The following is a 71911-nucleotide window of genomic DNA, read 5'->3' as shown; positions in this document are numbered from 1 at the left end:
CATTCAGCCCGTCTCCCACCCCCCCCCCCCCCCCATGGATTCTGCAGCATTTGGTGTTGTTTGTAATTTTATTTCTACACTTACATTTTCTTTTCATGTCTTTAAATAAACGTATATTTTATTTTAAACTCGTATTTCTCTACCTTTTCCAGCCTTGAGCCAGGTTGTAACGACAAAGGTAACAGCTGCTTTTAAAGAACTGGAGCCCATAATGACTGCGTAAATTAATAATAACACTTTTTCTATTCTTTGGAATGTGAGGAGATAAGGCTCGCAGAGTCAGTGACTTTTTTAAAGCACTTCTTAAAACCCACTTTTATAGACTTGCTTTCATGTGATACTGTGATTTTTATCGGTTTCTTATTTTACTTGTTCACTTATCGTTATTGTCATTTTACTGCTTTTTTGTTTTCAAGTTTTATTTGACTTTATTTGCTCTGTTGTCAAAGCACTTTGTAAAAAAATAAAGTTTATTATATATCATTGTTATTCTAAGAACACATTTGATCAACCGATGATCATTCCAGCTCATTACATCAAATGTGTTATCTGTCAATCATTTCTATCAATGACATTATCTCAGTAATCTCTCTAAGATGACCAGAAAGGTTATAAATAAATCAAACAATTTAGCCAGATAATCTATTCTTGTGCTTTTTTGTGATCTAAAGGTTCTACTGTGTCCTGAGGATTTAAATACTTCACAAAACCAGTTTCATTGCCGCTGTTGTGAAAACTATTAAAATGAGAATTTTCTGATTTACCACCTACACACACAAAACCTACTGTAGCTGGTTAGGGCAAGCTAATCAAAATCACAAGGAATATATGAGTCACTGCCACCTGAAGAGCATCCCTCAGGGGAAACAATGATTCACATTCAGTTGTGTTTAGGTGCATTGTTTGTGTGAAAGGAGGCCCAGATGCTGAAACAGAGCAAGTGGCCTGATCCCAGAGAGGATAGAATTTACTGGTGTTTTCACATGTGCAGATTGCTTTAAAGGACATGAAGAGGAACAGTGAAAGTTTTATTTTTCTCTTTAGCCTACAGCCTTTCCCTTTCATCTTACGTAACTTTTATGTTATTTGCGACCTACTCATACCCTTGGAAACTTTCCTCTTGCAACCGGTTTTAGCAGGAATCGGGACTGGATGGAAGTTTTCATTTCCTTTCTATTTTATTTTAGGTACTTAATTTAATTTTGAATCTGAAGACACAGCTGCTGGCAAGCAAATTAAAAACGATCAATGTCGTCCTCTAGTTACAGAATTAGTTAGTCCAATGCTACAAAACCAATTTCAACTTGCCAAAAAGACAAAATAAATGTCATTGCTTTTTTCCATTTTGCATAACAAGGATGTGTCAGACTACATAAGATTTATGGTCACATGGGTAGACATGTGCCAGCTATCTGCTATAGTAAAAATGTGTTATTCATTATGTCCAGAATATTCTGTTGTTTTAACTATTTAAACTTACTAAAAATAGTTTTACTTGTCAAAGTCAAATAAAAGTTGTGCATGAGTACGCCCGTCCACTTTTATGTGCTTGGTCTTTGTCCAGTAAATTTAGTTACACAACACGTGTTCTCAAAACTGAAACAGTTTTTGTCAGTGCAGTTGTTTTACATAGTATTAAGTATGTTTTAAATATCCCAACAATGGGAAATGTTCCGACATCTTACTCAACCCTTTTTAGAAATCACAGTATGTTTTGGAGGAAAAGTAATTGCAACCAGATTATGTTTTTTACTTTTTTAATGAAGATATGTTGTTAATTTATATATTTGGAAAGTCATTGACAATATGGATGTTATTAGTAAAGGGTTTACAGACAATGTATTTGTTATTTGCCAATGTCTCAAATCTTGCCACACAATATCCATCGTAATGACTCGAGCATTACTTCACTTTTTATAGCTCCATTTAGAATCTCACTGTACTGTAGAGAAAAGTACTTTCCTTGTGTGCAAATGGTTTACATCCTCAGTGAAGAACCCAGGTTCATCATGAGATCAGACTCTCGCCTGGGTGACCCAACCAGTGGTGATCAGGTCACAACTAGTGACCAGGTAGTGCGTAACAACATCATCCCTCTTTAATTAGAGGCAACAGAATCCTTTACAGTAAAATGTTTCTCTGGACTCTTCCTCCTTTCAGCCTACAGATCCCTGACCTGGTGCAGAGGTTGGTCTGCAAGGGAAGCTTCTGCAGCTCACTTCAGCTTCCTGACAATGGGCCTTCTGTAGGTACTAGTGTTATGCATTGCAATGTTCACTCCGTCTTCAAGCAGCTAATCTTGCAAAAAAATATTTTTGCTGCAAATAGGTCACGTCATCAGTGGAGCAAATCTCAAAGGAAAGTTCGTAACATCTTGTGGAATCCATCTCACTGACAAGTGAGGCTGGTTGGAGTGGAAAGAGGATGGGCTTTATTTCTTGTGAAATACCAGATATGAAACCTCAGAAACTCATGATATGAATGGGATAATTGAGGAGGACAGAACTCACACAAACAACGCACGCTCACACAGAAAGGTCATGGCAAAGGGTCACACGCAGACATAACTTCATTTTAAATGGACAAATGCCAGAATTATATCTTCTAAATTACACAACGCTGAGGGTCCCGTCAGCTCTATTAGTGTTTTGGTTTTTACAGCCACAGTTATACTGTTTTTTATCAGTCTGACAGCTCTCAAAAGTGTTGTTGCCAAACAAAAAAATCACTTCCTGGGCCAACAACTAACAGCTTACAGCTCAAGTTAATGACTTGTGGAGTATTAAAGCTATAGAGACAGATTCAATCAGGCGTCCAGATGACTTCATGTATAGATTCCAACCAATATAAGGTGAACTCGTATATATATCTCAAGCCACTCCTGTAATTGAGCCTCTGGCTGCTTAGTTTTAATTGTCCTGTTTTGAGTGAGACTGTTTAAACAGTCAGTGATAACAGTATAGATTTTGGCAAAAGTCTAAGTTCTCTAAGGCAACCAGGATGAATGGAGGAGGAAGACCAGGATCAGTTACCTTTAAGCAGACTCCTTAATGTCTCTACCACCTGTATGAATAATCTGCAGCTGTACAGTGCATTACACAAAAATATAAAAAACATTAAGACAAACATGAGAGTTCAGAGTGCACCGACTTACTACAGCTCAGGCCTGTCATATAACTCCAGGTCAGCTTGTTTCCTGGGGACTCTCTTGTCAAAAGGACGTTTAAATAACATTCATCTTTGCTGAGGTCAACCTTGATCTGTCTCTGATTCAGTAAAGACCATCTGCATCTTGCAAGCGCTTTTCTACTCCATTGTGTTGCCTGCAGGGCTCTGCAGACCACAGGCTGCATCTCCTCACTCCCGCCCACAGAGATCCACTCTATAGTGTCCGTTTAGAAGCAATAATGCACTGCACTGCTAGGATACAGAGTGCTGAGCAATAAAACCACTCTTTATGAATGTCCGCTCTGCTCTTTAATGTAAGTGATACTCCAGAACAGGTTGGGGGTGGCTTTACTGGAAAAGACTTCCTTTACACAGTGGATAAACGGTTCCATACTGGGTCAGCGGGGTTTAGATGCACACGATAGCACATATGGCAGGAGCTTATTGTTTAATAAAGTTGATGATGATGAATGATTTAATGCTTTATAGAGTTCCTATGGACTATAAGTTACACTAAAGATATGTTTATAGGATATATATATGTGTGATATATAAGCACCTGCTCAGAAAACACCAAAAGTCAGATTATGTTTCAATCCTTTATCAGTAACGGTGAAGCCATTTGGACAGAACTTTCCACTCCAAGTCACACATCAGTTCATTTAATCTCTCTTACAATCTGTAATGTGACGATAACAGCCTGATCGTCAGGTGTGTGTAATATCCTCCCCTGTGTGTCATTTAAATTTTTGGTTTACTCACCTCTCCTCACATCTTTCCCTTTCTTACGTTTCCCGCCAGTGTGACTGTGCGTCCTGTCCTGATCTGTTTCACCTGTTCCTCATTATCCTCCCATCCCTGGTGTACGTCGTCTGTAGCTGTGTCCCGATTCAGGGGCCGCCTCCTCCAGAGGACACGGTCTACAGGGCCCGCAAAGACCCCCTCCTTCACCCGTGATGGCTCAAATAAAAATAGACTGGTCCGGTCTACAGAGGACTATGATCAACATCAACCAGCTTGACCTGCCCTCCTGGCAACAGAGCTGTATTTAGACATGACAAAAAGTTTGCCTCTTGGTTTTTTAAAATGTCCTCTTTGAAAAACAGCTTTTGATCCTACACTACATCTGTCTATCACTTTGCTTTGCTGAAATATCGCAGCAACTATTGGTTTATTATAATTTGGTCCCATGACACTCATGGTCCCCACAGGATGAACCATGCCCACTTTGGTGATGCCTAACTCTCCACCTAAAAACCATCATTAGGTTGTTGCCTGTGAAGGTTCCAGTCATCCAGGTCCTCATATACCTCAGGATAAATCTAACCTCTCTGTGATCTTTGGTATCATAAAGATTTAAAATAATTAGATAGACAAGTCTCACAAGTTAACCTCTCACCATAGCTGAGACTGGATACACATGAACCCTTGCAAAGCTTTTGCTAAAGTTGACTCTTGCCTGCAGAACCATTCTTATGTGGAGAGGCTCTGGTGTCTGTGTCTGGTGACACTTTTGCAAATGAACACCCAGAGTCGTCAAAACAGAGCATCGCTTCAAAGCAGAATGTTCAGCATTAGCCCGCTGACTATATCCAGGCTTCTGGAACAGTTACTGACACGTAGTGATGTTATTCTGCAGTAAGCAGCCAGTGGAAGCTTTGCAGTGCTCTAACGGTGATGCTTTGTCTGTGTGAGCCCTGTCTATGTAGAGGCTGAAGTGAATAAGCAGGCAAGCAAGAAGAGACTGAGCTCATAACCTGATGATAAGAGACCATATAAGGCAGCAGTCAGAGGAAAGATGCTGCAGGGAAACCCTGCCAGTAAGCAAGGAAAAGCACGACCCTCCCAAACACTCACACACACTTTTTTCCTAGAAAGTTGATGACACTACGGAGATAAGCAGGTTTAAGTCCCGCCAACTAAACTGTACAGAGTGACAGCAGAACACTTGCCAAGTAAAGGATCCCTTAAGAGTCACATGAGTAATATATCAAGCTTACGTAACCACCTATTTGTAGTATGCAAGCCCCTAGGAGTACTATTAGACTTATCTTACTCTACAATGCTAGAACCTCACTGTAATGTTCCAAAGATATCTGACATTTAAGATTCTTAAATTGCCAAACATCTGCAGAACAGAGACACGATGCAGCTGTGGTGGTATACAGTGTGTAAACTGAGGCTGAAAGAGTCCGCAGGCCCGACACTTATTACATTAGAGTCTGTTTTCAAGTTTCTTGGGGAAGTTTGGTGTTGAACTATAGGCAACATGTTTATATATCATCCTATATGACAAAACAATCATCATTCATAATCCTCATTTGTCTACATTGTGTTTATGTGTAGAAAATGGTCATAGTGTAAAAATAAACAGCAGCAAATGTGACTGATAAATATGGGAATAGATGATATTTTGACATCACAAGATTTCACAAGAAGTTAAATTATATTTTTGTAATATTAATATTATTATTATTATTATTATTATTTGAAAGTCTTGTGACGAAGCAGTACCAGATCTCTGCAAACCTGTTGAAAGTTGTGAAAATAGAATGCAAGTTTTGATAAACCAGAATGAACTGTGTGAAGCTGCTCTAAATAATATTTCTAGTTATTAGCTTCACACACTCACACTGTACTAAAGTCAAGCTTCTGTGTTACTAACATTCATGGAGCATTTTAACCACCATACTAATACAGCACTAGGTGTGAACTCACTTTGCTCTGAAATGCATCACATCATCTCTTCACATCCGGTGACTGAGGAGGTCACTGAAGTTCACCGAACCCACTGTCATGTTCATGAAACCAGGATGGAGCATCATCCTGCTGGAGGTTTCCATGAGAAGATGATAAACTGTGGCTGTAAAGAGAAGAACACGGTCGGCAGCAATACTCTGTGACATTCAAACCATGATTGATTGATACTAAGGTCCCAGAGTGATTCACGAAGACATCCCTGACACCAGCAGCAGCCTGGACTGTTGACACAAGGCTGGTCGGCTCCATGGATTCATGTTGTTGACTCCAGATTGTGACTTCACCATCTGAAAACCTCATGAGAAATCCACTTTCATATCAGAGCAGACAGCGTTTTTCAGGCTTCGACTGTCCAGTGTTGTTGTTGAGTCTGTGTCACTGCAGCTTCACATTTCTGCTCACGGTGACAGGAGCCTGTTGTGGTCTCTGTTGTTGGAGATCATCCGCTTCAATGTCGGATGCCTTGTTTATTCTGAGAAGCTTTTCTAAACACTGCAGTTGCAAGAGTAGTTATCTGAGCTACTGCAGCTTTTCACTCAGCTCCAACCGGTCTGACCGTTTTCCTCTGACCTCTCTCATCAACACAAAACTGCTGCTCACTGTACGTGTCTTTGTTTTTGTCTTTATCTACAGTACAATCTCTAGTTTGATATGTCTCTATGTGTGATAATCCCAGGAGTTCAGCCGTTTCACAAATACTCCCCTGGCACCAACAATCACGTGACAGTAAAAAATGAATGTTTTCCTCCCTGGCTCCTGAGCTGTGTCTGCATGGTGTTATGTATTACACTGCTTAAAGGCACATTCAATAAAACAAAGTGACATACAATGGTCTCTATGAAAGCTTGAGGGTATACATTACACACTTCTGTCATCTAATCTCTCCTGTGACTTCACACTGCAGCGTCCTGCTGAGGTCTAAGTGCTCCTCTCTGCAAGTCTTATGTAAAAGCACTGAAACACATGGAACTATTTCTGCCTGATGGTACGGGTCAGTTTCAATTCAGTCGTCTCAGACTCATTCTTTTGAAATAGTGTCAGTGTCACATAAGTAAAAGCAGACATGCTTGCCACCGCATCATAAAGCAAGCTGCTGTTTTAACAGCTTTACCCTGTGTATGGGAAACAATCCTCCTTTCACAGAAATATGATTGGGGCAGGAAGTCGGCTTCCCAGGACTTATAGAAGTCAAGGCTGACATGACGTGTACAGTGACCACGACATGCGTTAAAGTTAAAGGTTTCATTATGTAACTGACTGGAAGGCTCGCTGATACTGTTGGAAAATGTAATCCTGGCCTAAGGAAAGACGGGAGGTCAGATAAACCGTGGCTGAAACAGATTTTAGATTTAAAAACTGGAACAACTTCATATAAATACATTTGACTGGTAATTGAAAGCTTTTAATATCACAAATGTGAGCCATTTGTTCTCCCAGCACACACAAACGCTCCGCAAGTCCATATTCTTCAGTGTGCGGTGAACAGGAGAAACTGGGTATGTGAGCAGTAGAAAGAGCTCACACTGAAAAAACGTTTTCACACATGAACTCTGCAACAATTGGGTGCAGACTATTTCATGTGTCTGCCTCTAACACACAAACGACACAGCAGGAGATTCTCCGTTCATGCGATTTCACAGCAACACAGAAATCGTAAACAATTTTTTTTAATGTCTTTTTTTCTCTCGCTGTGAATCCTGCAGACGACCCGTTCTCACACTCAGATCTCTGGGTTTTCACATCTCAGGAGAATGTCAGGAGATTTTCCAGAGTTCAGAGTATTTCTGACAGCAGCTGAAGAGTGCAGCCAACAGAGACACAAAGTGAAGGAGGAACTCACCCAAACAGGAACTCTGTAACTCTGTCACTGTACGAGAACACAGTGAAACCCCAGATTACATTCAGTGACTATGGTTTTCAACTCTTTGCTTTATTAAGATAAAGATTTGATGACGATTAAAGTCCACACAAGTTTGTTGCTGCAGCTGTGATCAGAGATACATGGTTTTAGCATGAATTCAAATGTTAAACTGTGCGTGTGTGTGTGTGTGTGTGCTTCATTTATCGTGAAGAAACTTTAAGGGAAATGTTATTGAAAATCATTCTGAGGGAAATTGAACATCTGCAGTGAACGTGACACACGAGTGTTCTGATGTCGGAGGTGCTGGAAGTTAAACTTGTCCCAGATATGTGGAGCATTAGATTTTATGCTCCACATATTTGGAACAAGCTCGATGAGAACCGCAGGTCTGGTGCATCTCTAGCTCTTTTACACCGATGCTGTTTGTCACAACCTTTTATCATATTAAATCTTGTATTTATCATTTTATGTCTTTTTTATATTTGTCTTGTGTCTCTTCCATTTTATCGTGATGCTTTTAATATCTCACGTAAAGCACTCTGAATTGTGCTGCTGCTGTTGGAATGTGCCGTACAAATACGGCCATCAAACAGTTCTCCAAACAGTTCAAATATGGGTCTCCAGTGGCAGCAGAACGCCTGAATGCCTGAAGGGGAATCTGTGTGGATATTAGTCAGTGACAGTAATAACTACAGGGTGGAGCCGCATGCAGGGTATAAACCATTGGTTAATGCGTACAAGCCCTCTGTACAGCCCTCTCACATGTTTACCTCCTCATCCTCCTGCAACACTGAGGAACGTCACGTGATTCTGAGGAATTTACACTGGAATGAAGGCTGGATGTTCCGTGTCTGGCCAAAAAGGAAGCTTTTCCAAAACCAGAGAACAGAATAAATTCTGAGCCGTAGTGGAAAGAATCAGACATCAAGTGAAGTGCTGAGAGGCTCATTAGAAATGGATGGAAACTGACATAATGTTGTAGGCGGACGAAGTGATTTTCGTGTTGCTGCTACGAGCAGGTGTCTGGTATCACGGACAGACACAAACCGAGCTGTGGAAAAGGGAGGAACGCTGGTCAATAATTTCAGATGGCTGTCATCACCATGCCTGAGTCTAGGAAAAATAAAGGAACAAATGTTTGCGCTTTTGGCGTGACTGGTGAGGTCAGCTGCATGAATGGCCTGTAACATTACCCAGGTCCTGGGGTCACTTCTGAAACACAGAGTTCTGAATGTCTCACTATTGTTTTCTGTGGATAGAAAAAAAACCTAATGAAGCTGGCAAGGATGTGATTTGTGGAATATTCCGTTGAATCCAACCTCTTCCATTGATTAGGAATGTATGACGTGTATTAGTCATGCAGTGTGTTTTATTTTTCCTGGCAGGAAGGCTCTCCACAGCATTATCACTCTCCTCACAAGCCGCTGTATCCGGTTTGACTAAAATCCCCCTCCGGCCACGCACGTCCAACAGATAAGTCCAAAATGTAAACAAGTCATAAATGCATCTGTGGTAAAAGACTCTCAGTCTTTTGGCTCTGCTATGAAAGTTTACAAGAAACAAAGTGAGAGCCCAGCGTTATGCAATGGGGCTGTAATCACTGCAATGCATGCTGGGTGAAGTGGGGGTGATGATGACGATCCAGCGGTTGTGCGTCGTAGTTTTCATCCACCTGCACCTTTATCTTATTCTTTTATAAGTAAATGAGCTGCAGCTGTTATTATAATATTCTGTATATTTCTTTATTATTAAAAAAACATGTTTTCTAAATTTAAAGCAATTGTCCTCATCTTGGAAAAGACGAGTTTGTAGCACGGCGATGAATTTTCTCAGATGGATCTACTATCAACCAGAGGCCAAAAGCAACAACATCCTGGCTCTGCCTGATGGAACAGATTAACTTCAGCTTGCCCATCATCATCCCCAAAACACAATGTCACCAATCTGTGTCTTTTTCATCAAACATTTCCAGGAATATTTATAACAGTAAGTTATGAAACAGATTTATGCAACACACATGTTCGTGATGTTCCCTCAATAAAGATTCCCCCCCTATGTTTCGCTGTGAGATGAACGTCACTTTGATACATTCGTAATATGTGGATTCAACGGTCAGTTCGATCGTGTTGAAGCAACATTCTGTAAATATTCACTTTTTTCCAACACACACGACTGAAAATAAAAAGCCCCGGTTTCCTAAACTAAACAATCCGACGGACGTTACCGCTGTGGTAACAGATCAGAGCCATAATATTCACAAAGACCTTCACTGTTTGTTATTTTGTGTAGAGTATTCACATTATTTACACAATTTTCATTGTTTACATCAGTGCAGTCGGTTCTAAACCTGCCTGTTTCTAATGTTCTGTTCTCTTGTCCCGTGTTTAAGCTCAGAAGCGACTTCAGACTTATTCCTTGTCATTAGTGAGAGAGTGAGAGCTTTTTATAAACAGTCTATGGCGTGGCATGAAGTTAAACAACAATGTACACTCCGCTTGGTTTATCTGCGTGTTTTTCATAAAATCTTTATTAATGTAAACTGTAAAATCGTTTTTCAAACATTGCACGTTGACTATTTCGGAGATCCGTTAAGCAAGTGACACAATCTTCAGAACCCAAGTTCACACTGTGGGTCAATTCAAGAAAAATACAATAGTTAGCTTTGGCAACCGCAGTCTTCAAATCAAGGAGAGAAGTTATATTTCATAATGTAATAAAACAAGAAAATCAAAGGAAGAAGAAACAGATGTATTCCTCAGAGCGGCACATGATTAGAAAACATATTACGTGTTGGCTCAGCCTTTGTTTTCCTGGAGAGACGGTGGAGCCACTGAACTGAGGAGCAGTTGGGTGCTGTGAACCACTGAGCTCTTTATGGTGCAAATGTCTGGAGTTTAAATTAAAGTTTTTTTATATCCTACAAGTTCACCCCAGTTCAAAACTGTCCATTGGTGGATAGTGACTGAATGAGGAAGCTGTGACACATGGAACAAACTGACATTAAACAAATACTGTGCATCACATTCCATTAGCTGTTAACGACTGGTCCTTCCTTCATAGAGAAACAGTTTCTGTAAATAAAACTGAAATCCTGTGAGGAGCTTCAAAAAGGACTTTCACATTTTTTTCACATCACGAGAAAATGAAACCGTGTTTATTTTTTTTTGTAAATGTTTTAAATATCAAAGATCTATCATTTAGAAAAGTATTGTGCAGCAGCTCCATTGGCAGCAGTTACAGTTTGAGTCTTCCTGGGTGAGTCTCTACAAACTCTCTACACCTGCAGTCGGACAGTTCATCTCGTTATTCCTGGCAGGTCCTCTCCACTTCTCTCAGATCGGATTACAAACGTGTGTGTGTGTGAGCTGCCATCTTCAGCTCTCTGCACAGATGTTCTACAGGGTTTCAACCTGGGCTTTGGCCGGGCCACTCGAGGACAGTCAGGGACTTGTACTGCAGCCAAATCAATACCGAATGAAGTCGAATGGCGCCCGCTGTGGGTTGTCAGTGATCAATTCTCAGTGATCGGCTGTAGGCACAGGCGGCAAAGGGCCTCAACAGACTGTATTGGTCTCTTTCGGTGCAGTTTTACCAGGGAGCAGTGCATATGTTTGAATATCACTGAATAATGGCCTAGTAGCCTAAAGATCATTTAATCATTCTACCTAATGCACCACAGTAACCTTAACTCACAGTACTTTTCACTGTTTTTGTTTACTTTTTTCTGAGTACAGGTAATTTTACTTCTACTAAATGTCTTTTAACCAGCATTCTTTCCAATCCAGCTTCTCATTAAACCCATAATGGAGCTGTCTATAAAGTACAGATACCAGATACCACATACTTATAAAACACTTGAAAGGAGGAGAAATGGTCCAGAAGACAGCTCTGGTACTAATTACTAGTGTATGGCCAGCTTCCACCTGATACCCAGTATTATATAAAAAGAAGAGGTGAATACTTCATCATGAAGGGTGAGAAACTCATTTAATACCTAATACCTTAAGAATTCACTTTGGCTAAAAGTTCTATTCTCCCCAGATAATGAACTTCACTACATCTTCCAGAAGAAAAGAGACGGCAGACAGATCCTGACCACAGCGCTCTCGTCTCCACAAGAGGCTCATGACATACGTGTGAAGTTCCACACTAACTCTCCTGGTGGGCACTGCGGAGCGGAAAAAACTCACAATGCCATAATAGCTGTTTTTTACTGGCCTGGCATAGAACAAGATATCACAAGGTTGTGTGCTTCATCAGTAACACCATCGTCTTTCACTGACGTTTGAGAGGAAGGCCTTTGAGACCATATCTGTAGGTTTTACAATATGAATCAAGCAAATGTATGAAGGTTTGTTGGCTCTAAATGTAAAATAATAATACTGATAACAGTAATGCCCTGAGCAGGTGGCTGAGACGTCTTACACCATGAATGCACCAGGATGCACCGGGACAATAACTTCTGTTGATCTCATTGTAAAATACCACAACAAATATTTGCTTCATGGTGGACATTGAAGAAAGTGTCTTGATGTTGTCCTGGATTTCTTCCATGAGTGTGGTGCCCTCAGAGGACTCGCAAAAGAGTAAATAAGGTTTGTACAACATTAGTCTCGGCCTATTAAGTGTAACACATTAATAGGAACAGTATGTCTGGAACCACAGTGTGTGTGTGTGTGTGTGTGTGTTTAATCTGCCTCACAGTTCGATTTTTGGATTATCAGAACATCTGGGGATGAAACAAAACCTCTGCTCGGTTTACTACCTTCAGACAAATGGTCTCGTGGAGGGGCTGAACTGCACCATCCAAAAGTGTGAATACATTCTCTAATATTCAAAATGCTCCTTATAAAAGTCAGATGCACCTAAATGCTGACAAACTCTAAACATTTAAACTGTTCGGAGAACCGACCATTCCTTTGTGTGTGTGTTGTATTAACTTTTATCAGGTTGGTGATTTTATTTAGAATTTTGTAAAATATGAGTCTGTGAAGGAGCAAATATCATTTATCATTTATTACCCTCAGGAGAGATTCAACCTGATGTGAATGTTACGTGATGCCATCGGGATTAGATGGAGGTGAAGCAGAACGTAGCGCAGGAGATTTGAGATTGACTGAGTCGGGGTAACGTCTTCCTGACTGATCTACGCTGAGCTTCGTTATTATGAGTCGTCTTCATGGTGCTTGATGGATCTTTGTCCCTAGTACTGTCCCTCTGAGAGGACAGATGAGACACGTCTTCACTGTCTACTTTGAGGGACTTTAAAACTGTCGCCTGCAGGACGTTAAAGAAATGAACGTTCATGAGCTTAATAATGATGTTTCGACCACTTTAAATCCTGACAGGAGCCTCAGAACCTGTGTGGGGCTGTTGGTTGATCCAGACTCCTGCAGAGAATGGATATTTTGGAGGATTCTCGACGGCCCTGGTGGCTTAGAGCTGTAAGACACTGACCATGTAACCACAAATGTTCCTACTTTAAATCTGGCTGGGGACCTTTTTTGCAAAGCATCATCTCTTGCTCCCCTCGCCTCACTGTCTGCTGTCTAATGAAGGGAAGAGCTGCCAGAGGAGAAAATAACACTCCGGGAATGGCCTTGAAAGCCTTTGTAAAAAAGTCTGTCTTGATAAAGTTGGATAGTTGTTGATGGCATCATTATTTTTCCTCTGCTTCATTGCTTCATAGAGTCGACTACACTGTGAGAGATGGGGCACAAACTCCTCGGTCTTAATTCCTGATCTTCAGGGGTGGGCTCATCCGATCAGATGCGGTTTGACTGCCGGTGTTTGGTTCCTCAAACAAACTAATAAAAAATCTAGTGTTTTAAAGTGTGCGCCTCATAAAACCATGTTTGACTTGTGATGATGCAGAATATATTAGTCATGTATTGACAAAGAAAGTTAGTTCACATTAAACTGAAATATATTGCAGCAACAAAAAACTTCAGACAAGTTTTAGACTTATTCTGACTTTTGGTTTTTTTTATTTATATTTTAATACTTTTACAAAAGTGACTCTTTTTTTTAATAACAACAGGACTGCAAAGCCAGAACACTAGTAAAGATTCAGAACAACCATAAACCCGAAAAATACAGAGTGGTCTTGTCAGTTTTTAAAAGCCAGCTGTGGAATATGATCCAGTTTAAACACTCAACAGCACAAACATCAGTTCTCCCTATTCAATGTGCAGGTTGCATTGCTATCTGGGATGTTTTTGTACAGTTTCTTCAAACTACAGTTTAAATACAGTATCAAAGACACAAAATACAACATCTGTCTCAAAGCAGGTTGTAATCAAGTAGCCTACAGTATAAAGAATACGCAACATAGTATGAGTGTATATACTGTAAATTTATATATATATATTTATATATATAAACATATACACACATTGCAGACAGTCACAAAGTGAAGACTACCAATGCCCCCCAAACTCCCAGACTAAGGTGTTCTATTCACATTTAACAAGATTATCCAAAGGTGCCATGAAACAGCACCCGTACAAAAGTCACCAAAAATATATATGCTGTTATGAAGAGCTACCATTTTTTTTTTCTTATATTTTCCAACTTTTAAATAAACCTTAAGGACTGGAAAACATATACAACATTGAGTGTATATTTAAAAGGCATGTCTTGTTTATAATCAAGATATTTTAACATTGCACATAAAGGGATAACGTACAGAAAAGAAGAGGGCATGCTGAACAACTGATCAAAGCTCTGCTGCATGAGGAGTCATCGACAAATAAGGCCTTGACGGAACGGATCACTAACTGAAGACATGCTCTCCACTTCACAGAACAATATGAACATGCAATTTTAGAAAACAAAACGAAAAGGAGCTGAACAGAACCAGTCTTTAAATATCAAAGCCTCGTTCCTCGTTTCACAGATCAAATGGGGTCCTCGCCTATTTGATTCACCTTCAGTCACATTAGAATGAAACAAAACGATACATTCTTTTTTTTTTATATATATATATAATTCATATAATTCATCATTCCAAAGACAAAATCAAAACTTTGAAAACACCACCTGTCCATTTATTGCACACCATTGGTTCACAAAAATATTTTGGGCACTTTGCGTTTCAACAAACAGCAGCATTTCATTATAAAAACTTTTTGAATACAGACACCGAACACAACAGATGAAAAGCATGACGTACAAATGGAGAATAGAAAACATTTTTAAAATTTCGATATTGTGCAACTTGAGTTAATAGGTCCATTTACTAAGGCTAGCCTCTTAAAAGCACAACATCATACAGTGTTTTCAGGGCCGAAACAGCAGGACCCCTTTGCTAAATAGCATGGACCACTTGAAATGATTATCTCTTTCTTTTAATATGTGCAGATACTGATTGCCACGGCAAATCCCCAATGAGACAGAGGACATTTGGTCCTGTAGGAAAAAGCTTGATATGTACCCAGATAAAAAGGGCAAATGGCACAACTTTGAAAAAAGTGACAGACAGGCTGGGGCGGGGTAACACAAGCTCTTATTTAGACGGCTCTCAATGGATTGCAATGAATGGGACACAATCGTTTATATTCACGCCCTTCTCACAGAAATATTTATCTTTACATTTACAATCAACCCTTCGTGTGAGGGCTTACATCCCACTGTGAGAATCCTACATGTGGGCCATTAGCAATACTTTCAGGGGGCAACAGAAAATAAAAGCTTTCACTCAACAAGAAAAAAAAAAACCCATTCACAGTCAGTAGCATTCAACTCATGGATCATGAGCATCATTATCTTCTCTAAATACAGGCACAACCAGAGCACAACACAGGAACAACACGGGTAACAGGAGTTGGAGGTTTGACCTAAAATCAGCATAAAAGCATAAATGAAATTAGAAACACCAACTGCCGAACAGTTGGAGGTGAAGGCTACGCTTAATTTATCATTTAGAATGATTCAACTCACAGTATTTGCATTCACACGACAGCACGCTGCTGCTGCTTTCAAAGCTGTATTTGAACAAAACGTGACCACGTGACTTTGTACTCTGACTTTCTGAATGAAAACTGACCATCACAGCATTCACAATCTATCTGCATCAAAATTTTAGTCAGGAATATTTTCACGGAGTAGCTTTTCTGTTTAAAAGTGAGAATGCTGGTGGTTCATCCACACTATTGGGGAATATTCTTGTGTTTGTCATCCAGAAAAGAAATTCACACAAGGAGGTTTTAAAAAAAGATAAAATAAAAGACAATCACGTTGTACCTTATTTAGACATCACTTCAACAGTCATGCAACGCCTTAGAACATCAGCAGTGTACCTTGGTTAATCAGGATAACCATAATGTGAATCAGATATTCATCTAAAAATCAATATCTGTAACAAAGTGTGTTCAAAATGAAAACAAAAACGGCTGTTTGAAAAGCAGACCCAACTTCAACCAGGATGAAATGCTACATTACCACATCTCAGAACCCATTTGAGAACAGCAACTCCAAATTTAAAATTCTTCTGACATAAGATTTGGTCATATTTTAACACTTGTTTGTTTGTTTCGAAACAAAAAATGCATCAGTGCTTATCTGAGTTTTTCTTTTTTTCTAAACTCTGTGAGTTCAGGTTTGATTTAACAACAGTGTTCATTAGAGATAAAAAAAAAATATATATATATATATATATACGTCAGAAAAGAAGTCCGAAAAATCATATACTACACAAACATCTAAAGGGAATACTCTGTCTGTATAATTTCAAGATTTAAACATTTAAATTGAAATGTTCTGTCTTGATATTGATTTTTAAAAAATGCACATACACACACCTGACATATATGTCACAACACCCAACATACACAGCATTCAAATAGTAAAACTACAGAACAAGCTATTGCAATATAGATAATATTGACATTTAACAGTTTGCCTATAGCGACGGCACTGAAGGAATAACAGAGTGTCTGCTCATACAAACTAGCATTATCACAACAAATGAAGTACAGGTATGTTTTTTTCTTTTGCTCAGTTTGCAGACTTGGTTTGTCACTGCTGGCAAAGTCAAGACCTCTTCCTCCTCTACTCGTTACTTTGTTAAAATGGGAACTCAGGCACTTTCCAAAAATAGGGCAAGGCTTGGATTGAACAGACCTCAAATTGGCTAAGACAGAAATGATTTTACCTAGCGCTGCATTCATGTCATATGGGAAAAAACATCCTTCTGAAAAATGACTCTTCAAAGAAAAGAAAAACAAAAAACTGTTGACCTGCTTATTCAGGAGATAATTCAGGTTTGGGGACAAACTGAGCCCAGAGTTTGATCTGCTGAAATCTCATACGACCAAATGATATCATATTCTGTCACAAAGAAAATGACCGTTTGCTTTGCTGGATTTGGTTTAGTGTGAAACATCAACTCATAAGTGCATCTGAGTTGCATGTGGAAAGCAAAACTAAGGCAACTGAAGTCTTCAGGTAACTTTAATCATGGTGGCTTTACATGATGACATTTCAAACATGTGCACGTGTCCAGTCGCTCCGACAGATATTCCCATATGACATGGCTGCAAAATAAGACAAGATGAGCAAGTGCAAGACTTCTTTAATCATTCTATGGTGATAGAAACCATCTCCTTGGCCTGGGCGTGCTGCTGCTGCACTTCTTCAAACACCTCTGGGGAACTGCCACCTACACTGTCGTCCATCTTGGTCTCCTCTGTCGTGGCTGCCGTCTCGTCAGCGTCCATCTTGAGGGAGGCTTGGGCTTCCATGGGATCCAGAGGCTCGGGTGAAAGGAAGCCAGAGGAACTCTCACAATTCTGGGTAGAGGAGGAGACCTGGGAGATGACGGGCATCTGGACTGAGGAGGAGGATGAGGTGGCAGTGGTGGTGGAGGTGCTGCCTGGGTAGACGGGGTGATGCTGGGACTCCTCCAGCTCATACTGCACTCCCAGCACCTCCTCCTCCTCCTGTACCTGGCTCAGGTAGTCGGGCACGAGGAAATCACTGCAAGAATCAAGAGAATGTGTTGAGTTCACTGTCCCATTATTTGGTTTCTGCAACACAACTCCATCCTAGCTGCACTGAAAATATCTAAATATCTACAGGGGCGGTACAGACGACATGATGAAGACATTTTCTGATGTTTAACTATGATTTCAAGATATATTTTGTGATCTTTACATAATTAGCTTGATTTGTTTACATCATTTCACGGCAAAAACAGTTTGTTATAATCTCTCACATCGGACACAGTCGGGTGAAGCTTAATGAGTAGAAAAACAAAATTAACTCAAAAATATACACAATGTTCGGGTTGTAAGTGTGTTGGAGTGGATATTTTCTTGTTATTATCGCCATAATAGGTTGAATTAATTCTATTTTAGAAATCAAAAGATTACTGATATTGTACAAGATATCGAAAAATACTTTTTTCTCTCAGGCCTGAGATGAAACAACAACATAACAAATATCCCCTGTATGGCCTTTTGAGTGAGCGAGACCTCTCCCACTCAGACTAGTACTTTACTCAAAGTGAAAATTCATCATCAGCCATATCAATTCAAAAAGATCGTTTTCAAAGTTCAAATGTTTCAGTGCAAACTTAGTAGTGATTACATTTTCTTATGATTTAATTCAAATTATTATGGCAATGATTGTTGCAAACAAGTTTAGCACAAGTAAACTAGAAGAGGAGATGACGACGACATGATTATAAATGCTTCTGATCGTGTATAATTAAAAAACAGAACTAACTCACTGTCCGCTGCATCATATGATCTACACATCAAAATAAACTGAACGGATGGGTTTTCATAACTACACTTGGATTCCAATGACAGAGTCTCTAAAATTTGAGACAAATACAGTGAAGTTAACAAATCTTTCAGTTTCCATATTATCCGATCTCAGGCTTAGACCTTTTACCGAAAAAACTTTTGAGGAGTCAATAGGAGTAAGTTGTGTTTTATGGGGACTGGATGAGCGAACTCAAGTTTTCATGGTGCAACTCTCGTTAACAAAGTGCAGGACTATAAAAAAAGTGTGATTCTAAATCATGCTGAAATATCTGACTTGGTTTCTTCACTCACTGAATTTTAAATTAAATTACCAACTTCATCGTCACATCTCATGGAATTTTGTCAAAAAAGTGAAAACGTGCTTGAGGTATTTGCCATCTCCTCTCAATGATGAATGTTACAGGAATAATTCAGGATTTTGGTAAATGCGCCAAATTGATTTCTTGCCAAGACTTAGAGAAGACTGACACCGCTCTCATAGTGAATTACTTATTGATTCAATATCAAAGCTACAGTCAGAAACAAAGGAAAGAGCTCGACAATCTACGGTATATTAAAAAGGTACAAAATCCATCGACAATCCTCTCTGAAGTTCAGGAGTTAACACGTTATATCTTGACTGAACTGTAAGAACTCCAGTTCACCGAGCCAAGACACAGAACCCCTGGCAATTTTTCACTTCAGCTTTTGTTCTGATTAAATAAATGAGATATGTGTTAATGAGTGAACTTAAAGAAGCTGGTAGGCAGATTGAGTCAGGACAATGTTTCTCTGTTGCCGTCATAATGTTGCTGTTGGCCCCAGCTACATATTTACCTTACAGATATGAGAGTGCTATCAACCTCCTCATCTGACTTTTTTGGAAGAAATAAATTAAGTATATTCCCAAAATGTCTAAATATTCCTTTAAGTAAGTAAAATAAAAACTCGCCGATGAACAAAAGCTCAAAACTTCAGGTACACTTGATCTGAACATTCAAATCAACTGTAATCAACTCAAAAACAATTCTACACAACCAAAGTCAAATGAACCTCAGGTATTAAAATCTAAATGTAGTTATTTTCTAATCCAGGTGAGATCTGAGTAAATAATGGGGGTCAGCGCCCCCTGACTCCTCACCTGCTCTGGAAGTAGTTTGCTAGCTCGGATGCCTCATGGTTCAGACTCCTCAGGTGTACAATTAAATTGCCAGAGTTGGTGAACATGGCGCCGCACGTTTTGCACTCGTAAATCCGCGGCTTGCGGATTATGTGTCGGGAGACCCTCATGTGGTGCTTATATTCACCGAAGGACGTGAATGTGGCGCTACAAATCTGGCACCGGAAACAGCGTTTACCTTCGTGCTTCAGCCGATGCATCTTTAGGGAGTAGGCCCGTGTGAACTTTTTCCCACAGCGGTCACACTGGAAAGGCTTAATGCCTGAGGGAGACGAAAAACGCAGTGCTTAGCTGATCTGTACTGTAGCATCACACAAGTGTTTGTATCCAAGTGTGTGTGTGCGTGTGTGTGTGTGTGTGTGTGTGTGTGTGTGTGTGTGTGTGTGTGTGTTTCCCCGTATTCCAAATCAGTGTTTCCCAGAACAAAAGGCCTCATGCATTCTTCACTAAGCTCTACACAATATGTTGGATAGCATAGTAAGCCAAAATCATTGAACCATTTATTTTGATCTCCATTAGCAAAATATACAACTGATACTGAGAACCTCAGTTAAACTTCAATCTTTTGTTAAAATCAGTTAATGTGAAAATAATGAAAACATGCATGTTTATTATATTTAACTTTGAATGTTCTACTTGAAAAGACAAGGAACAAAACAGTCTTTCCTTTTAGTAACAGGTTTGCTCTTCAGGAGTCATATAAAATGATTTTCTAAATTTGTAGACGTCTCAAACGTGCTAAAAGGGAAGTAAATTTCCTAACATATAGAATTGACCTGCTCTGTGTCGTTCTTTTACTGAGTCATGAAATGCTGCTTAGGATTTATGTAAATTTGAAATAGTTTCCATAGCAGGGTGATGACTGAAGGCTGAGAATATGATGCCTTTGGCTTTTGATAATGAAAACAAAACCTGATGTCATTTCAAAACTCAAATGTAGCTGCACCCTTATCAGGTTAAGAAAGTATAACTCTACAGTATATAAGTACAAATCTAAAATATTTTTATGAAGGAACTACCTGAGGTTCTGATCTCTCTCCCAGGCTGCATATGCTATTAATAGCACTTTTTTACAATCTTACTTAACATCTGACTTTTGTAACGTGAGAATAAATCCAACAGTGCTGTCATATGAGTAAAGAGCGCCAACACTGTAATCTGTTTATGATGCACACGGTTGCACTGCATTTTTGGAAGACTGACATTTGGTGTAATTTAGATTTTTCTTTTTACAGAAATAGAAAAAAACAATTCAATATTTACAAACTTCATAAATATCAATAGCAATTTTGTGTGATGACATTTTTAGTCATAAACAGCCCAGGTATTGGAGTTACACAGCAATGAGCTGATCAGATCTCTGTTACCTGTTCTTGATCTCTGTTAAGACTAATCTCATTTCACTTACCGGAGTGTATGAGCATGTGCTGCTTCAGATTTTGAATACGTGTGAATCGGACTCCGCAGGTTGGACACTGAAAGGGCCGATCAGGGCCATTGGTGCCTGGTCGGGCTGAAGGGCTGATGTAGAGGTGGTATGGATACTGAATACCATCCAACCTGAAACACAGTCAAAGGGAAAATCTAAATGATAATAAACCTTGTAAGTGCTCCTACATTGAAAAAAACGTGCTCCTATACAAATACTTAAAAAACATTGATTTTGAAAAGTTAATAAAAAGAACTATCTGATGTCGATGTCAAGGAACTGGTCATTTAAAGAAACCAGTAATGGGATGTTTTTGGACAATGCTGAGATGATAGCAACGACAGTGACATGCAACAGATTGTTTTACATTCATGCATTTCCAGTTGGAGGACTTCACATTGAAATCCTTCATATTATTGTGTGTCAGATTTATTACCTACACCGGCTCAGACATGTCTATATCGTCTTTGCTGCCTGTGACTTGTGTCTCACTTCAAGTTGTAACAAATCATGATACCTTTCATCATCTTCTGCATGTCCTCCAGCGTTAGACGTGCTCTGCATTGACGGCAATCCCTCAGACACTCCCTCATCCATCGACCCTGAGGAAACCAAAGAAAATTATTCACATGGTAGCTGTCTACTGAATGTCAGACTAAGGAAACAATCCCAGAGCAAGTCCTCTCGTGTGGGGTTGGGTTACTACTGTAGGTCTTTTAAGGCTGATCCCTTATTTTAGGATTGATGCTGCTGGAAATAAATGTGCCCTATGAAAAGCTTGAATTATCAGTGTTTCCATTTTATTTTCAAACAGTTTTTTTGGCCCCCGGACAAAACATTTTTCCACTTCCACCAACACAAAAGCCCACTGGGGAAGGTTTGATTACAAAGCGACGCTGTGGTAACTGGGTCAGGACACAGATTCTATTGTAATAGTGATGGATACAGCAAGACTGATATGTTGTTTTTCTGTCTATATTTACCCACGTAACTCTCGACTGATGGTGAAGCATTCACACTATAAGGCAACATTAAACATGCAGAAATAATTCTAAATGCTGTGGATGAGTGAATTAGGGAGAATATTCCACCTATAGAGGATGACTGTGGACTGATGAGGAGCTCCTCCTGGACCTGTTCACTCCCTGGCACCGTCTGCTGGTCACTCAGCGAACTCTGGGAGGCACTGACTGGTTGAGAGGACGCCTCTTGGACCTCCTCATCACTAAGACGCTCCACCTTCACCCTCACATCTTCCTCTTCTGCGGGCACTGGCGACGACACTGCCTTGGAGCTCTCACACGTCAGGTAGTCACTGAGCCGCCGGCCAACCACAACCTCTGAGGTCCCTGGAGCGCCCTGCTCTAAACAACGAGGGCTTTCTGGGAGCTTTGATTTGTCTGAGTGGAACCTTCGGTCGATGCCGAATGGGAAAGTCCATGGAAAGGCCAGGGAGGACTCCACAGGCTGGGCTGTGCTGTCTGAGAACGAGGGGGATGGGTTGGGGATCTGAGGGGAGGTGGTGACAATCTGTGTAGTGCATTTGAGTGGACTCTCAGGCGACGCCATCGTTACAAAGCTCTTGCGCTTCCGTCGCGATTCGCGGCATATTGGCACATTTCTCTCCATCACGCTACAGTCCGACGACACAGGTGAAACGCTGCCGTCCAATGGTGTCAGGGCACAGTTTGATGAGGCACTCTCTTGTGCTGATTCATGTGGTTTATCTGCTGCCATGTTGTTGTTGTTGTTGTTGTTGTTACCTGGGCTCCACAGAATACTTGACTTCATGAACTCTGAACATGTGCTCGCCACAGCAAACATCTGCATATAACTTGCAGCCGCCAGGACATCGATGATATTCTCGGTGCTGATGGAAAGGGTCGATGTGTACGCATATTCCAACAGAGGAGCGAAGCCACTAACAGTCACATGGTGAAGGTCCAACACAAACTTGTCCTCCTCCTCCGGCCGGCCCACCAGTTTGGAGCGGAAGAATTCACTGCAGCAGGCGAGGACCACTTTGTGGGCCAGGAAGAGCTTGTCTTGGACACGGATGGTGACATCACATAGGTGACCCTCGTTGCGTAAAGCGTTCAGCTTCTCCAGCATCTCCTGGCTGTGAGAGGTGGAGCTGTGAGTGAAGGTTTTGACCCCCATGTTGGAGTCACTTCCTGACTCTGCACAGGAAATGCGTCCTGCAGAGGAAAAGCAAAACAAAAATTCAGTTCAGTTTGCAAAATCAAAACCATATGAACAAGTAAGAAAATAATAAGAATATGATAAAAAAATATTTTTGTTAATCTTTGTTATTCTGATCTGTCACGTACTTAACTGTATTTAGCCAGGGCCAATAATTCAAATGGTTACTTTACTTAACGCAGTCCAGGCCTAGCATTAGAGAAACAAGTGTGAAGTCACAATGGACTCTCATAAACCACTCCATTAGAAATAAAGCAAAGTAATATTTCAAGGAGCAGTCTAAAAAAACACCAGCTCTATGGTAAAGATGGGATGATACCAGTCAAATCCACTGTGGAAAGCAGTGGGCACACAGAGAGCAATACTAAGGTGTTCTCTGAGGGGAAGGAAAGGTAAAAGGGGGTGCATGGAGGACAAAATGCCAAGTTATGTAACAACAATCAAAGCAGATGCGCAGCGATGCGAGCCAGACCCATGTGGAGGCCAGTGCACTACAGGATGCTCAGCAGCTGTCTGAGAGACATGTGGATTCTTTGAGGCATGAGATTTTCCATCAAACAAAAGCTCATGTGAAGGGGCTCTCGCAGGGAGAGCGCACTCCCCTTCACACACACACACCAAAAGAAAATACTCTTGGGCTACGCTGGCCCAGTGAAAGCAAAGTGAATTATAGACCTGGGCAGTTGTGGTGCAACAAGAGAGTCCCTGGTCTGAACCAGCAAACGGGTGATAGAAAAGAGCTTTAATTTTACTGTGGGGTTTTCATATGGCTGTAAAGTGTCCTGAGGGAGATTTATTTATATACAGGAGCTCTATTAAGTTCTTCATGTCAGAACTGGATGTCCTTTCAAGTTCATGAACCTGAGAAAGAAGTAGTATATTTTTAAGTAAAACTATCTTAAACATTGCATCAGAAAGGAGTCTACAATTCTTCTGTGAAGTTTTTTTTGTCCCACATTAGAGTCCTATTACTTGATGATAAATCCTTAGTCTTATACAAAGGTTGATGCCAATGTTACATCTGAGTCCATGACTCCAATATAGCTGGTGTTTCAACTGTGTGCAGCAACTCCACTGGGTTAGGGTTGAGCACAAACTACACTGTTTGTATTGAAGGAACATAAGCCAGACATCTGCAGGCAGCTGGCTCGTTTCTAAACAGGGACAGACTGCTACAGCTTCTTATCTTAAAACCACAAATTCAAGCTGAGGGCTCAGATAAATTAGATTCTTTTCAGTCTATTCGGCTATGTGATCTGTGTGAGTTGTTATTTGCCAACTTTAAAAGGTGCCTCATTGACTAAAGTATTTACATCACAGTGGGCTCAGGTTATAGACTATGCCTCCTCAGGAGCTTACACCACTGGGTTTAGTTCTTAAGGTTGTCTGGCTGTAATTGGCCTATCGTTGACAATTCTGGATAACCAGTATCATATGGGGATCTGTAGAGTTTCTGGTCCGCATTTTAATGAAGAGTGTTACTAAGCGGATCGTGTTGGAGCTGATAGATGTTGAAGAGCAATTATTTATTCTTAAACATCTGCAACAGAGAAAAGAAAAACGTTGTCCGTGTTCATTCCCTTTAACGTAATGCAAAAATGGTGGCAAGTCTTCCAGAAATGCGATGCTAGCAAGCGGACCAATCACATGTTCCATTTATAGTCTTGGGAAATGTTGAACGTAATTTTTTGTGATAAAGGCACAATTAGTTTGTTGATAGTGATGAGTTAAGAATGTAGAAGCACCTACACTGTCAGGACTCCTGTTGGGAGAGGAAGAATCTTTGCAGCAACAATCAGTGTTTTGTAATTTGTGGTAAACTATCCATTGTTTCTGTCTTTGATAGAATTTCGGTTTTAAAATAGGGAAACATCTGCACTGATGTGTGAAAACATCCATTGTTATTATTACTGGTCACTTTAACATAAACTCTTTGGGGGGAAATGATGGCTCAATATTTTCGGGCATCATAATTGATCAGCAGTCACAGCTATTGACAGTTTTTTAAAGGTTGCTCTTGTTAATGTTAACCCGGCCTAACCCTTGCAGCTAAGGGGACCATGGTGAACAACCCCAGGTGATCCCCTCCCTCCTCGGTACCTGGGATCAGGTTCGGGAGGTGGGGGGACAGACTTCGACACAAAACCAGGAATCCCTAAATATAGCCCCCCCCAGACCCCTGAGACTTTTCCTCTGTTTACATCACGTATTAGCAAGTGACCACAGGCGTCTGACAGAAACATGTGGCAGTGGTCTGCCGGTCAAAGTTCTCACAAACTAAAAGAGCCCGTGTCTCCGTGTGTGTGCACAGGTACGTGGACAAAGTGAACCACAAACTCTGATCGAACCTGTTACAAGCAACAATCACAGTTTAGCAAACACCAGCTAACAGCGACAAGTTAAAAGGTAAAATCAAAGGCACATCCGCTTTTCACCTCCAAAATAAAACACGACTATTTGGACCCTCTCAGCTTAGTATACCATTTAACAATGATTTTACGTCATCATAAATTAACACGTTGTTTTGGACAACACATTCGGGTGTTATAGTAACTAACCAGGTGTGTAGTAATGCAATAGTCGATAATAATGTGTAATGTTTTCACCCACTGTCCTCCACTTTAAAATATAACTGTACTCTTGTGCTGCATTATGTTCCGTATGTCTCCACTTTGTTATAATGGTGCACAAACACAGCATTTGAAAACACTAACAATGCACAAACACTGGATGACCAAGCGGCAAAGAAAGTAAGAAATTCAATTTACCCCATTTATTTTGAAGTCGGTTTAGCCACATCCCCGGTTTGACTGCGAATAACCCTGCTCTCATTCGCTACTGTTAGCCACCAGGCTAGCGCTAGCCAGAGCACCGCGGAGCCATTAGATGGTTCCGTTTTCCCGATCGATACCCGGACAACGACGCGGCCCGACACACGCGTGGACTGCGGGGGTTATCGTAATCCCGCTGACTGTGGGGGGGAAAGAGTTTACCTGGTGCGGGGGGAGGCCTGCGATAGCGGCCCGGGCCTCGGGATGCGAACGGCTCGGCTGACAAAAGCAGCGGCGGTTCGGTCGGTCGGTCGGTCGCGCGGAGCCCGCGGTGCGCGCTGCTGCTCCACGCCGCTCACCCTCGGTCCCTGCACCGCCTCTCGGGCAGCTGTCAGCCCGCCACCCGCCAAACCTCACGGTCCGAATGACGCCGACGTGAATTCACATCACAACCCCGCCGGTGCAGAAAGTTTCCGAGGTGCTGGTTTTAATCCTTTGTGCTCCCCGCTGCTCTCCGTGCGCCGTGTTTGTATCCCCACAATGCAACGCGCATCCCTCACTGTACCGTACTGTAAGAAACAGGAAGCGTCACAGTCAGCGACATGCACCGCAGCTCAGGGACTCCCACTGTTTACACTCACTCACATGGACCTTTCAGCAATGTGATGCATCCAGTCCTATGTGTTTTTAATTATCTATACTTTATACTTTTTCATCCAAATTCATATTCATGATGACAAAAGGAGCCTTCTCTGGATACTTAGCCCCCTCCCCACTGAACTCATGCACAACAATGAGACACTGATAAATGCAATTCAAACGCTTCACCTTTATTTGAAAGTGATGCGAGCAAGGGCAAAGAGTGAAGTCAGCAGGCAGGTACACACAAAGCAGAATGCAGCGGGCGCAAGGTTAAGTCCTCAGAACATGCACAAAGTCAAAACCAGGCAGGCGGATAAAAGTTCAACTCCAACCGGCACGATAGACAATCAAGCAGTTACAGTGAAAGTGGACCAGGATGTAATCAGGATTAATGAGGGAATGGAAGGAAGGAAAGGCTGATGGAGGTTAGTGCAGTGGAGGCAGTATTTTTTACCAAAGTAAAAGTCCTGCATGAAAAATGTTATTTATAGGTTCATTGGGTATTAGGAGAAAAACATGACAGTAAATGTTGGCTACTGGTTTGGTCGCTCTGACTGATCGGACAATTATGCGTGTAATCATTCGATTAATAAAACAGTGTGAAAGCAGCATGATACTGCTGTTGGAGGTGGAGCCGGTTTGAACGGCCGTTGTGTTTTATTAACAGGGACACCAGATAAATTGGAGGGGTCGTGAGATGATTGGTGAAAGAGGAAAAACTAAGATCTGATGCAAAAATCTGGTTTCAGTTTTGGTACTTTGTCTCTAATCTCATTTTTGGTGAGATATTAGATCATGTTGAGTTTTTATTGGAATGAAAACAAGTGAGAAGTTTAGAGGGAAAAATCATTATTTGTTGGCGCTGTTAACAACGTGCAGACATCTGAAATGTGACTCTGACTTCATACTGCTGTTTGTAAGACTGCTTGAAGCCAAAAAGGTTGGAAACAACTGGTTTTAAATGTATTTTAAAAGCTTACTTCTTGATCCACAGTGTAAAATCTCCTCATTAAAATCAACTATACAACAAAAGCTCTCACAAAAATGTAGTGTCATTAAAGAGCAGAATAAAGTTGCATGAAAATAATCAAGTAAAGACCATACCATAGTCAACATGAAAAAGAATGAATTGGCAGACTGTGTCTTGTCTCCTTCCAGTGTCCGACTTTTAAAAGTAGACACCAGTAGTCGTTTCGATTTTCTAATGTTTCAAATTGTCAGACATCCAACCTGTTTTTTCCATTTTCGTGAAGCTTGATCTACTGTGAGGGTGAACGATGGAAATAGTCTGCTGTGTTGTATTTTAAAAATATACTGCTACACTGTCAATAACCCCAAACCAAATTCTGTAAATTATATTATGGTCATAGTGTAATTTGTAATGAATTATGTTTTTCACATGTACCAAGCTCAGACAGATGTGAATAAAATACGGCCGACATTAAAAATAGGACATTAAGTAGTTGCCTGTTGGTTCCTCCCTGACCGCAGCTTCTGAGTTTTTTTTTTTAAGGCTCTCAAAGTCTGAGCAGAGAAACAGCTCCAGCGTGGGAGGATTCTTAGAGCACATCTTAAGGGGTTTCACTTTGTAAAACGTGCAGTGAAATCCACCTCGCCCAGCTGTTAAAAGCTGTAGACCCACCTAAAAGAATTCCATTAGTCTGGCATCCAGTGGCAGGTTTTAGTGTCCCGTAATAGAGTGCTCTGGAAAACTTAAACGTTTGTGTGGAATGTATTTGTCATTTTGAAGTACGGCTCCCCCTGATAGTAGAACCATTATTGATGTACTCGCCAGACCTGAAACAAGAATCTTCGAGTACTGACGCTTTTGAGGACAATTGAGAAAAGGACCAACAACAGGGTTTTTGGATGTAGATGTTTGAAGACATGTTGCCTCTTGGTTGTCACGGCAGATACGACTCAGTAGAACAATATATTGACATAAATGTGTTTATTTGACCATTTTTATGACAAAATTCTCAAAGACAGCAGCATTTGCCATTTTAATTACATGTCCAAGGTAAAAACTTTACAAAAATAAATAGCTTAAAAAGGAAGCGGTAATAATAACATAGTATGGTCCTTCACTGAAGGGATATAAGGCCTAATACTTCATCTGTTTTATAACATACACGTAAATTATCAACAGGAATGAAGAAATCAAATGTACATACCAGAGTCTGAAAACAACTGTGAGGGTTTGCATAGGATGCATTAACAAAAGTCTGAAAAATTATAAAATCAATGTTACTTTTCATATACACGATAAGATAGTATGCTAATAACTTAGTAATAACACCTCCAAATAATATAATAGTTTCATTGCAAACGGTTTGTACCACTGTTCCTGTGCATTATAATGCACCCAGGCAAAGGCAAATATTAAACTATAAGACAGGGGGATATCTCTGTCATGGCTGTTTTGATGCTGACTGTAACTGGCACAGTTTAAAGTCCAACGTGTTGCCAGATTAAGTGTCAATCACTTGTTTCTCCATCGCTAAACATTGCTGAGTGTCGGGATAAAAACATGGGTTCTCTATCACATCACATTTTGGTATGTATGGAAAAAAAATAAGGAATCAAACTGGAGCGCATTCTCTCAAGCCTTGAATCACAAGGCCTGAATCATACGGACGTACCCCAACAATAGGTCAATGGCTTGATCGAAGCTTTGCAGGGGATCGAGTGCTTTAGAGGACAAGAGGAGGTATATTTACACTGTGCTGGTGTTTGACAGCAGATTTCATGCCATTTCTCGAGCCCAACTTTAAATGACACCTAACTTACCATGACTTGAACAAACTGCAGATTTTACCAAACCATATACCCATAAAGTTAGTTTCTGTTTAAATCTGGACTACAAAACTCCTCATTCACCAGGACACACCCCCCCCCACATAAACACCCACACACACACATACACAGCACCTTCATCTAGCATATATACATCACATGAGGTAGATTTCCATTGTTTCAAATCTCAATAGTGGTTGTCAAATGTCGAACAGCAAATAAAATAAACCAGGCAAATGCCCTTGGTGGGACTTGATGCAACCAGTTGGTAACATGAACAGATTATTAGACAATGGGCCCTTGGGCACAGGCCTTGAAAAGGTCCCCCACTCCTCTGACCTGGGAGCCAGATCTGTCAGAATCTCAGAAACACACAAAACGAATGACTCAGAGATGTTGTTTGTCATGTTGTATCTCTTTGATGTGATTTGTGTCCTTTTATAGTCATGTGTCTCTTTGTAATTGTTTAGATTTTGAGTGTTTATCGTCTCTTCGCATCTCCTCTCATTCTTTGTCTTTTGTGGCTGTTTTGTGTATCTTTGCGGTATTTTGTGTCTCTTTGAAGTTACTGTGCCCAGCATGTCTTGTCCAGTAATCCAGCCATGGTTGGTAAGTGCATTTAGACCAAAACAGGAAAGTTCATGTTCTTCATAAGCACTCCTGGTTGAGACATTCTCCAGAGACTGGCTCTGGGATTTTGTTCGGGTCACACTTCTCTGGCTCAGTAACCTTCCCAGTGTAGTCTGTGCAGAAGACACTGCGGCGGCGCTCCCCCTGGCCACAAGTTCGTGAACAGGTGGACCAAGGTCCCAATTGCCATATGGGACATGGCAGATCCCCGCACGGCCGGATGTCTACAGGTTTCAGGTCTTTGTCACACTGGTTGGAGAAGAAGCCTGCATTGTCTCGGCACTCAACGTTCCTCCTGGACCACCCAGAGCCGCAGCTCTTGGAGCACTCAGACCACTCCCCCAGCGCCCATTCAGGCACACCGAAGGGATGGATCATATGCAATGATTGTAACGAGCTCTTCTTCTCCTTGGATTTATTGAAGGTCACATCTCTGGGGATGAAGAAGGTATACTTGACCTTGGGTGGGTTTGCGTCCCCTGCAGTGGCTAAGATTTGGATGGTGACCGCCTCCTTCAGTTGCCTGAAGCTTTGGATCCTCTCCAGCGTGGTGGAGGAGCCACTGTACTTCAGCACAGCACCCAGCACAGGAATGTCCTGCTCCATAGTGGATACAGAAAAGTTACCATTGAGGATGTAACCACCACTCTCTCTCCGTATAGCCAGGTAGTTCCCATCATGTTTGATCCCTCTGTTGCTTCGCTGTTTGATGTCGATATTAGTGGCGCCAATGGGAATTGTGATAATGTCACTGTATCCATAGCTGGTAGAGAAACAAAAGAACTGGATTTAGTCGATGATCATGTATAAACTTTATTTTGCATTAAAAATCTTCAACATTTTGAAATGTTTTTCCTGATTTTTTTCCAAGATAATAGGAAATGGATACAACTCTTGTTAAACAAATGAGGATTGACAATTCTACAATCTCTGATCGGATCAAACATTTAATTATCTTTCTTTTCTCCACAGTCTTTTTTTACTCTGCAGTTAAAATGTACAGAAATGCATCTTTGTATTTCATTGAACTAGTGAAGTGCCTGTTCTAAACCTGCCTTTCAGGAATGTGCTGTTTGTTTGAATGAGTTACTTCAGAATTATTCAGTGAGTCTTCCTCAAACAATTCAACAATACACTGCCACTTTTTATTGTTTGTGTGCTGGAACTTGTTTGCAGAGCTTTTTATAAACAGTCTATGATGCAGCGTGAAGCAATTTTAAACTGTGGTTTGACCCAGTTGTCGACCACTGCTGTAGTTTATCCGATGATGTAGAAGAAGACATGCTCAACTCAATGCACAAATTCTGCACAGCACTTCCCTTGGCTATTAACAATACACATTCCAAGTGTGAAGCCGATAACATGAATGGCTTGAGAGATATAATTTCCACATTCAAGAAAACAGACATTAATGGAATTAGATATGAACTTAGGTTTAACTACATACACTTTACATTCTAAACACTTCTTACGTTGCTTTGCTGTAGGAACCTGTGATCTTCCGACAGGTGAGCCCACTTCCTCCGCACACTCCACACTTATCCACTCTCTTGTTGGATCCAATCACCTGGTCGCAGCCTGCCTTCACACACTGGCCTTGGACACACACCGATGTGGTGTCAGGACCACAGGTCGTGCCATCGATCACCTGCATTGACACAACAAGTGGTTGTTGATCAGCTCTAAAGCAGATAAACAGTCAAATACAACCTCAGTTGAATGTGACCATGACATGCAGTGGAAAGCTTTATAAAAGGCTGTTTACAAGATCAAGAGGAGTTTCCACTCTGATGTTGCAATTTCCTTTAAAAGAGTAACACATGTTCTTCACAAGGCATCTTTATAAACACTCTGACTCTTTCAGATTGAATTTGAAGAAATACTTAGACTCGGAGTGTCTGGTTAAATACTGGGACATGTTGGCTGCAGTATGAACATGATGCGTAAGCAAATTTTGCAAATGAGTTGAGATATTGAGTGCATATACTAACGTACCTTGGATTCAAACACTTTAAATTCACTGCTGCCTCTGGCTCTGCAGAACAGCTTACATCTATCTCTGGGAGAAACTCCAGCATACTTTGGTATCCACTGTTTCATGTTGCCATTGTAGTCCAGGTAATGGAGGCTGTTGTACTTCTCACACTGCTCCTCTCTGAAACTCTTCCCTGTTGGTAAAAGACAGATACTGTACAACAGATGTAGGACAATCTTCTTGTAACCCAGAACAAGTAATTCCCTAAACACTGAGTGGGACCAGCATTTGTATTTCAACAGGAGATGACCCCAAACACACCTCCAGGCTATGTAAGGGCTATTTGACCAAGAGGGAGAGTGATGGAGTGCTGCGTCAGATGACCTGGCCTCCACAATCACCCGACAAAAAACCCAATTGATGGAGATGGTCTGGGATGAGTTGGACCACAGAGTGAAGGCAACAAGTGCTCAGCACCTCTGGGAAACTCCTTCAAGACCATTGAAAAAACCATTCCAGGTGACTACCTCATGAAGCTGATTGAAAGAATGCCAAGAGTGTGCAAAGCTGTCATCAAAGCAAAAGGTGGCTACTTTGAAGAATCTAAAATATAAAACACATTCTGGTTTGTTTAACACTTTTTTGTTCACCATATAATTCCATGTGTTCATTCATAGTTTGGATGTCTACAATATTAATCTGCAGTGTACACAAAAATAAAAATAATGGAAAACCATTGAATGAGAAGGTGTGTCCAAGCGGCTGATTCTCACCCTCGTTGTCACAGGGCTGTGTGTTGCAGGACTGATACTGGACCCTCTGTCCCTCACAGTACTTCCCTCCGTTCTGAGGCACGGGGTCAGCACACTCCCTGTAGGAGAACTCCACTCCACCTCCACATGTTCTGGAGCATTGCTGCCAAGGTCCCCACAAGCTCCAGCCGCCGTCCACAACCACCTGTGGTAAAACATGAGCAAAAGAAGAGAGGGAAAAAAAGAGCTGTCAAAGTATTTGGTTAGAGCTCAGTGCCAAAGGCAATCTCAGCTGCGCAGTCCAAACCACAGTCTGGGCTTCTGGGTTTGAGGCCGCACAGTAAGTTGGCGTGCCGCAACTCCAGTCCAAATCTGTGTTGAAGCTCGGCACGTGCCTGCTGTCTGCCTCTACCCACGTTCCTGCCACATGCGTCACTCACCACTACTGGAACCTGCCATGCTGCAGCTTCGAGCTGAAAGGGTGTGTTGCTAAAATTGTTTGTGTCCTGTGCAGACGTTAAAAAAGTTTGGACCAGCTAAGATCCCAGTTCATAAACAGATGTGTGATTATGTAACATAGAGACGATTAAGGCAATTGAGCTGAAATCAAAAGGTTGAGATGAAAAAGTGTTGTTTAAGGAAAAAGTGTTGTGACGCAGCTGGATTCAAACTCCCTAAATTCCAACCATTCTGTAATGTGAACTTTTAGCCTGAACTTTTCAGTCATGTATTTCTATTTCAAATCTCACACAGCTGCACATTGAAAAAGTTTCTGCTATCCACTAACTAAAACAACATACGTACCAAACAGAGTTTTCTATTAATTACTGTTTAAGTGTTTTCCAAATGTGTGTTGAGTGATTTATTAAAAAGGAAACTGAAGTCCTGAATCAGACTCTTGATTATACTCGACCTTTTATTTATCTGACACAAACTTCAGCAGAAGGATTTTGTCCAGTTGTTATTGAATTGTAAAAGTATAAATTTCCTTTTTTCCTGGCACTTAATGGACTTCTTGTCTGTACTGGCGTAAAAGCTGAGCTTGAAAGTTGAGTAATGAACTGAGAAATGGCAGTTGACAAAACAATCATATGTCAAGTTCCCTTTCAACCATACTCACACCACAACAGCAATACAGCAATTCCAGGTTTAAACCACACATTGATGTGTGTGAACAGCTAACTGACAGTTCATTTGAGAAAATAATCCATGTGTTAGTGCTGATGAACAGAACATGTCACTCGATCAGGCTAACCATATTGTGGGAGACTCTAAAAGGTTGTTCAAGGACTACACATTTGATTTCTCCATTTCTGATTGAACGAACTGTACATTTCAAAGAAGCGACTCAAACCTACGAGCAGTTCCCAGCAGAGAGCGAGTGGGAGCTAAAAAACACAATGTCAGCATGCAACATGCAGCAAGGTGTAAATGAGGTCCACACAGGACGACGTGTGCTGATATCACGTTACGTGCTCTTAAGGTTAATGTGGTCAGAACTATAGAAAAGTTTCCAACAGCTGACAGCCACTTTCAGATGGCAGCGTGAGGTCTGCATTCTTAGCACACCCTCTCAGGTTGGTCTTAAAACATTTGTCAGGTGCCCATGTGAACACTGAAGCAGCTACTAAAACATTGCCTCAGTGTTTAGAGTCCAAACTCTTGTAAAAAAAAATACAGAACAAAGTGTATGTTCCAAAGTGACTGCCCTCTCAGTACAGAATTACCTCACTCTGCCATGCTCCAACATGGAAACACTGTCAGGAGAAACAAAAAGAGGGATTTTATACTAAAGAAGAGTGGAACTTTGGAAGAAAACCAAAGCCCTCTCATTCATTTGAAAGGAGCCACAGAATGTATGGGTGCCGGTGCAGGGGGAGAGCAGGGTCTGACAAAAAAAAACATTCGCAGCAATGCAATTCAGCAAAGTTGTTGCGTAGACCAAATACGCGCAAAGGATTACTTTAGAAAATGAATGACATAACTTTCTACAGTTAGAAATCCTGTCTTTGTGTTGCTTTAGTGTTTAAACACATACTCATGGTATTGGTTTGGAACAGCATGCCCCCATCAACACAGCACATCAGATCAAGATAAGATAAGATAGATGCATTGCTGATCATTCACAGTTTTTGCCATTCACCCATTCACACACACATTCAAACAGTGAGTCTATGAGCAGTAATGTTTGGGGTTGAGTATCTTGCCCAAGGACACCTAGGAATGTAGAATGGGGAAGACAGGGTTCACGCTGCCGGCCTTCTGGTTAAAAGGGCTGATCCAGGATTTGTATTTTATCACGTTTTGATTTTTTGGCATTTTCCTTTCACAATAATAATCATAATAACCATATTTCTCAGTGACACTGGGTGCAGCTTGATTGAATTTGAGGGGACTGTGGAATGGTGGAGTAACATGCTCTGCTGCGTGCCATTCTGTTCTTGTTTTTGCTGAAAACTGTTGTCTGCTATTGCTTAAAATTAGGCTGATGAAAGCTGTGACAGTTTATAATGTCTGTGGTTTAAAAGCAGTGTGAAAGAAATGCTGGAGGGAATTGCAACACTGCCACACAGTCATTCACACACAGTCACTGAACAGAGTTCACATGAAAATATTCAACTGTACAGGGAGTAAGGCAAGGAAAAATTTTTTCCTAACACAATTAGCAATTACAGAATAATCGTGAATGTGTCAAGAGTCATCAGTTCCTATACACAACCAAGTTTGTTCAAATGAACCAACACTATCCACGATAAGCTCCTTGTCAGCACAAGTACTGATAGTATGAGTTGAGCGAGAAACGTTTTTAGAAAGAATGAATTCAGCTTTTGATTTGTAGGAAAGCGACCATGGTATTTTGTTTCTTTCAAGTGTTACATAATCTCAGTTTCAGGCCAGTTGATGAAAAAAAAAAAAATCTTTCCGATTAAAGAAGCAGCCTTACCAGTGGCTGCATCACCTCATGGGTCGACATGCATGCACCGTGGAGACAGGTCCCATTGAGGCCACAGGCGGTGCCGTCAGCCCAGGGCAAGCTGCCGTTCTTGGTGGAGCACTGCGCGGTCCCGTCCTCTTGACACCAAAGCTGGCTGCAGACGTCACTGTCAGAGGTGTTGGGGCAGTGGATAAACTCTTCTCCAAAAATCTGCTGGCACTGTTGGTCCAGGCTGTACTTGGTGCCTGGAAGCTGACTTGGTAATGGCATGGTGCTCTCTGGGACGTCCAGCAGGCAGTCTCCTGTGGTCACAACACAAAACAACAGTGTATGAGACTGATTACTTTGTGGTTTATAGAGATCATGGATCTGTGACAATGGTAGATGTGTTGCTCTCTCTGTGTGGCATGACAACAGTGGGAAAATATTCTTGGCAAGTTATGTCGTGACAATAAAAAGGAGTAATTCAAATTTAACTAATGCAGTGCACTTTTATAGACAGCCTGCTTCTCTCCGAGTGAAACTGGATATTTGACAGCTTTTCTAAATCTTAATTTATTCACCGTTCCAATAATGGTTCTTCATTATATTCAATAAGCTTTTGTGTAGAGCTGTCGATGATGTCCACAGTTCGGAATGAACATTCTCAGCCACATGAGTTTTCGTCTGAGACACTTTCCAACTGATAAAGAGCATATTTTGCTGACACCAGCTGTTGCTTTTGGCTGAGGAGGAGGAGAACAGGAAGAAGTCCATAGTATGACTCAGTGGGAAAGAAGGTTCACTGATAGGTCTAACAAGGATACAAACACTACGAGATGCACAGCACGAGGCAGGGGAGAGGGAGCAACAGGGGGGAAGGCGAAGGGAAGGAAACAGAACGGGGGGGGTTGGAAAGAGATAAACTATTGTTATAAGTTTTAACCCATCATTTGGAGGGAGTGACATGTTTAAGCAGGAAAGCCGTAGTCAAAGCATTTGACGTTTATTCATCTCTGAATCAGCTATAATAACAGGGCTTCAGTTCCACAGCGGATGCCAACGTTGGCAAAGGGTGTTAACGGGGCGGAGCAGTTCCTGATTTTCGCATTGTGTCATCTTTCTTTAAACATGCTGCGGTGGCAACATGAAACAATACCTACCATGTCCGTTGTCAAAGAACTCAGTGATGTAGAGGGCACTGCAGGGAGACCAGGGTGTGGTCTTGTTGAGGCTGACAAACAGTGGAGCCATCAGATAATGTCCTCCCAGATCTCCAAACAGCCTCTCACAGGTCTTGGAGTCGTCGTGGGGCATACTCAACACATGACCTGCAGGGGGAGAGGGAGCGATAACAGGAACGGGACATTTGTAGGTGCGGAGGCAGTTAAACGTGGGGCTATCAATGACTGAAAATGACTTAAAAGCTTTGCAAAGTGTTATTTATAAATGCATGTACACCGGCCTGCACTTGATGATAGATGTGATCTTACCAAGCTCATGTGCAGCTGTGAAGGCAGCCTGCAGGCCGTTGTCCTCAATAACGGAGCAGCTTCTCTTAGGGTCGCACATAGTCCCGACATCAGCCACACCCAGCGTGTCGCAGCTCTTCTGTCCGCAGATGTCCTGTAACATGGAGCAAAGGATGAGTGATACTGAAAACCTTTTTACATTTTTTCCTCTATATTTATATTTTTCTATGACATTGCTCGTATTGCTGAGCTGACCTGTTCTTCTCCAGGGAAACATGAAATACAACCCTCCGTTGAGAAACAAATGAATTCTTGAAGGGGATCCAATCGAACTATTACAGTCAAATCAATTCAGGTTAATGTCTCGTCCAGTATACTCTGTGTAGCGTTCACTTAAATTATTCCATTAACCTGTGATCCAACCATGTGTAACAGTATCTCAGCGCAGAAAGGACTTTATCCAATGTTTAATACAAGGCCAATATTGTCTTCATGCTCTGTTAAATGGAAACATCGTGATCATCTGCTTAGAAACAGCTGGAAAAGTGGACTGTCAAAGAGCGGCGGACATTATTCTGTCATATAATAAATATAGTAAGTGTTTGGGCTGAGGGACTGTTATATTAATCACGTAGGATGACGAACCTTCACCATCTATTTACTGTGTCCAGTTTTGGCCATTTTTAACAGCTCAAATCAAAAACATGTTGCTCAGTGTTTCCATCATAAAACAAAGCAAATAAATATCCACAGCATGCAGCTGTCCAGAGCTGTGATGGGATAATGAACTGTGCGGTATATTAGAAACCTTTCTCCATTTGAGAACATGCCTGGCTGTGGAGGACGGAGACGGACATGTCCAGGGCTTCGCCTCAGGCCCCCAAAAAACCACAAGACAAAGTCCTCTGTGATTCAAAGCACATCTGGACTTATGGCTTCAGCTGAATGTAGCCCACCAGGAGTTTTTTCACTGTGTTCTACAAAAGCATCTGTCACTCATGTTTGCAGACTATTGTATGGGTCAAAGCATAAACTGTATTATGCTTTTACATATTGTGTAGACACATACAAACACACTTGTGCGGTACAAGGCCACGAAAACCCATGAGAAACATGTTTCCACTGCCTGCATCTGAGGCTAGATTGTGAGTTTCCCAGCAGACAGTACGAGCAGCAGCCCCGTCTTGTGACTGTATCGCATATGTTTTCAACCCCAACCTGGCCGCACACTCAAGCCTTGACCATTTAAAGTGGCTGGGCTGATTTGTGGGAGCACTAAAGTTAGCTCATCCACGAGGAGCCTTCCGTCCTCTGCATTTCAAAGCGTATCTCCGCGGAAATGGAAAAACAACACAAAGCAGGTTTGTGTGAATGATGGTTTTCACCGACCGAACCGTGTCCCAACAAATGCAACACAAGACTGCAAAAGCCCATATGTTCAATTCATCATTTCCTCCTGGTCCAGGGATAGATTTGCATACTAATGTCATTCAGAAGGCACATTAACATCAGGCCTCACCCGGTACATTAACCTACAATAACAGAGAAGTTACTCGGCTAACACCTTGTCAACATGCACATACCAGATGGAAGAGGGCAGCCAAATAAAGCAGTGATCACAACTCAAACTTTAAAAATGATGATGTATTTCCTGTTGAAACTTCCATAAAGCCATTTGTTTGGACTCTGTTGTTCCCCTGCTTGAAAAACATTACGGCTATTCCATCTCTAGTCACTTTTCAGCATCCTCAGTTCATCCCAAGACAAAAATAAAAGCTTTTCTTTACCTAATCTTGTTCCATCTGCTTTTTTTCTTATCTCACACATTGAGTTGCTTTAAAGGCAACAACCGGCCCAAAGCAAGGGGCTCATTTTCATCGGGGAACCCCCGTATTATAAACATCTGCCCGTCTTAATGCACCTGTGTTACTGTATGAAACTCTGTTTTCAAGAAACTGGTGTGTGGTCGAGTGTGATGCTTCTGAAACCACAGCATGTACCGCAGCTGGCCTGAGACTGAGTTCCACAAGGGCTTAATTCATGACTCATCTGTGTTATTGCTTTCTGAATGAACAAAGCATGCCAGACTAGCATGGATGAGTGGACTTTCCATTCTAATAACTTTTACAACATTGTATGCATTGTTTCATGCAGTTAATAGTCCAAACCATGCTCTGCAGAGAAGCCTGACGATCGAGCTCTATCAAAGTCACTGTCTTGAAACCTGATGCCACACATAGTTTTTTCTTTGGGAGCATAACTCCAACAAAAGCTTTTGAGTTTGACAGTCAACTAAACCGACTGTTGCATCAGACAAAGAGAAATGTTAACAAATATTTGGGTTTTGCCTTCAAGGATGGCATCTTTGGTTTGACGTGAATGTCCTCTGTGACTCTTCTCCTGTCAGTTTCCTGGCCAATAACCGTTGACCCATTCTCAGTAAACAGCTGTGATCGTTTTGGGTCAGTATTTAAATTCAGCTGATGTCAGTTTTCCTGTGTTAATTCAGTCGCTTGTCCATGTTTCTATGGCAACTGAGCACCGCACCCACAGAGGAAAAATTTTCTTTTATGGTGAAACTCTTACATTTCATATTTACACCTTTATGTGCAGATGCTACTAGGTTTAATTGCAGATGTTGTGAAAACCATTCTGCAACTGTATGAGGAAGCTAGACCAGGTCTGTGCTTGTCCCTCACCTCTCTGGTGAACAGCATGGCAGTGTCATAGTGCTCTGGGTGCCGGAGGCTCGGTGGATTGAAGAGCTGCTGCCAGGAGCAAAAATTCCTCAGGGCCACACCTCCGTTGCTGGAGACCTCAGGGCCGACCTCCTCATCCTCCACTATCAACATCTTCACCACCACGATGTTAACGGAGTTCTTTATGCTGGGATGCTTGTACAGCTGGGCTGCCATGGACATCAGGGTCAGAATGTAGTGCTATGGAGGAGGAGAGAAAGGAAAAGAACAATTATTTAATTTAACTTCCATGCACATTGACCTTCAGATAAAAGTCAAATGGCTGATGATCAGGCAGTGCAGATATGTTTGCATTTATACTATGCTTGTGTTTCTGCCTCTAGAGACTCAAACCTAACTAAATATTCAAGTTATATTTGAAGAACCCTTCATTGAAGAACAGTGCTCAAGATATAGGGTGAAAGCAATTTATCAAATTAAGATAAACCATGTCGGTGCTCTCTGAGAAACTGAATGATGGTGACCAACTGTATCACGTGTTATCAAAAGTGAAAAGGTGCATGTATAGAGCTTTGTTATTTTATTTTATTTAACCAAGAGCAGAAATAAAAATGTCTTGTGAAATAACTAAGAACTCAATAACTGGGAATCATTACTAATGTGGGGGAATTTCTGTCTCCTAAAATGGAAACGTTACTCAAAGGCGATGTCATTGGTCCTTAAAGCACGGACCTGTGCCTTGCGTCTCTGCTGCTGGAGGAGAGGAGTTTTTTCTGCCTGCTCTTTCTGTTGCCTGTCTTTCTGACCCCTAGTTTTTACGAGAGTTAACAGCATGAGCAGAGCTAAAAACAGAGAGTCAGCAGTTTGGTGGTATTTTACGCTTGTGACGCTCTAATGCTAAGAATGAACTCCACACAGTCAGGCATACAGCTTATTCTAAGTGACTTTGTAGTTTCCACATGATTCTATGACTTACAGTGGACCACTCATAAATCCCAGTGAATGTGGAGGGAATCGTGCCATGCTGTGTTTTGTAAAGTCTTCCACCAGCCTTGCTGAAATCGCTATTTCTCAGGTGGTATGATTTTCTCCAATGAAAAGATTTTCGTAGAGCAATGTGCTCTGGTAATTTCCTGGGGCCTGAAAATCTCTAAAACCACCCCTGCTCATCAAAAAATCATTGTCACATGAATGGAAATCAAAACAGGCCTGTCTGATTTAGGAAAAGCCAACATAAGCCTTATCTTTCAGCCTAACTTTTATCCACTTGACCCTGGTGCCTGGTTGCCTGGGACTTACTGTGTTGTGAGGCTGCGTTTGGCAGCTGAGGAGCTTTTTAAGTACAAACAGACAACAATTTGGCTGCTGCAGATTGTGGCAAGATCACGGATTGTCCTAGCTTTTGTTTAAATAAATAAATGCCTTTGGTTTAGCACTGATTGGAACCAGGACTTATATTAGTTACGGGGGATGGTTTCACATGATCTTCCATATAAAGACTCAATCCATTAAATTCTGATGCATTTAAATATTGGAAGGTTTATATTACAGGCAGCGGAAAATGGTCCATTTAACGAATTTATAAAATTAGGTAAAGACAGAGGAGAACAGATGTTGTAAGCCTTGTGAATCTTCCCTGGATGATGCTGATGATATGCAGCCAAATCATGACCAAGTCCTGAGGAATGTAGTGCAGCATTGCTTGCATTTCTGTTGCCTGACCTCTTTCTCAGTCTGTGAAAAACAGGGAGCCCTTCGATTTCCTCCCAAGCCCCCTCATTGCCTTAACAGTCATATGAAGCAGCACAGGAAAAACAAATGCCACTATATATTTTCTAGGCTGTGAAACCTGACAAACGAAATGTGGAAAGAAATAAAAAAGAGTGACGTCTGCAGGAGTTTGTTTATGGGATAGTCTAAATGAGTATATATTTATATATATATATATAGGGTTATATAAATAGGGTTTGTTTAGATTCATATCAACGGTGCGTGCAGGAAAGAATGAGTTCATGGTGCCTGACCTTTATTTCATCTCCATAGAAGTGGGTCATGGTTGAGTCAGCTACCACCAGGGTGTCTATGAACCGTGGCGCGGAAACAAAGCGTCTCCTGCGAGGTTCCCTCCGTGCGTCACTGTCGCCGTGCGTAAAACTTTCCCCGTCAAGCTTCTCCGCTCGGTTCTCCTCCTCAGCGTGGTCATACAGCAGGGAAGCACCGTGGCCTCTGGCGAATGTCCTCCTCTTGATGACATGCAGCTGCTCGGTAGAGTCTGGCCCTCGGCCGCCGATAAGTTTGGGCTCAATTAAATACTCTTTCCCCTCTGTGATGAAGGAGCCGAAGATGCCGGAGCACAAACTAACAGACACAAGCGAATTTTGATCGTGACCCACGTCCCCAGAGTAAAAGCAGCCCCTCAGGTGCCCTTCACTGTCCTCTGTCTGGCCTGCGAGCATCTGGAGGTCTGGGTGCACCGCAGGTTTGGCACCTGAAGCGCTGCGTAAAGCGCCAGCATCTCTGGCCCTGATTCGCTGTATGGTGAAGGACGGAGCGATAAAGCTGGTGTCTGGTACAAGATTTAGAGTGAAGTCCTTGCCAAAGGCTCTGAGGACAAATCTCGGCTGATCCTCGCTTCTTTTCCAAAAACGACCGCTCGTTCTTGCGTTTATCCGAACAGGTACAACATCCTCTGATTCAAATGGAGCGGAGAGTGCCGCGTTCATTACGCACATGGATAAAACGAGTAAGCGCACAGTGCAACACATCTTCTACAGGATGAATAGCTTTAAGAAGTGGTGTAAAAATTAAAGAACTGATAAGAATGTATGTCCTTTATCTCTGGGAAGTGGCGCACCTTCTCCAATCGAGACAGTGTTTTATCAAAGTCAGAGCTGTCTTCGGATGAAAAGTGATTTCCCAGCGCAGAGGAGTCAGTCTCAGTCAAAGTTTGTCTGCTGTTTAATGTCAGTCTGAGTCGTCCTGTCTGATTCCCAAAGCCAGTGAGTCTTGTTGTACCGCTCAGCAGCACCGCTGCAGTCTGGACACATCGATGGTATTTATACTTTCTGCTCTTCCTTCGACATGGGGGGGTTTATTTTTGATATCCTGGAAAATCTCCTCCCACTCGCACTTCTGGAGAAAACTCGCGGACAAAACGGATCCAATGAGAATAGGTCGACACTCCCCCCTTCCGAGACAGCCTGACAACCGCGCTCCTATTATTAACCCAGCAGGCTGTGCGGCAGCGACGGGACATCAATACTATGCATAGCTGGAAGTCCGCTACTCGACTTATCCCTGAGTCACACACACACACACACACACACACACACACACACACACACACACACCAATGTGTGTGTGGTGCAGCCATAAGAAGAATATCGTCTTCTCATTGTGTGTTTTTGGAAGTTATGGATCCTGTGAAAGTTATGGATCAGGGAATCATCTGTTTGCTCTTTACCCAAATAGATCATTTATGTTTTCTTTAACGAAACGAGCAATTACGCAAATAAACTTCAAACATTAAGACCAATAATAATCCAGTGTGTTCATTTAAAAAAAAAAAATCTAAATTCGTACTGCACATTGGACACTGTTCCATATGAAGGAATTCTTTTTTCCATGCAAAACTGTGACATTAGATACATTTAATTTAACTGTATTCACACCGTGTGCCAGAGGAAAGACAATGTGAGTGTTTACAGGGAAGGAAATAAACCTGTGGGACGCAGCTTAACTCGTTAACCGACAGATGGCGCCAGAGCATAACCAACCTGTTCACGCGCACAGATCCACTGATGCTCCAGACGACTTCAGGCACAAACAGGTGTCGCTCTTTGCCCGGATATAACTTCACATGTCTCCTCTGGGCTTCGTCCTCTGCATGAGATGAGCGTACTGACGCGTCTGCTTACAACATTTAAATTAAATGAATGTGGGTGCTTTTGATGAAATATAGTTTGGACAAATATGCACACAAAGGAAATGCAAGGTTACTTTATCAATGTTACAGTTTAAAGTTCCTGTTTGAGACAGTGTGTGTGTGTGTGTGTGTGTGTGTGTGTGTGTGTGTGTGTGTGTGTGTGTGTGTGTGTGTGTGTGTGTTAGTCCGGGCTGTGGGAGGAGGGATGATGATGATGCTCCGGTTCCTGTCGCACATGCTGTACAGCAACAATAATATTTGGAGAGTTAAGTGGCTGCAGCACAAACCGAGACGCATGACCAGTGAGCCTTGTGTTGCGCACACAGACAGATTTCAGTGACTGGGCTCCGAGGCTCAGAGAAGTTGGAGGTCAGAGTAGAAACGGTGCAGGATGAGGAAGAAGCTGAGGAGGCAGAGCGGCTGCTTAGTTTTCTGAGGACGTTTGTGCTCATTGCGCACCGCAGCTGAATTACACTGTGGACTTTCCCGAGGAGCAGAGATGGCTTCACTCATTCACTGTCTGATTGTTTTTATACATTCTTTTTTGTATTTGAAGCAAACATGTTGCATGGAGGTAGATTTCTTCACACCCGAACGCGTGGATCTCCAAGATGATGAGAAGCATCTGCAGATGAATGAAAGACAGAGTGTTTTTCGATTAACTGCTTTCAAACAGGAATTTTACCTCAGACTCGCACCGGATTCTAGTTTTCTTGCTCCGGGCACCTTGGTCCCTGAGAGGGGCCCTTTGGCACCTAACGCGTCTGAAGCGGCAGACCTCAGGGAATGTTTCTACTCAGGTGATGTCAACAGAGATCCGGACTCATTTGCCGCTGTCAGCCTGTGCAAAGGTCTCCACGGAGGGTTCTCCTACAGGGGAATGGAGTATTTCATCAGCCTACACAGAGCTGAAGACGCAGCAGCCGCGTCTGGATACAGAAACTATTTCGACAGGACGCATGTCATCCGTCGCAGGAGACGCACTGATGCGCACTCGAGCGGCAACTTCACCAGCAGGTGTGGAGTTACACCTGATCCCAGCTTCACCGTCTCCCTGGAGAAATACAAGCATGTGGGCGAACCGGATAATGATGACTTCACTGAAACTGTGTTGAAAACCTTAGGCAGGTCAAAAAGGTTCGCCTCCATCCCCAGGTTTGTGGAGGTGCTGGTGGTGGCAGATGAATCCATGGCTAAATTTCACGGGGATGACCTGAAGCATTATCTCCTGACCCTGATGTCGGTAGCAGCCAGGCTTTACAAACACCCCAGCATCTTCAACTCCATAAACATAGTGGTGGTGGGCTTCATGGTGATAAATGAGGCCAACAAGGGACCGAAGGTTTCCAGTAATGCAGCCCTGACTCTGCGCAACTTCTGCTCCTGGCAGAAGAAGTTGAATAAACACAACGACAAGCACCCTGACTACTGGGACACTGCCATACTGTTCACCAAACAGGTAAGCAGGGGTGCGTGTGTATGTGGACATATTATGAGACAAGGGGAGTCAAAGGGACAAAGACAGACATAACAGAACAGACAGAAGTACCATCCCCCTACCCACATACAAACGTCTTAGTTTGATCATAACATATCAAATCAAATGTTATTATTGACCGTTTGCAGTTGTTTTGTATCTCCGCCCACTTTTAAGTTCATTATGGTCATTGTGTGCATCATTCAGTTTTATATTGCAGGTCTCTGTAGCCATGTTGCATCTCTTGATCACACTTTCTATCTCTCTGTAGTCCTATTGTGTCTCATGGATATTCCAACATGAAATATTAATGTAACTTCATTTAGGGGCCCCTTAACCCTTTGGGCCCTTTCACATTGTGCCAGCTATACCCATCCAGTAATCCATCCACGAACCGGAGTGTCTTCTGCACAGCTGAGCAATGCACGTCATGTAGTTCTGTGTTAGCTGCTTCAGCGAGTCACTGGAAAAGATCAACTGAGCCAGTCGTTTCCAAGACCTCACCTCGGTGTGCTCCCTCGGAATAAGAGCTGGGTCATTATCTGCCTACATGAGGTACCGTCATAAAGATCAGAGCGGTTCATAAAACTCCAGTTTGAATCCAAATCACTCCTCCATTCAAGCTGATGTAAACTGACACCATCTAAAGCATTCAGAACAGTCACAACTGTTGAGATAACCACATGTGACCACCGCAACTGTGACCACTTACCCATAAATCTCTCTGCATCACTAATTTCTTTCAGTCTCTCCTCTATGATGTCTGGCTGTTGTCACCTGGGTTTAATCACGTCCAGCCGACCTCTCTCCTTCGAGGCAGAGCAACATGTAAAACTCTTCAAGGTCAAAAACATCCCAGTGCTGTGAAAGATCACTTCTTTACACTGAGTGCAGGTCCAGTGTTGTTGTCCTTATAGGGCACAATGAGCACAGCTGCTGCATGGAAAAAACCTTGTCATAGGTTATGGAGAGCAAGTGGTGTTGAGTACACATGGCAGAAAGTACTTCTGGCATCCTTAGGCCTCAGTGTAACACTTGGTCAACAAGTTCACCTTTGTTCATCTAGATTCAGTTTGTACACTGCAAAGACATCTTGATCGACTGTAATCCCAGAGCAGTGAGATCCACACAGGCGTAAAATAAGTGTTTAAAGATCCAGGAAAATATCTAACACTTGTAACAGAACTAAACAGCAGTCATCCTGAAAACCAATGAATTATGGCCAATATTTCCACAATGATATCTTGTTTGAAATGGAAAATGCTTGTGACCTTGCCAGTAATGTTAGGTGAAAAGACTTATCTTACACAAAATGTTGGCAAAGAGTGCAACAGAAGTGTCATGGCTAGTTTTCAGTCGTCATTTTCCCGTTGAATACCCATGTTGTTGAAATAGCCCAGAGGCATGTTAGCGTTAAAATGAGATGTGTTCAGGTGCATTGTGGTCTAAGGCTAACTTGAGGCAGCAGAGAGTGATTGCACAATCGAACAACAAAAACCAGGTCTGGGATCAGTGGTGCAGGATTTCACTGTTATTTTAAAGGCACATTATGATTTAGATATAAAATAACATGCACTTAAATACAAGGGTGCACAACTGGCACTTCGTTGAACTGAAGATGACTCCTCCTTAATGCACCTTAATACCCTGACACTCCAGAGCCATGCTAGTAGCTTGTGAGGCTGTGTACGTGTAAAGCTTTAGCTTTCGTGCTAAAAGCTAACAGCAGCCCGCTAACATGCTTGCAAAACATGATGTTGAGCAGGTATAATATTTACACATGTTCACCATGTTAACATTCCAACATTTGTAAATAAACACAAAGTACAAATGAGGTTGAAGGGGAATGTCATAAACTTTTCTATTCTTGATGACCACTCAGAGACCTTTCCAGAACAGTCTTGCCATTCAACCACACGACATTTAGGTCTGAGAGATAGGGGAGGATGGGATCGAACCATGAACCTGTTGGTTAGTGGATGATCCGCTCCACCTCCTGAGCCACAGCTGCATGCACAGTATGTTAAAATGATGTTGTTGAGATAGTTCAGTCTGGGGATGTCAAGGATAAAAGAGGAAACAGTGTCTCGTAAAGAAAAGACTGTAGTGGAGCTGACATGGTTTTACTTCACCCTGGGCTGTGAGCTGCAGGTGGGACACATCTAGTCCTCCCAAACTATCTTCTTACCTCTTACCTAAACACAGAGGGGAAATCTGTAATGGGCCATCTCCCCTGACTCCCTGCTTCAATATATTTTAAGAAGCGAGCAGCAATAAGCAAACCACAGTCCCATGTGCTTTGTATTAGTGCCGTTTACGCTCTATTCACTCTGTAACTCTCAGCTCAACCACACGAAACGTGTAAAACATGGCTCGAGTCCTATCAGATTTTACAAGAGAAAAGGCTTTTCATTGAACTCTTAAGTCTTTGTCACCAGGATCTCTGTGGGGCCACAACCTGCGACACACTGGGGATGGCTGACGTCGGGACCATGTGTGACCCGAAGAGGAGCTGCTCTGTCATCGAGGATGACGGCCTTCCCTCGGCTTTCACCACTGCCCACGAACTAGGTTAGAAAATGTTGATTGTTGGTGTAAGTTTGAATGTGTAAATGATTTCCTGTGCATTTTAGATTAAAGCTCATACACAGTTGAATTGCAGCAGGACTCAGACGGAGATATGCTTCAGACAGTGGTCCTCAGACTTGATCTGGTATGTTTCCCCTTCAGAGGGAGAAAAGAGCTTGTGCCCCCACTTTTCCTAAATACACTCACCATGAATACCCCCCCCCCCCCTCCCCAGGAACCAATGTTTTCAAACTGAAAGGAACTCTCTCCACATGAGCGCGCCGTCTCTGTTCTAATCTTCATCCATAACAGACCTGAAAACACATGTCACACACACTGGGCATGTGCAGGCTGGTGTAAACAGGAAGCATTTGGTTTTTAGTTGCAGAATTGTCGCAGATTGCTCGAATAATAAATTGTCTCCTACACATGTAAGCAGTTGTATGATTGCCAAATGAAGACTTTAACTGCAGTTAGTTGAGGCCAATAGCTTCAGTTTTCTTGTGGCACAGGGGTCAAGTGATGGGAGCTAATCAGGCAAAGTTACCTCATTACCGAAAAGACCCAATCAGCGAGCAGTTGTGAGTGTCTACGTCTTCGTTTCTAAGCTTCTCAGTTTCCGCCCATCCAGAATAAAATGTGTTTCCAAACTTCTCTCTTTTAGTGGCTCTAAAACATTGGAGTAGTGAGGACATCAGGTATATCCATTTAAAATGAAAACGTAATAGTATAGTGTAGGTGTGTGTGAACGTTGAGGTAGCTACACACACACACAATTACCCCCCTACAGTGGCTCTGTGCCCCTCTCAGCGGTGGCCACCATACAGATTGAGAACCACTGGCTTTAAGGCAATAGCTTCATACAACCTCAACTCAAAATGTCAAAGGAATTCTGCAGTCCAGTTTGACATGTGCACGTAATCAGGTCTGCCTGGAGGGCTCTGCAACTTTCATCACGATCTACATGTTCTCAGACCTGGTCCCAGAGCTCTGCAGGGTTATTAGTCCCACCAGCTATTTCATCACTTTGACCTGATGTTCGTTTGTGAAGTAGTTTCTGATTGGGCGGGCACACGTCTGGGTCTCACAGGCCAAGGTTTAGATCAGTGCATGTTCCACATACCAGCTGCACAACGTAACTCTGCACACTGGCAGCTGCAAACAGCAAGAGAGAGATACGTTGTAGAAAAAAATCTTGAAAATTGAAAGAACTTCAGCCCCAATATTCACATGGCTACATAAACCCACACACGTACGCTCCAGCTGTAATGTTTTGGCAGATGAAGAAAGGGACAATTTAAGAAAGAAAAATTACACCAAAACTATGTCAACGTTTCTCTGGACTTCTCTGAACTGTGATGCAATTAAATGTGAAATTTACACGCAACTGTGAATTTAATATGCCACTAAACTACAGACACACAGAGCTCTGACATCTTTGGTGGAAAAGGCGCTGATTTGTGTTTGTGGCTTGAAAACATTCACATTTTGATTCAACTCCAAGGGCGAGGTGGGTTCGACTCCAGCCTGTTTAAGAAGGAGTTGGGGCCGGGACTTGTTTGCTGAGCGGGGAAGTTGAGGAGAAGCAGCTCGAGCCTGTTGTCTCCAATGTTTATAAAATACACTTGCCCTTCTAAAGCTGATTATTTATACATTCTATCCATCTAAATACACCAGCACAGAGAGAGAAAGGACTGATGGTTTAGGGGAAAATGTCCTGACAAACATGTTGAAATGACACCAGAGGTATAACTGCATCAAAATTGCTCTTCTATAAGTTCCTACCAGTGTTTTTCAGTTTAACCACATCCTGGCTGCAGCTTTGTTCTTTACCCCACAGACATGAGATATGACACCAGTTCTCTCATCTCACTCTTACCATTCCCTAAAATGCTGAACTATTATTTGTAATTCCTGTTTCTAGTTTTATTGCTAATTAACTAGCTACAATTACCAACTGTTGAACGGAATCACATCGTCTGTGTCATGGTTCATGTGTTTAGAGCAAGTATCGTATGATCCAGCTGGATCCATCTGAAATCTGACATCATGCTGAATTCAGAAGTGAGTAAAAAGATTTATGGCCTCCTGGCGGTGGAGAAGTTCCCAGTACACCTTGAACTATAGGGTGAATTAACTGAACAACTATTTCTCATGTATGGTAGCAGTGATGTAGACTGATATATTTATATGTGCAACATGGTAAAATGGAAAAGGAACTAAAGTTGAACATTGCTAATCCTTCCTCCTGTGCTTTTTGATGCAGTTTAATGCATAGTATTTAGCCAGCTGTAGTTTAACTCACTGCTAACGCTATGAGGCCAATCCTTATTAATAATACAAGTGACAGTTTCACTCTCACTTTCAACAATCAGTGGTTGATGGGGCTGTAAAAGAAGCAGGACTCATACCTGGGACCAGATGCACAAGTAACTCCTGAGGCCCCGAGGGAGGCATTGATTTACACTGACCACGTATATGTTAAATAATGACACAATTTCCCCTCGGAAGGGTCCTGTCTCATGATTGTATAAGCTGAAACCACAGTTTATGATTGTTCTTTTTTTCTTTTGGAAAGTACTGCATGTCCGTATTTAGGGAATGAAACAATTTTCTTGGGGAACTAAATTCCCCTGTCAGACCAGATTTAGAGCATGGACATATGCCACGCATTCCTGTCGGCTGTGATATCAGCTCCAATTCAGTCCAAGTTGAGTTCACATTTCTACATCTCATACATATGTGTCCATGCAGAAGTTTCCCTGTACCCGCCCAGTCGCTGAACTAATTACATCATGGTATGACATTAAATGCAACTACTTGAGTCCCACAACGGTGTGACCATCTGTCTCTGTTCCCACCCCGCCCTCTCTCCTCAGGCCACGTCTTCAACATGCCCCACGACAATGTGAAGGCATGCGAGGAGGTATTCGGGAAACTGAAGGACAACCACATGATGTCTCCCACGCTGATTCAGATTGACAGGAGCCGACCCTGGTCTGTTTGCAGCGCAGCCATCATTACTGAGTTCCTGGACAGAGGTCATGGTTAGTAAACACTTCCTGTGTATGTCTCTGGACGTAGATGGACTCACTAATGCTGTCCAGGCTTCGAGCTGTCAGCTGGTAGTAATCTAACCCACAAGAAAACAGACATTGGCTCATTTTTGTCACAGTTTTACTCATCATCCTAGTAGGATGACTCAAGGCCCAAAATATTTCGATTCTGTCCTTATTTGTTTTCATTAATACGTCTCTTTGGATAAAATGAGGCTTCACAGCGAGCGGCTCGCTCACAGCTGCAGCCGTTAACATCCAGTCATATTCACTCAGGTGCAGACATTACAGCCTGACATGTCCTCACTGTTCCTCTGACAAACACACTCATGCCCACGCTGGCTGGTGCAGCGGATCTGACAGCGCCGGCGCCTCTCATTTCGGACAATTTGATTAAAGAGAAAATGATCATGGTTGGCTGTGCGTCTGGTGTGCCGACCACGTCTTTTGTGGTGAGCCTGCCGTCAATCAGCCTTGAAGTTGCTGTGGGGGCTTTCCTGTAGCTGAGCTGAGTATTAGATGTTTATTTTAGTTGTAGAACTTCACATGATGCCGTTATCCGTTAGCATTTCCAATTAGCCAATAGCATCTTGGCATATGCTCATCTTATTATCTTGTTATATTATAATGTGAAAGGTTTCATGTTGTAATAAGATTAAGTTTGAATTGCTATGACAGATTTGGTTTCTTGATTTGTTTATATGTTGTAATCACTCAAAAATATATTGTTGTAAGAAAAAACCTTTCATGTTTTAATGTGTCACTGATCTGTTTTGCCTTTTCTGGCAGGACTGCGGCGCAGCTTCGGATGAGAAATTTAATATGCAATATGAATTTGGTCTATTCATCTTTGTCACTGATATTATAATCACTATTTTTCTGGGGGAAGTATCTGGCTCTTATGCTAACAGTGTGACTGCTGACAGATATCAGTGGGTTCATTAGATCTAAACAAAATCTGCCTGTTGCTGCTGGAAACACGTCAAAGTCAAAACAGAAATATTTCCAATGTTTCAAAAAGGCTGATCAGCAGCAACCGAGTGCCTCAAAAAACTGTGAACAGAAATATTTGAACACTTCCACATGTTTAGTCATGAGGTCACTGGATTTCAAAATTCGTATGAGTCAGTACAGTGTGCAGCGTGACTGAGAGCAGTGCTGTTGGGTTGTTTCTGTAGGGGACTGTCTGCTGGACCAGCCTCAGAGGCAGCTGTCTCTCCCGGACAACCTGCCTGGCTCCAGCTACAGCCTGCACCGCCAGTGTGAGCTCGCCTTTGGACCCGCCTCAAAACCCTGCCCATACATGCAGCCCTGCTCCAAACTGTGGTGCACTGGGAAGGCCCGGGGACAGCTGGTCTGTCAAACCCGACACTTTCCCTGGGCGGACGGCACCAGCTGTGGCAACGGCAAGGTCTGCTACAGAGGAGCCTGCGCTGATAAGAATGCCACCATGCACATCAAGGTGAGTGTTGAAACATCAGTTGCCCTTGGTTATTTAATGGGCACAACTGAAGTGCAGCCTATTTTTGTTTGGCCGCAGGTGGATGGCCGGTGGGGCAAATGGGGTGCATATGGAGATTGTTCCCGCAGTTGTGGTGGAGGAGTTCAGCTCGCCAAGAGGGAGTGTAACAACCCCGTCCCTGAGAATGGAGGCAAATACTGCTACGGCCTTCGCATCAAATATCGCTCCTGTAACCTCAACCTCTGCCCTGAAACAGGTACGCTAGCCTCTGCTCACACAGAGAGACGCACAGAGAGGCCTCTGACTGACCATTCACTAAAACTTTACCCCACAGGCACAACTCCACAACTCCATGACCTCAGTTCAGTCACAACAGACCCGTAGAGGCGTCAGTGTATTTGTTCTCTAAGTTAATTTATCAATTTAATGGAAACCTATACAGCAGCACATTCTGATCTCTACATTAGAGAACTTGCATATCAATATACAGAGTAGTATATTTAATACACACAAAGAACAGAGAGCCTGATTGGTGTTGCAGTACTCAATCACACCCTGGGCAGTAAACAGTGCTGCAGTAGCTGTACAATCACCTCAAAGCTTGTTTCTCTGTCTCCAGGTAAGAGTTTCAGGGAGGAGCAGTGTGAGGCATTCAACGGCTTAAACCTGAACACCAACAGACTGGGTTCTTCTGTGGTGTGGGTTCCCAAATATTCCGGCATCTCTCCCAAGGACAAATGCAAGCTCATCTGCCGTGCTAACGGTACTGGGTACTTCTATGTCCTTGCTCCTAAGGTGTGTATAATTATTATTTTCACTGCAAAATTCCTCATATCACATTTTTAAATCCACACTCACTTTTCTACTCATTAAAAAAAAAGTCCTCATACTCAGTTCTGTCTAAAAACCTGAGACATGACACCCGGACATTCTCTTAATATTCTGAGCTGCAGTGCTGGCTAATGAAATCTGGACTCCTTGTCCTTGAACACCTCAGCACGAGTCAGAACGTCATGGGAGGTGCAGTCGAAACATTTATTGAGCGGCTCCATGTTCACAGAAGTTTCCTGGTTTGGTGTTTACAGTAACTGTCGGCCTGGTGTGACTTGGCCCTCGTCCACAGTGCAAGAAGAAACAGCTAATTGTGTCCACAGCGTAATGAGTAGAGATGTGTTAGTGGCATTAGAGAGTGGCTGCTCCTGCAGGATGGACGGAGTGGTCAGAGAGGGAAACATTCCAGAATAGTATCGTCTCACAGCTGTGGCTACAGAGCTATTTATGCAACCAGCATGAAAACAAGCTTGTAGCAGCAACACGTCCACATCTCATTTACACTAACGAACACTGCAACTCTCTGTGGTTCATTATTCTAATTTATGTGTAAGGGTTCAAGTGTTTGTCAAAATGAGACCACATCTACAGCCTCGCTGTCCTACTCACATATTAGCCAATGTCCTCGGCCCAGGATGATGTAACTTTTCTAATCTCAAACCCTGCAGGTTGTGGATGGGACGCCCTGCTCTCCTGACACCTCAGCTGTATGTGTTCAGGGAAAATGCATCAAGGCAGGCTGCGATGGCAAGCTGGACTCTAACCAGAAGTTTGACAAGTGTGGCATGTGTGGCGGGGACAACCAGGGCTGTAAGAAAGTCTCAGGACTGTTCACCAAACCTGTGTAAGTAGTACTCTGTAAATAAACATTGGGTGTCTAAAGATCTTCTTGGAATTATAGGGAAGAGAAAAGAAAACAAATGACACAAGATGTAAAGAACTCACCGTAAATAGATTTAGTTCAGACATCTTGGTGACAAGTTAAGCAATGGTTTTATTCCTGGGATGAAAAGTGTACTGGAAAGGACAAGGTCTCAGTGACAGTGTGTAAGAGGGCTCTTAATAATAAAAAAGTTTGGGCCCGGATATCATCAGCAGCTGGGTATTAAAATAAAATTCATGTGCTGATCAGACGCATCTTTTCTTTTTCTTCTTTTTGATGTTTCATGTTGTAAATTATGAAAAAAACAAATGTTTCAGTGCCTGAGATCAGCATCTGTTACCTGTTGCCCTAAATTCCTTAGTCAAGAAATGTTTTGAAGATGGAAAACATATAAACATGATGCCTCAGTCCTATTTCAGATTCACATGATCATGTATTTATTACTTTTCATTGTAGTGTAAATGACTAAAACTGTCCAGACTCAACAGTCTTGTCAAAGTCAAAGCTTTTAAACAGCTATAATCACCATCTGCTTAGGAAGGATGAAGGTTTCTTGTCCATATCCTCCTTCACACAGGGACTTTGAGTTGGTTCCATCTGGTCGTGTCTTAAGGTTTCCAGTTGTAAGAACTAAAAATAACCAATTTGTGTTTTGTTTTGTGGCTGTTGATCTGGCCAACTCTTGCCACTAGTTTTTTTTAACTGGACAGGAAGTGTTTCAGTCAAAGAGCTTTATTTCCAAAATGTAACTTCTGTGTTTAACACTTACACTCAGAAAATACAGTTTAATGAGCTGCTTTAATGATGGGAGCATCATTTTTGAAGTAGAGATATTGTGCTTGAGGTCAGGTTGATCATTTTAATTTGGGTTATAACTCAACGTTTACGTGCTCTAATTTTAAGAAATCACATCACTGTCCTCCAACTGTTAATGATTAATTGATGATTTCCCCCTCCTTTCTAGTCATGGCTACAACTTTGTGGTGATGCTGCCAGCGGGAGCCTCCAACATTGACATCCGTCAGCGCGGCTATCGAGGAATGGTCAGCGATGAAAACTACTTAGCAGTAAAGAATCAGCGTGGCACGTACCTCCTGAACGGCAACTATGTGGTGTCAGCGGTGGAGCGCGACCTGCTGGTGAAGGGCAGCCTGCTGCGTTACAGTGGCACCTCCACATCTATCGAGATTCTCCGGGCAACCAGACCCTTGCAGGAGCCCCTGACTGTGGAGGTACTCTCTGTCGGGAAGATGACTCCGCCCAGGGTGCGCTACTCTTTCTACGTCTCCAAGGAGAGCAAGGAGGAGAAAACACTGCAGAAAGAGGAGAGAAGCCACAAAACACATAACAGCGTCCTGATGGACAGCAACAAAGTAGAAGTTAAGAAGCAAGCGATGGGTAAGAGGCCGGTTAGTCACTGGGTGACAGGAAATTGGGATATATGCACAGTGACATGTGGCAACGGTTTTCAGAAGAGGCTGGTGCAGTGCCAGAGCGTGGAGGGGCGTCCTGCAGTGGACTGTGACAGCACCGACAAGCCTGTAGCTATGAGACCATGTGGGGATCCATGCCCCATGTGGGATGTAGGTACCTGGTCTCACTGCTCCAAGTCCTGTGGAAGGGGCTTCAAAAGGCGGTTGGTGCACTGCATTACCGAGACAGGTATGAATCTACCCAGGGAGCACTGCTCTGGACGGAGGAAGCCTCAGGAACTGGACCTCTGCAACCTAAAGCCATGTTAGAGCAGAGCGGGCACAGTCCAGGGATTGAATTTTGGAAGTCAAACTGATGCAAATACTCTCAACTTCAGTCTGACTGTGTCTGCAGGGGTGTCCCCTCTACAGTAGAAGACAGGCAGCGCCCTGTCCTCCTGCTCCTGTTTGAAGACAGAGATCTGTTTACATATAAATAGAGGGACAGCTGTCTTCTTGTAAAGTGAAATGCACATCAAACCAACTGTGGCAGGTTTGACTTTTGTTAGTCTACCTCTTCCTTAAACGATGACACAATGCGTGCATGTGTAAACTATTGAGAGACGGTTGCAGAGGATGCAGAGACACTGATCATTCCATGCATAGGATGAGATAAGAATGGATGAAAGCTTGTGACACCCACACTGTGCTGTTATCAGAAGCAGGTTTCTGTGAATTGACGTTTTGTTCACTCATCACTGAAGTGATCGATATGTGAAACTGTACTGTATCTGCCACAGTCCAGACATCATTAGTCTGTGCTGTTCTTGCATCATTTTGTTGAATCTTTGAATTGATGTCTTGATTTGGTGCCAGTCACTTCATCCTAACAGCTTTATGTCATTTGGAAATGAAACAGTCAACATGATATCACTTGAAACGGTCTTTTTTCCAATTGGATCAATATCAAAGAGTCCCTGAATACTAATGACCAAATATCTAAAAACTTTTTTTGCATAGGTAAATTTGTGTATACAGTAAACGTAGGCTGTTTGTATGGTGCAATCGTAATGTGTTTCTGTCTGTAGTATGTAAAAAACTAATTCTGTGTTCTATGTTGCCAAAGAGCTATAACCTTCCACAAAGCCTTAGCACTGTGAGAGACACTTCTCTGCATGAGCCGCACAGGAGCGTGGCTTCCTCAAAGAACCATCGCTGTACATTTCCATCATCACCTGAAAATTACCTTCCGACTGTTACACTCAAAGCTCCTGGAGGCTGTAAAGATTTGAAACACTTAACTGAACTAATCAATTGAATCAACAGAGAAGAAAACAAGCAAAAACTGAACTGGTTTCACATTTAAAAGCTTTATATTGGACTCTCTGTTGAACAAAACAAACAATATAAAGATGTTATGTTGGTGTCTAGAAAATGTGAAATTTATATTTTTCATTACATAATCCAAACAGTCATTGACTATGATCATAATAATTAAGATTATAATAGCAGCAGAACACAATGTATTCATTGAGGTTTGCTAAAGAGCATGAAAAGGGAACAGCTGGATGAGGAAAAAGCAAATCGATAAACTCACTCTCACAATAAAAGACAGGAAATGCATTACTTGGTTTAAAAACACAAATGGAAAAATTCCTTGTGATCGTATGTAAAGGCAAAGACTTTAAACTCTATTAGCAAAATATTATAGCCACTCATAGATGAAAAATCTTTGATAATCCCATAACAAAGGTGCACGTCAGAGTCTGGAGTACAGTATATCAGATGATAAATTAAAAGTTAGTTCTCGTAATCATTGTGCATGCGGGAGAACTGGGCACGTGTAAAGACGAGAGAGACTTAGACAAAGTCCTGATTGTTGTGGCAAGATGACTGGGTCAGAGGATTCTTCAAGGGTCAGAGGATTCTTCAAGGGTCCAAAGATTTTGTGTCTGAACCCAACAAGACCTGAAAATGTAACTGAAACCGAACCAGACCAGTTTTTTTTAGTTGAAAGCCGAGACTTCATTAAAGACAGCCAGGAGACACATACCTGATTGCCAATGGTTCTTGTGACACTACGTCTTAACCTTCAAAAGGAAGTGATTGGTGACGTGCCAACTTCCTGTAGTGAACTTCTAGGTGAAACCTGCAGTATATTGTGGCAACATGTTTATTCACCCCATTAAAGACACCCTCGGTAAAACTACTGGCAAACTCTACTCGAACAAGTAAATCAATTAGCAAACTGATATTTCTGCACTTTCCATCCTGGCATTACATTGTTTTAATGTGATTCTTCTAATTTGATTTCAACTCGTCATCTTTCCAATTGTTTCCAAAATAGCTGGAACTGAGTCAGAGCTGGAACTAGTGGTATCTCGGCCAAGGCCCAAATTATGACACTTAAATTTGCCAGATCCAAATTTTTTTATTTGGATACGCACTTAATTAAACACACTCATAAATATCAGTCTGCAAAACATGTCTGATTTTTCTTTTTTTGCCAGATATATGAATCATTCTCTGGGAATTTTGTCAAAATGTATTAAAAAAAAATTTAAAAATCCTATTTTAACAACGGAGAGGGCAGAAAAAATAACCTCCTTGGTGGAGCTAAATATTTGAAGCATACTTTCAGAATAGAGAATAAATAAACAGTCTAACAAATATTTGGTAAAAGCTCATCGGACTTCACAGAATGATGGGAAATAACTTCTATTACTCAAAGGTGAAATTTTCCTTAAATCTCATCATGCCCCTCAACACAAAACTTATTTCAGTGTTCATTTTTTAAATCTGCTTTGGTTCAGGGGGACAACTAAACCATCTAAAAGATGGTTTTGTACAGTTAATTCTTTTATTTCACACCATGTACAGATAATGTTGTTTTTATCAGTTGTCTTCTGTATTGTATACTATGTATACATCCATCTATCGGCATTAAATAAAATATATATATGGGATTATAACCATAAACTGAATCATGATTCATTATTACATGGGGGATATCCTATATGTTGTGTCTTGGATTTGTCCCTCAGTATCTGCTGCATCAGATATGTGCTGAAACTGCAGCCTTCCATTACATGTGATGAGGCAGTCTTGATATCTCAGCTCTCCTCCAACCGAAGCATGAGCGATGAAAATGCATTCATTCATCCACTTTGGTATTCTGTTGATTCAAGGTCTGTTGAACCAGCTGCACTGTAATAACACACCCAGCTTGGCCAGTGCCTGCCCAGTAAGCCTGACGCATTGTTGGATAGATGTCTTTCAGACTCAGACACCCTCACCCTTAGGATTTGATCCATGTGAGGGTTTAAAGCAGCGGTGGGGAACGTTCAGCCTCTGGGCCATTTATAGCCTGAGACAGTCTGATCCAGCGCATGAGGCAATTCATGAAAAAATTCTCATGACAGCAATGAATTGTGTCTTTTAATAAAAGACACAAAACACTGAGTTATTCGTTTTCATTGAGGTCAAAAGAAAATCCAGTGTGATTTTTATAAGCTTGAATTGATGTAAATATATATATATTTTTCATTTTCATTACACATGAAAACATGCAGCTAGACTGGATGAGTTAAACTGACAAATGCTCTTTGGTAAAGTGAACGTTCTGCAAAGTTTGTGACCAACAAGCAGCTTTTACAGCTTCCTGCTCAGAGCAGCCTATGACATCTTACACCCCAAAACCTTCAGCAGTGGCTGAATGAAGGTTCATCCTAGCCACTATGACCAACTCCAGCTAAGCTCAGACATAACCTCACTGGTTGTAAAGTGAGTCTCCCCCAAAGAAGGTACACAGAGAGAGGGGGAACGGGGAATGAGAGGGCGTTCTCCACTGACCAGAGTGGTCAGTTTAAACAAGCCTGGGACTAGGAAACGCTGGATGATCAGCAGCTCCATCACAAATGGTCTCCACCACCCTAAGACCAGACAGTTGACAGTAACCTGGGAGCTGTCGATGAAAGAAGGAAGCATCTCAGGCAAAATATCAAGGATTGACACCAATAGTTTTCCCAATGGAGGTTGGCGGCAGGGGCTTTGTTGCACTATCCACCATGACGATGCTCAGAGATCTAGGAATCCACTGACAAGCCCTGCACTAGACCATAAAAGAAACCTCACAGACTGCAGAGCAGAACAGGAGGAAAGATCCTAAAGGGACCCCAGAGGTTAAGGGACACGAACCCAGGTCTGATCTGCATTAGCAGAGGGTGTCTAGAAGGATAGAGCATGGTAAGGTTCACATTTATCCCTTATAGCTACAGGTGTTTGCTAACATCTACTGGTGATCACTAATATCTTCAGGCAGTTGGCAAAACTAGTGCAGAAGACCTTCACACATTTAAGGGATTTAAGGCATTTGTTGTTGAAAAGAAGAAAACAATACACCAGCCTAGTCCTTTTATCTGGATACTTCGTCTCAGGGTCTACAGGTCTTTAAATATCTAGAACCCTTCATGGTTGTGAAATATTAAAATGTCATTCCCTGTTAATGTTCATTTAAACAAAAAATCCTGATGCTCTGAATTCCATGAGATCTCTCCTGAAAAGATGAAACTACAGAGCCTGGAACCCAGATGTGCAAATTTTTTTATAGCTCTCTTAAATACATAGTCTGTCAGCTCAGCCTCTGAGAGCAGGTTTCTGAAAACACGATCCCCTCACTTATCAAAAGCCGTTTTTTAATGCTTCATTATCTAAAACACACTTGTGAGCCTGAGGAAGAGAACCCAACCTCTACTAAATGAGATGCAGCAGATTTCCAAAAATGAAATTGTGTGTGTGCTTCTCCAGCCACAGAAAGTGAAGTTTTGAATTAAACAGTGGTGACTCAGCAGAATTAGATCTTTTGTTTTGGTCTCCTCGAGGATAAAGCAGGACAGAGGGGCTGGGTTGGTGAAAATGAGAATTCAGTGAGGTCACATCTTGCGAGTCCCGGTTGTCGGGTGAAAGAGCAGAACTCACGTGATGGTGAAATGATTTGTTGGTGATCTCTGGGGGATCTGGACGAGATGAAGTTTCATGATGACATCTTGGGTGGACTGGTTAAACAAACACCGGGATATAAAGTGAACTATGACTCTTCTAAAACCCAGAGACAGGAGGGATTCTAATCCACCATCTCTATGGTCTGATTAAGTTCAGACACACAAATCTACTCAGTCAAAGTTAGTTAGATAAATTAGCAGGTTACGAAAACACTTACACTTCTTGCCAAATCATGTATGTGTGCAACGTGTTCCTATTCTTTGGCATTGGCATCTTTCTGGGAACTCTTTTTAATCCGCAAATGAAGAGTTTGGACAAACCTCAGCTGAGTAACGGTATTTATAATGTTGGGTGTGGATGGGTACAGTGGGTTGACAGAGCTATGATTCACACGAGTGGTTTAAAGTATTCCTACTAGTAAAAACAATTGTGTGTGGTCTGGACTAGAAGTACGAGACACTGAATGTGACATTGCTGTAATAAAATGACTGATTTGACTGTGTCTGGAAATTATATCAACCCTGTTAGGTCAGCCATTACTTTTCTGTTCCACTGGCACACATTCAACCTCTGCACACCATCCTGCACTGACAAGTGAAGGAGCATCGACCTTCAAGCGTCATCACTGTTTAAGTGTATTTAGAAAATGACAGGAGTTTAACTCCAGTGTGGGCAGCTGCTGACAACGACAGTTCACTCGAAACTCCCCACAATTGTCGACATTTGGGCTAAAAATACGGTGAAAATGATGCTGTTTCAAATTTGAATGTCGAGGCTTCCAGACACTATGTTTGAAGAAGTGGTTACCATTTGCTTCAGTTGTATTGGATTTGGCTGCAACGTTTAATCCTGAAACTTTAAGAGTGTTTTGTGGACTCAAACACTTCACCCACCCCTCCATCGGCATACCGCTGAGTAGAACAAGAGTGAATTATCATTTTTGGGTGAACTATACCTTTAACTGCTGTGTTGTTGTGCAAATCAGATATCTGGACATGAGCTCTCTTCATACAGCAGCAGCCCGCACTGGAGTAAAACCCCTGTGAACTATCCCTTTAACACCAGCTCTGCCTTCGGCCCAGTGGACACCTGTCCTATTCAAATCCCGATCCTGTGGCTAATGAGCATGAAGGGTTAACGCTTCTCTGTCCATGGGAATTGCTAAAGCTTTAAGATGGCCTTTCTTTATATTGACGGAGCTGCAGAGTCAGAATGAGAAGCGTTGCAGATTTAAATGCATGTGGAGAGCTGAAGACAACTGGCTGTGAGGTTCGGGAAATACATCCAGATCACCACCTGTCTGACTGAGGCTGTTTGGGAAGGAAATGCACTGAATTCAAATAAAGTACCATTCACTGAAATATGCAGTGTTACGCTCCTACAGAACTTGATAGAAGCTATGCTCAAGTGTAACGGAGACCAACATGTAGACTGTGCTGTGCTCATTTCTGCATGATGCCCACATTAATCACCTACGCCAAGCTGTCATGTTGTCACCCGTCCTTTTGTTTGTATTGGTTGGTTTAGATGTTTGTTTGTAAGATTTCAGATTCAGGAGGGTTTTTCTTTTTATCACTTTCTCGTTGTGGGATAAGACATTTTGCAACATTTTCATGTTTTTCTACTGGACATGGTAGATTTGGTTGAAGAAATACAAACAAGCCAAAGCTGTTTTTTTAACTCCATGGGAGAATGAGAATTGTGCAACCATATCTTCGATCGCTTTGTTTATATCTTGGCATATCCATTATTAAATTACTTTGTGGTGTGTTTAGGAAAAAAGATATTTCATCATATTTGAATTTTATATTTGTAATCCAAAAGATATCTGACAATACTTATCCCTGACCTGTCACTGTCCACCACTATATAATGATTGATCAAAAAGAGTATTTCATTTTCCAGCATTGTCCATTGTTTTTCAAGAATACATTTCATATTTCGTAATGATCACGTCGCGTCTTCGGAGCTGATTGCGGGGCCTCTTGGGTTTAAACAGACTTAGACAATATGTGAGATACTAAAACTGATGAGACTGGATATAATAAGTCTCGACCTTAGAGCAGTGGGTTGACAAAGGAATAAAAAACATCATTATAAGGTCTATTTATCAGCATGTCAAACTAGTATGAAAATAATACAGCACTTAAAGCTATTAACAGAAGATTAGCTACGTTAATCACCTGAATCTGAAACAGATCCTTTTCATTATTGAGCTTTATATGTGGTTTAAGATCAGGATTTCAATTTAACTCTCCTGTTTGACTCTTACCACTCTCGTAGGGTCGTTTTTAGACCCCGCACTAAATTGCAGACGGACACAGTTAGCAGCTAGCTGGAGATGAATAAAGAGCCTTTAGCAGATAAAGACACTGAATTTCATACCCTGAATTAAGGACATAATGAATTCATGATGTATACATGCTAGATAGAGACACACTGGCTGCAGCACTGATTTCAAATATTTACCTCCTTCTGGGATGTTAGACTTGTCATACTCCGTGTTCATGTTTCCAGAGCACAGGGGTAGGAGACTTGCCATATGGATTCATATGTCCATCTTGTCTACAGCCTCCTCACCAACACCATTTTAGGCTAAGCAGCTACAGCTAAGAGGTCTCTAAGAGGATCCCTAGGGTGATGGATGATTCTGGGCTTTTTCAGAAGACCCATAGCTCCTGTTGGTAACTCCTCGTGTCTTGACGTTATTCCATTACAGGCAGAGGGAGACAGATTTTTCCAAGCTGGGAATGGGGATTGTTTGACACTTGGTGCTTTCAGGGGTCAGGACTTTCATGATAATGTGTTATTCTGACAAACCGCGTACATGGGAAGTTGCAGAAACTGCTGAATCCTGTACCTGGTAAGTCTCAGTCCAAGCAACATATGTCCTGTTTATGTCTTTCATGAAGTAAACTGAGTCCATGTAAATGCAATGTTGGTTTAGTGGAAGAATGACAGACACACTGTAAGACAGAGCATAGTCTGCAGTGAAAAGAGGAAAAATAAATGAAATGGAAATGAGATGATAAAACATAAATACTTACGGAGGTAAACTGTCTCTATGACCTTTTTAGGTAAAGAGAAAACGTAAATAAAAAGTAAAAATCCAGATAGAGTTTTGTTTACACTCTGTATATCTCCATTGGCTACTGTACAGATCTGATTGTATTCATCTAAGTTTTTCAAGAGTACATGCGAATATAGATAAGCATCTACACTTCAGCCCAGAGGGTGGAAACGCACATGGAGGTGTTTGGTTAAAACACTTCTGCTACCTTGTGCTTACACTGTGTCCAACCATGGCACAATCTGTGGCTGTTTATCACCTTTAACGTGCTGGTCTTTGCCCTGCTTCTAGGAACTAGTTTCATCAGACTCTTGCAGTCAATTGGAAGCTTCTTGAATTCTGTCTGTGGCTTTCTGGTTCTAAGATAAAGCTCTACATGTCCCTCTGATATCCTTATCCACTAATTCTGCCAAGCCCAGTCCTCCTCTGCTCTGATAAAATCCAATCAGGTGTTTCTTGTTCTATATGCCTTAAATTAAGTATAAGCTAACAGCTGGCTCCCCTTTGCACAGCAATGCTTAGCTGAGTGCTAATGTCAGCTTACTAACATGGTGGACATATTTTGGCTGACCCTGGCTCCTGTGGGAAGAATTAAACCCACGCATTGATCTCGGAGAGACTGTGTTTACACCTCCTATCACATTTCTGTTTTTTCAGATCAGATGTCTCCATGAAAAGGCTGAGTCATGCTTCTTCAGGGTAAACACATGTGAGTGTCTACGGTGGTGGTTTTTTTCATGATTACATTTCTTCTTCGCCACCAGACAGAAGTTACATCAACAAATGTTGCTTCACAGTACACACTGCATGTTGAGATCGGACGGTGTGTGCAATAGTAAGGTCAAAGGTCTTAAATCAAATGATGGCTGATATTGAAGTCTGCTCTTTATGTGGAAGCATGCACAGTCAGGAGTTTAAGTGAAATTGATTTCCACCTGAAGTGATGCTCAGATTTTCATTTCTGTTAATTACATCCTTACACGATAAAGCCAGACTTGCTTTAGCTGAATTTCAAAGTAAGCACAAACAGCTTTCGCTATTTTCTGTGGAGTCATATGTAGACCTCTGCTCATGTGACACGGGAGTTCCTCCTTGAGGCCGATAGGCTGACGCTTAACTCCAGAAATGTGAAGGCTCATTGGTTGTGAATGTGGGGTTAACAGTGACGACTTCATCCAAGGTAATTTAACGGCAGTGTCCCGCACCAATCTTGTATCAAAGTGAAGGATCGAGGTGCTTCAGACAGAGGTTAGATACTGTAATATTCCTCCAGACCACTGCCTGTGTCATTTCAGCTGTGTGGTTGATTCTATCTCATCACAGAATGTAGTCAAAAGCACATCGCCACACACACACCTAACCTTTATGTAACCTTAACACATGTCTCTGTCGAATGATTTGTGTAATTGAGACTAGATTTCTGTCCCCAGAAGGAAGACGAGTCTCCATCATGTGACTGTGAAAAGATATTTAGGTCCCCACAGCATGAGTAATACCTGGACTACACACACATTTATGTCATAAAAAGTTATTAGTCTTGAAATTGTTTTACGACATGTTTTAAGACAAACCCATTGTGTAACACAACTGTCACTATTCCCCAGCTTAACTTATCATTTCCAGTCTGATCTGTCTTCATGATTATCTACAGGGACATTAGTCCGTCTGTATCCTTTCCTTCTCACTTCATCCCTCTCTTTGCTCCCTACTAATGAGGACTAAATTGGGGGTTTTCCAGTGCCTATGTAGATTTAAGTTGCCATGGAAACTTTGCAAAATAAGGGCTGGGTTTAGTGAGCTACTCACCTAATGTTTCAGCAATCATCTTGGCTGTAATGAAAAGCAGCATGTTTAAAAAAACGACACTGTCAGCAGCTCTTTACAGTCCACTCCCCTTATTTTTGTAGATTTAGTGTCTATAACAAAAGTTTGTAAAATGTGCATTTAGACATTTAAAATGTTGTGAGTACCTCAAGAATAAATGATCTCAATATGTTTTATAAGCTTTTTCAAAAGAGACACTGTTCTTCTTGTAGCAGACTGTGACGAAGTGCTCAGAAAGGCAACACTGACTCCCAGTTGGTCAGAAAAGGTCAAGTCGATGCTGCAGACACCAACAATGAGTGATTCACTTGCTCACTGAGACTTTGCACATTATCAATGCTTGCTTGCTCTTGCGCAACAGAAACAGTCTTTGTTATCTGAAGGAGGTGGAATCAATGGATGGCAGGAATCTGTCAAAGATGCCAATAGGCTTTGATCCCACAGAGCGGCTCCTGCTCCGCTTTGGCCAGAAGCCATCGGATCGTCACGCTGGGAATTGGGTTTACTGGAGAGAAAAGCGAGTGGAGAGGAAACTGGGAGAAATCAGCTACAGTTAAAGGAAAGAAAATCAAGTGACAGAGCTGTTCCTCGATCGTAGTGAAGGCGTGGGGTGAGACAGCATGGTTTTAATCACAACACACTGTGTTTGCTTAACAAGTTTACACTAGAGCGCTTCGCTTCGGCTCACACTGATGAGCCTCTCCGAGGGGAGGCAACGTTTCAGAGGATGGTCTCACAGCAAGTCAGTCAGGTGGAGTTAAAGCAATCTAGAGGAGACACACAAAGTTCGCAGCTATCCTTATAAGGACATTATACAAAACTTTATCCCTAACCTTAATCACGACCAATTCATGCCTAACGTTGACCTAACTTCACATTTTACCACTATCCTTATCCAAGACCTCAGAAATGACGTTCTGCCCCATGGTCCCCATGAGGTCTACTGGTCCTGGCAAGGTCAGTGTTTTTACTGGAAAAGGTCTGAAAAAGGTTAAATAAAATAAAGTACACACAGTTTCAGTTTTCTCTCTCTCTCATAACATGTTCCTCAGGATCCTTCACTTCCCAAAACACACAACTCAAAGTTTGTTTGGAATTTTTGGTATTATCAAAGAGATGATCCTCGATTTTGTCGATGTTCATATCGAGTTAAGTCATTTAAAACAAAACATTTTCAAAGACTGAGACAAAAGCTGCAGGTCCATTCAAAGAGTCCACACCCTCACCAGTTGATCCAAATAGAAGATGAGGAAAAAGATTACAGGGCTGGAAGTCTTCAAATCTCTGTTTCTAGTTTGACCAATCATGTTTGAGCAGGCTTTGGTTTCCTGAACCAATCCGTGTGGAGAGCAAAAGAGACGGGACACTGACAGAAATGCATTGACTGTAGTTTTTAATGTGTCTGCTGATAGCTGTTAATAGAGATCAGCTTAAATGTCGTCTGGACCTAAAACACCTATAAACACATCATTCTCTGGATATGATAAAGAGCCGAGCTGCTAACATTACCCTGAACTGTGGGAAAACATTACTTACTGTTGGTCCTCATTATGAAAATATTCTAACATTACCCCAGAATTTAATGTACTGTACTTGGTTGATCCTTGGCTTGGCTCGCTGATCCCATCTGTCCATTCGATCAGAATAACTCAGCACGTGTCTTGTGATGTGTTTGTTTAGGTTATCTTCAGTTCAAACTGCTAAACCCTGGCCATCGATTCCGGTGTTGCGATGGTATCAATCATATAAAGTAGTGACTTCCTTTTCACTGCCTTGCCAAACACTGAGATCTTTTGGTATCAGTATCTAAACCACAGGCTTGAGTTCTATTACATAATGCTTTCTTTTTTCACCTGCAGGAAATGTGCACATACAGACATGCTCATGCCATAAAATGTAGGCGTGTGTGTGTCATAGCATTTTTAACAACACAGCAGAGCAAGGAAAACATGTGGTCAAGCCTGCATATGCACAACCAGTAAAGCCCATGTTTTATGATTGGTGTTCTCATGCTATTCACAGTCTGTTTTCAATGTGACAGCATCGGATCAAAGACCACCACTCTAAAACATATGAAACATTAACTCTCATGGTGACATGATCTTTTTGGTTTGACAGGGTATCAGGTGTCATGTTGTTAGAGATGTGAAAGAAACAGAGTGATGTAACCAGCCCAGCATGAGCCTCACACAGACCATTAATCACCAATGTCTGTAAAGTGGTCTCATGCCACACACTGGACCACTTGCTCAGCCAGGAACTGAACAGGATCCAGAGTAAAACTGTGCTGCAACTTTGTCCACAGCAGCTTCAGCGTTTTTCTATTCAATATATAAACTATTCCACAGAAAGTCTTTATGGTCAGTTTTCACTGAAGTCAATGCAAATGAGGGTAGAACTTGACCACACTACAGTACCTGACCAAAAACTGCAAAAGAAAAAAAAACAATAGCATGCTTATGATCAAAAAAACAAAGTACAGCTTGGAATTGCATAAATTCAATTAGAAATAAATAAAAGCTCGCAGGTTACTGATTCCCACAACATTTGCCAAGAAACAAGCTACTCACCTAATAGCTGATAAACAAGCTACTCGTTGATTGTAAATTACCCAATTTCATTGATTCATGATTCTCCTTGTGAGGGGAGCAGCGGGGTGCCCCAGCGCCCTCTATTGGCCTGCTACATCTACTACGAGCTACCAACTTTCCATAAGAATGAGCAGTTGAAAATACATCAGCGTGATAACAATTACTTAAAATAACATCTTTGACTTTTTAGTATGCCTTATGTCCCATCCACGAACATGGAGGAGTCTGGCTTTATGACCTATACTGCAGCTGGCCACCAGGTTGCGATCTACACACTTTGGCTTCATTTGTAGGGAGCTGTCATGTCATCCATATACTCCACACTGGTGGCTACATGCATGTTGAAAGGCTGTGAGTGTCCAGGAGTGACACAGCAGGCTCCAGGAAGCATAAGACAAACCACCACAAGTCCAATGGAAAATAATGTAATAAAAAAGAACTTCATAATATCTAATGTTTTATATACATGAACTAATGTGTATACATGAGGTCATCACAAATGTAGGGGCTTTCAGTAAAATACAGGGTTACTCATGTTGAATAAATACTATTTTGATTTAGGTTTATGGGAGATTACTAAGTGAAAACAGAGCAAGAGAACAGTTTTATATGAATTCATGCCTTGTTTCTGTTTTTACTGAAGTACTGTCCTCAAGTGCAAAGACTACAGCCAGTCACTGACATTACAAAAGCCCCCTGCCACTACATTTAACAGCATGTGAGTTTCCCACTGATTATTAATATTCAAACTCACGTGCTATTAAAGTTACTGAGACCAAAAATCAGGTAAGTGTCCAGGTTTTTCAACAAAACTAAATATATACATTTAGGATAAAAATGATAAAGGATTTTATTATAGTTTTAAATTCAGTATATTTTATTTAACAATTGCATTGCATCTATTTATTTTTTTTCCATGGACAGACATGACATGAAGTTCTATAACATCACCATCAAAATATACCAAAACCATTTCTGGGCTGTAAATGTGGCTGTTAACTTCAGCATGAAGCACTTTAAACTCTGCGCTCAGTAACATTTTTGGAACATAAAGACCTTGTGATCTGTGAAGTGTGCGTGCCCAGGCACTGGAACCAATAGAGAGGACTTTCTTTTATGATGGGTCATCTTGTATAAAGGTTCTCAGTTCTTGGGAACAACTCTGAAGGCAATTTTTTTTTTTCAATAATTCCCATGAACTCTGCCAAAATACACACAATGTGTCTGCACTTCAGTCCAGTAGAAGTAGAGAAAGAAAGAAAAACTGACAGATTCACTGCAGCATTCAACTAATCAAAGCTAAATAATCAACACTGGAACTTTCATGAAGTGAAGCCAAACATCAAATATGTCAGAAGGATGTATCCAACACCAGTTACTTAAGGAACAAGGGACTTAGTCGGGGGCTCTGACAAACCATAAAGAAAACTTCTAAAGCAGAACTGAACACAGGAACAAGTGACTCTGGCTCTAGAGAACTGGGCAACAGCCAGAGGTACACATCACCAGTCCTGTGCCCACAGCCGGACTCAGATTTCATACGAAGACAGAGTTGCAGCAGTGGAAGCACTGGAAATGATTCTCTTACATGCTTCAGTTTGACCTGCATCAACCGTCTGTTGGTGCGGTTTTCTGCACAGTTCATTCTTAATGTCGAGGTCCAACTCTACATTTGAATGTCTAACCCTTGCTGATCGCCATTTAACTTTTATCTAACCACAAAGTGGAGTATATACACACATCAGCACTCATATCAACATATCTTTTACAGGGAAAGTACAATGTTTCAGGAAATACTCGTTAAATACTTGTTTATTTCTGAGATGGTTGAGCTAACAGCTAGTCTGCTTCTACTCTACTTACACACACTCATTCACCCAACAGAGAGAAATAAGAGAAGTAAAAAGCCTTAGATTGGTAGTGTTTGGAAATTGGAAAAGCAGAACCCAAAGGAGCAAGTAAAATAAATAAAGGTGTCCTCTAATAAGTCAAAAATAAAAGTACAAAAGCAAACACATTTTAAAAAACTAGGTTAACAGAAACAGAAAAACCACTGGACACCAGAAAAGACTGCAAAAGGCTAAACTTCAGAAACATGAAACGACATGGAACCATGACAGTGACAGACAATGATGAGTGAAGACGAACTGACAAAGGGAAGAGACTTATATACACGAGGGAGGCAGAGAAGATTGATCACAGGTGAAACACATCAGGAACAGGTGCAGACAATCACAAGAGCGGGAAACAGGACAAAGGCAGGAAATAAAGCTACAGACGCCAAAGTCATTTCAACACGGGCAACAGGCGGATGTTCTGATATTCACCCTCAAACACAATTATTTCTTGTACTATTACAGTATAAATGTCAAAATCGCAGGGTTTTGTCTCCTCACGTGGCCCTAATATTTGTCATAGGTTCCCCCATTTACGTTTAAATCAAATGTTAATCTCAAAAAGAAAGAAAAGAAAGCACACTTCCCCAAACGCTTCACAATTCCTCTTATAGCTAAAATTACTTTTTAATCAGGAAAATTCTGTGAGGTTTAGTTACATGGTTTTACATTAACCTCAGATGAAACAGAGCGGTAACGATTAAGCCTATGCTTAAACATTTTGTTTTGAATTCTGACATCTGGTGACATCTTGACATCTGGCTGGTATGGTGTCCAGATTCCTTGTGTCTTACAGAGAAGAATAACAAGTAGAAAGGACAGGGGGGAGGAGGTTGTGTTCCAGTAAATGACACAGAGACAGACAGGTGGAGAATGTCTCGTCTCCTTGTTACAAAGGAAAGTTCCACTCTCCATGCGAAAACAAAAACAGATGCCCAGCAGGTAAAGTTATAGTCATATGTATGACCAATGCAACAGCAACTTGGCCCGGACAGTTCCAAGAAGAGAGTTTTCAGTCAAGGGCGAGAATCAGCCCCTATTTCTGAAGCCAGCTCGTTCCCCCGTCTCTCAGCAGCAGAGCAGAAAGCTTCACACGTAGAGAGTCTCTCCTTTTGTATGGTCAGCTTTGTATGAGCTCAACATCATTGTATTCTAGTACCTGCACTCAATTCTAGATCATACTCCAAGATCTTTCACACTGACTGGAGATACGAATTGGGCAACAGCCGAGGATGAAGTCATGGTTGTCAACGTGAAGCTCCTCACTTCTCATTGTCCTCTCTGGAAACCTCAGCACAATCCATCACAGTTCAGCGGTCTGCTCTCTGAGCTGTATCTCCTCTAATTGACAATGAGGGGAGGTCACAAGCCTTCAGCCTCGCTTTGTACATTGTTTTCACAGACTTTGTCAACGCTGTCAATAAACCTGCAGTCCAAAATGATCTTAACTGCAACATGCCCACAGATGCCTAGCGTTCACAATTACCTAATCCTTGTACGGTGGTGAAACAGGGTTGGTGTGTGTGTGTGTGTGTGTGTGTCAGTCAGAAGAGAATGGTGCATGTGAGTGCATGTCTGTCTACATGTGTGGGAAATCTCAGGTTACTCCCTCATCATTCCACCGCATTCTGCAATATATCACTGTCGCCGCAAATGTAGCTTCGTTCCAAATAGTTTAGTCTGACAGGACCCACTTCTACATGATGGGAGGTTCTATTGTGCAGCGCCTTATAGATATTCATGCAGAAAAACTTGCTGAAGCAAATGGAGAACATTTGTTTGGTTTGTTTGCTGAGGCTGGATGCTCGTGGTTATAGAAGAAATCCTACACGTTATCAGAAATGATTACTCGATGAATCATGTAGTTCTAACTCATATTGATTGCATTATGATCATAAACAGACATGTTGTACA

General features: G+C 41.8%; 3 protein-coding genes across 6 annotated transcripts; 1 reads left to right on the top strand and 2 right to left on the bottom strand.

The window, feature by feature from the left end:
• Positions 1 to 14811: 14811 nt before the first annotated feature.
• zbtb44 (zinc finger and BTB domain containing 44) lies at positions 14812 to 26683 on the bottom strand. 4 transcript variants are annotated; one of them, XM_069535079.1, is made up of 6 exons: positions 26345 to 26683; positions 22241 to 23347; positions 21667 to 21751; positions 21129 to 21280; positions 19899 to 19982; positions 14812 to 17767 (listed from the first exon to the last, which is right to left on the bottom strand). In XM_069535079.1, the coding sequence occupies exons 2-6, from the start codon at positions 23307 to 23309 to the stop codon at positions 17742 to 17744; spliced, it is 1416 nt and encodes a 471-aa protein (XP_069391180.1). In that variant the 5' UTR covers positions 23310 to 23347; positions 26345 to 26683; the 3' UTR covers positions 14812 to 17741. The 4 variants fall into 4 exon arrangements, with proteins under 4 accessions (XP_069391180.1, XP_019958347.1, XP_019958346.1 ...); XM_020102788.2 differs by having other exon boundaries at positions 26120 to 26680; XM_020102787.2 differs by having other exon boundaries at positions 19682 to 19982; positions 26345 to 26669.
• A 3324-nt stretch (positions 26684 to 30007) lies between these two features.
• On the bottom strand, positions 30008 to 43024 carry LOC109639355 (A disintegrin and metalloproteinase with thrombospondin motifs 8). Its single transcript, XM_020102762.2, has 9 exons — positions 42027 to 43024; positions 40003 to 40242; positions 37325 to 37457; positions 36995 to 37162; positions 35862 to 36154; positions 32939 to 33122; positions 32186 to 32358; positions 31663 to 31838; positions 30008 to 30953 (listed from the first exon to the last, which is right to left on the bottom strand). The coding sequence occupies exons 1-9, from the start codon at positions 42765 to 42767 to the stop codon at positions 30209 to 30211; spliced, it is 2853 nt and encodes a 950-aa protein (XP_019958321.2). The 5' UTR covers positions 42768 to 43024; the 3' UTR covers positions 30008 to 30208.
• Positions 43025 to 44219: 1195 nt separating this feature from the next.
• On the top strand, positions 44220 to 56453 carry LOC109639350 (A disintegrin and metalloproteinase with thrombospondin motifs 15-like). Its single transcript, XM_020102756.2, has 8 exons — positions 44220 to 45386; positions 47843 to 47975; positions 50852 to 51019; positions 52207 to 52490; positions 52569 to 52746; positions 53110 to 53285; positions 53990 to 54165; positions 55169 to 56453. Exons 1-8 carry the CDS (start codon positions 44427 to 44429, stop codon positions 55944 to 55946), a joined length of 2853 nt encoding a protein of 950 aa, XP_019958315.2. The 5' UTR covers positions 44220 to 44426; the 3' UTR covers positions 55947 to 56453.
• The last annotated feature ends 15458 nt before the right edge of the window (positions 56454 to 71911 follow it).

Source organism: Paralichthys olivaceus, chromosome 11 (assembly GCF_024713975.1).
Source record: "Paralichthys olivaceus isolate ysfri-2021 chromosome 11, ASM2471397v2, whole genome shotgun sequence".
NCBI classification, from domain to species: domain Eukaryota; kingdom Metazoa; phylum Chordata; class Actinopteri; order Pleuronectiformes; family Paralichthyidae; genus Paralichthys; species Paralichthys olivaceus.
Note: the sequence above shows the minus strand (reverse complement) of the source record. Positions and strands in the feature narration are given on the sequence as shown.

What these genes read in the sequence shown, in the direction of transcription:
- zbtb44 (XM_020102786.2), bottom strand. Translation starts at nt 26,183, where the DNA reads ATGAGAGCAGGGTTATTCGCAGTCAAACCGGGGATGTGGCTAAACCGA. An exon ending in TCCACAGTCATCCTCTATAG is followed by an intron (nt 21,752 to 22,240) that starts GTGGAATATTCT and finishes TGGTTTCCTCAG; the next exon opens with GGTCGATGGATGAGGGAGTG. An exon ending in CATGCAGAAGATGATGAAAG is followed by an intron (nt 21,281 to 21,666) that starts GTATCATGATTT and finishes ACTGTGTTTCAG; the next exon opens with GTTGGATGGTATTCAGTATC.
- LOC109639355 (XM_020102762.2), bottom strand. Translation starts at nt 42,767, where the DNA reads ATGTGTTGCACTGTGCGCTTACTCGTTTTATCCATGTGCGTAATGAAC. An exon ending in CACAGCTGCACATGAGCTTG is followed by an intron (nt 37,163 to 37,324) that starts GTAAGATCACAT and finishes CTCCCCCTGCAG; the next exon opens with GTCATGTGTTGAGTATGCCC. An exon ending in ACAGCCCTGTGACAACGAGG is followed by an intron (nt 32,359 to 32,938) that starts GTGAGAATCAGC and finishes TTTTACCAACAG; the next exon opens with GGAAGAGTTTCAGAGAGGAG.
- LOC109639350 (XM_020102756.2), top strand. Translation starts at nt 44,427, where the DNA reads ATGGCTTCACTCATTCACTGTCTGATTGTTTTTATACATTCTTTTTTG. An exon ending in CAACCTCTGCCCTGAAACAG is followed by an intron (nt 52,747 to 53,109) that starts GTACGCTAGCCT and finishes CTCTGTCTCCAG; the next exon opens with GTAAGAGTTTCAGGGAGGAG. An exon ending in TCTATGTCCTTGCTCCTAAG is followed by an intron (nt 53,286 to 53,989) that starts GTGTGTATAATT and finishes CAAACCCTGCAG; the next exon opens with GTTGTGGATGGGACGCCCTG.